Here is a 60,948-nt window from a genome sequence, read left to right on the forward strand (position 1 = left end):
CATATGGCCAAAGGCTTAATTCTACCATCTACTGCGAACAACTGGAGCGCTTGAAGCAGGTGATAGACCAGAAGCGTCCAGAATTGACCAATAGGAAGGGTGTAGTGTCCCACCAGGACAACGCCAGACCGCACACTTCGTTGATGAGTCGTCAGAAGCTACAGAGCTCGGAAGGGAGGTTTTATCGCATCCACCATATAGCCCATACATAGCGCCAAGTGATTACCACCTGTTCCTGTCAATTGCGAACGCCCTTGTTGATGTAAAGTTGAACTCAAAGAGGCTTGTGAAAGTGGCTGTCCGAGTTCTTCTTAAATAAGGAGGAGAGCTTCTACGAGGGGGGAATATAGTTATAGGCGCAATACTTTGTTTATTAGATCCACTAGCCTCACCATCTGAACTTGATATTATTGCCAGAGAATTGTTGTATAGTGTCGAAAAAAAAACAATGAAACTAGAGCATTGTCTTATTCAGTGTATTCTCCAGATTTGTGTAAGTACTTTTTCTTTTTATTTTCACCTGTAAAAAAGTTACTCGGCGGAAAGTTAAACAACTTACAGAACTAGCTAGCTAGCTAGTGTATCAAACAAAAACAAATCGACAAATAAATCACTTTATTTCTTAAATGTTCGTTTATACTTTAAACAAATAACTCTAACCTGCTTTAGCACCACCCTGTATCAGGAATTCCTGTTTTTGCCAGTCGCATTGCGTTTCATAGCATATGCCAAGTTTACACCGTCAGCGAGTCAATATTAATGCGCGCATTTCGATATGTCTACGCACACATGCACATTGCACGAGTATGCGGGTATGCGCGCATGTGTTCGTGTGTTAATTTCAGACGCTAAATGCGTTAAAATTCCATATAATCGATGCGTGTAATTTCCTGTAAGGACTAAACGCATTAAAAAGGTGAAAACTGGCTTTCGATGCAAATTGCCTGCACAAACGCCGTCGCATTTGAGTAGTTGTTGCTTTTGTTGACTGTGGCAATTACCTTGAGCAAAGAAGCATTTGTTTAAGCAAATTTAAACAAGTATTAAATCTTGTAAATTGACTAAGGAAGTGTAATTTAAGGGCTGTAGGCTGTTAAAACTGACACAATGGCTTTTGTTGAATAGTCAAAAAAAATAAACTAGAAATACCAATTAGTTAGCCCAGAAGTATGTAATTGGTCAATTGGAATGGAATTTCTATTTGTCTCTAGCATAATATTTTATTTGTTTTAATTATCATTACACTTTTGTATTATTTTAAAACAATTTTTAAAGTTTAAATCAAATTAAAACAACTCGGAAACATGAAGCTTCTATGAAACCGGATTCCTCTGTAAGCTGCATTCCTGTGACAAAAATAGCAGCAAATAGTTTTTTCCTTAATGAAAATTAGCAAACTTTGTGGCATACAAATAGTTGAATACCCATTCAGAATTGAACTTACTAGGTTTCTCTTGTGCCATTACTTTGAGCATGCATCGCAAGCGCTATTGAAACAGTCACCTATGATTTAGTTTCAGGACCATTGAAATACTTTTGCAAATTTCGTCCGTAGCCTATATGGTGTATCCTCACTAAAAATCTATAAACACGTTGCGTTAAAAGTACACCCTATGAGAATAGTGTCAATTTAATTCTTACAATTTCATATATCATATTTATACCATGAACAGGGTACATTAGCTTTGCCACGAATATCCTTTAATAGTTCGGTAATCCTTTTAAGTACATATCTATATATATAAAAGATCAGCGTGACGACATGAATCGATTATGTCTGTCTGTACGAGTATATCCGCTAAGTAGTCTCTCAGTTTTTGATATATTGACAAGTTCTTTCCTTCTCAAGAAGCTGCTCATTTGTCGGAACCGGCAATATCAAAATTAAGTTCTTGTATGCAAAACCTTATTATTTCACGTTCAAACTGACCAATCAAAAGCAAGATAAGTTTATTTGTTCCTTATTAAGTCACCTTAATTTCACTAGAGGCTGTTTATATGAAGAAACGTAGCTAAAAAGAACTTCTTTAACAGCGCGCCAGTCGTATATTCTTTTCGTTACTTGGCGCCAATTCAAGATACCAAGTGCAGCCAGATCCTTCTCCACCTGATCTCTCCAAGGGAGTACAGGTTTTTCTCTTCCTCTGCTTCCACCGACAGGTACTGAATCGAAAACCTTCAAATCTGGAGAGTTCTCTTTCATCCGCGCAACATTACCTAGCTAGCGCAGCCGCAGTCTCTTGATTCACTGGACAATATCAATGTTCAGCTTATCGCTCCATCGACTGCGGTATTCGCGGATGCCAATGCGCAAAAGACCATAAATTTTCTGCAAAACCTTTCTCTCAAACACTCCTAAAGCGGACTCATCACTACCGGACATTAGCACCACGGGAATGATGATGGATTAGTAGAGTTTGGTCTTTGTTCGTCGAGAGAGGACGTTACTTTTCTATTAACTACTCAGTCCAAAGTAGCACCTTTGGCAAGACTGATTTTAAGTTGGACTTCAAGGCTGACATTGTTATGGGTGTTAATGCAGGTTCCAAGATTGACAAAAATGTCTACGACTTCAAAGTTATGACTATCATCAGCGACGTACGAGCCAAGTCGCGAATGCGATGACTGTTTGTTTGATGACAAGAGATATTTCGTCTTGTCCCCGTTCACAACCAGTCAGTCGCCACCTTATCCAGCCTGAATAAAGTAAAACTAACTATCGGCGTATGCCAACAACTGTACACTCTTTCAGAAGATTGAACCTTCTCTATTTAGCTCTGCAGCTCGTACTATTTTTTCCAGCAGTAGATTGAGAAAGCCACGATAGGAAGTATCCTTGTCTGAAACCTATTTGGATCTCGAACGGCTCGGAGAGGTCCTTCCCGATCCGGACGTAGGTTTTGGTGGTTCTTTAGGTCAGCTTCCACAGCCGCATTAGCTTTGCGGGGATATCAAGTTTAGACATAACAGCATAGGGGTAATTCCTTTTCGTGCTGTCGAAGCGGCTTTAAAATCGGCGTTGAAGTGGTGTGTGCCGATCTTCCTTTCACGGGTCTGTTCCAAAATTTGGCGCATGGTCGATAGTAGATTTTCCAGGTCTAAAGCCATACTGTTAAGGTCCAATCAGAAATTTATATAAAAATCTTCCACATTTTTAAATTCGGCTTTAGAAAGTTTGCAATAATTTTGTTAGAACATATACATACATACTTCCTATCTATTAAGACAATAAATTATTTCCGCCCATCGAAAGGTGTTAGATTGCATACTGAACAAGTAAGGAAGGGCTAAGTTCGGGTGTCACCGAACATTTTATACTCTCGCACGATAAAGTGATAATCGAGATTTCATTATCCGTAATTTACATATTTTTCAAATATCGTATTTGTGTAAAGTTTTATTCCGCTATCATCATTGGTTCCTAATGTATATATTATACAGAGAAGGCATCAGATGGAATTCGAAAGAGCGTTATATTGGAAGAGGCGTGGTTGTGAACCGATTTCACCCATATTTCGTACATGTCATCAGGGTGTTAAGAAAATATTATATACCGAATTTTATTGAAATCGGTCTACTAGTTCCTGAGATATGGTTTTTGGTCCATAAGGGGGTGACGCCACGCCCATTTTCAATTTTTAAAAAAAGCCTGGGTGCAGCTTCCTTCTGCCATTTCTTCCGTAAAATTTAGTGTTTCTGACGTTTTTTGTTAGTCGGTTAACGCACTTTTAGTGATTTTCACCATAACCTTTGTATGGGAGGTGGGCGTGGTTATTATCCGATTTCTTCCATTTTTTATCTGTATACGGAAATGCCTAAAGAAAACCACTCTGTAGACTTTGGTTGACATAGCTATAGTAGTTTCCGAGATATGTACAAAAAACTTAGTAGGGGGCGGGGCCACGCCCACTTTTCCAAAAAATTACGTCCAAATATGCCCCTCCCTAATGCGATCCTTTTTGTGAAATTTCACTTTAATATCTTTATTTATGGCTTAGTTATGACACTTTATAGGTTTTCGGTTTCCGCCATTTTGTGGGCGTGGCAGTGGGCCGATTTTGCCCATCTTCGAACTTGACCTTCTTATGGAGCCAAGGAATACGTGTACCAAGTTTCAACATGATATCTCAATTTTTACTCAAGTTACAGCTTGCACGGACGGACGGACATACGGACGGACAGACACACATCCGGATTTCAACTCTACTCGTCACCCTGATCACTTTGGTATTTATAACCCTATATCTGACTCTTTTCGTTTTAGGACTTACAAACAACCGTTATGTGAACAAAACTATAATACTCTCCTTAGCAACTTTGTTGCGAGAGTATAAAAATAATAAAGGCGGTTTATGCTCTCATTAAAAAAATTCCACCATTAGTGGGATATTTATGCCGAAAAAAAGTAAGAAGTAAATTTTAAAATTGTAGTTCTGATAAGATCTGACTTCCTAGCATTTTTTCCATCACCAAATTTGAAAAAGGGTTAAAATAGCGCAGAGCTTTTAAAATTCTGTTCCTACCTTAAAATAAATAAATATTGCAGTACGCTAAAAGCACCCTTTTGTGCCCAACTGTACATCATTTCATAAATTTTCGGTTTCATTACTTAATTTCAACGAATATTATCTTCGAACCACCTAACCTCACCAAACCCACGAAGCTACTGCAAAATTCTGCTTATACCACTCTTATTAGCCTTTCATTTGAGAGTATAGTACGCGTATGTATAACTACTTGTACCAGCAAATTTCGGTCATCTGTCATTCAAATTTGTTGCACTAATCCCTCAAATATGACCATTATATGTACATATGTATGTGTATAAAATTTTCACATACATACATATGCACTTTGACCAAGTTAATCTCTGATCTTTGGCTTCTGCAGTTATCTTACTTGCATTACTCGCTTAGACTCTCGCATAAAAAGCTTAGGGGTACATAGCAGAATTACAGACTCATATGTACACAAATATATTCACCCATATATGTATGTATGCTTGTTGGTAAGTGAGTATATTATTAGACGCGTCGCAAAAGCATACACTTTGGTTTCAGATGAAAAAATTTTAATTAATTTACTACTCAGCTAAGTTTTAAGACTTTTTTGCAGATTTTTTTTGTGACACCATTGTGACCGTAGAGCCACTCTATTGTGGCTAACGATTTTCCCCAACGGAAAACCGTTTTTTGTGGTTGTAGGTAGTGACAAAATTGAATGTAAAAAACTTTTTAATGAATCAAATTAGTGAACTGTGCGCCAACAAAGCAGCAGCGTCCAGCGTGGCGATGTTGTAGTTGCAAGAAAGGGTCGGTAGAGATTTTGCGAAGGACGTGACGTGGGAAGTGAGGCGTTCAATGCTCGTTTTTTTATTCCTAACAAGTTAATTAAAAACAATTTTCTGTTCTTTCGAACTTGTATACAGCCAGGGGAGAGGCTATTTCAGAGGTGAGATAATAGAAGAGTACGAGTACCTTTACAACTAAGTACAAAAAGAACACGAAAACTCGTTTAAATTTCTTCGGAGTTACCTATTATACATATAAATTTTATAAATTAATACACAAAACTAACTGATAGGTTATTTTTGATTAGTTAAAGCTTAAAGCCTTCCTTTATTTGTTGACTATGCTGGAGTTAATCTATGGCGACAACAAAGTTAGCCCGTGAATGTAGCTTTCTGAATATTCCGTAGTTATTCAATAGAACTCCAAAGGCGATTTCTTTGACTAGTACTTCCTCTTGAAGGATGCTAACTGTGATTGATAGGCAGATAGATTATCTATCTAGTGATGTCAAGACCTTGTGAGTATACCCCTTTTCTTAAACCGGTGTCCATTTGGGACTTGTCGGTAAAAATTGTGATAATATCTCTACTAAACACCTTCTATATTCACGTCTAGAGCGTACTCCCACCTGGAAGTAACTATAGAAATCCAAACTTGGCTGGAAGTAATCTAATTAATTTATACTTGTGCTGAGCTGGTTCAAGTTATCGTTAGTCCATAAATCTTTCAGTTCTAACCAGCTAGCTCCTTGATTTTTATGGCAAAACATGCTGCTACTTTTCAAATGCAAACATCCATGGGCAGTTGATGCAGGAGCATATTAAGCGCATCAATCAGAAATGACTTAATAGTCCTCGTAACATAAGCACAGGCTGTTCTCTGTATTACATTTACATTTCTGGTATTATTTGTTAATGACTATTGCTGTCTACCAGAAAAATGTGTGTGCTCAGAAGTACCTGAAGTGACTCTCCAGCGGAGGAAGTCCAATCACCTACCTCTGTCTTTAAATATGCAATAATGGTGTGTTCTTTGGACAGTATCTTGCGCAAGCCCCCAGACTCTTTGCAACTTTCTATCGATTTGCTTTTTTGTATTGCTTCATGACGTCTTTATAAGATTGCCAAATTTTTTAGATCAGTTTGAGTTGTGGATTGATTAAAAGAGGTGGTTAAAATGTTCTCAATACTATCCACCTTTTCTTCTAACTGTTGAATATTACTAATCTTATTATCATTTCCGGTTAATTTGAATCCTTTTATTGCTATACTAGCAAATTTATCCCATGCTATTCTTCTAGTGCTTGATATTGGAAATGAATATCGGATTTTTCGCGAATGCTGAAATGCTTTCAGGAGTTACATAAGTTAATTTAGACGGCTGATCGATGATCACACGTGGACTGGTACATGTAGTCTTTTCAATTGGAACCAAGGTATAAGTGCAGAATGCGTTCATGCTTTGGAGGGAGCCGGGGTATGGAGAATGCATTCATGCTTTGGCTGTCCAGGGTATGAGTGCTGAATGCATTTATGCTTTGGGGCGCTGATAAGAGCACTTTATTGATCTACGTGTTTCTAGAAGTAGAAAGCACCGTGAGGTTAGGCCTTCGCAGGCAGGTACTCACGTAAATCACAACGGACTCTGTCCAGATACGCGTTCTGTTAAGAACCCAGATTATCTGAGTCTAATGACCACTTTCGTGGCCATACACTTTCCGGCGAGGTCTACGGGCACTATGTTGTAAATGGCATTAAGTGCCATGATTGGAGTGGTTGCCAAAGGATTTTCTCTACAGCAGTATAGGGCAATCGATGCCTTTTTTGTTCTCTCTTCAATATTCAGCTTGATCGGCATGAAAGCTACCTATTCAGGATGAGCCCTAGATATTTCACTGTATCCGCCGGTTTTAGACGCATGTCTCCCTTTTGCGCCAGCGGTGCTACCGGGATCTTTTATCTTCTAGTAAATAAAACCAACTCGGTTTTACTTGGACTGATGGCAAGACCACTTCCAACCGCCCAGTTTGTTACGACGCTGAGATACCTCGGCGTCAACTTGTACACGGTGCTCAGGAACTTTCCTTTGGCCATAAGACCTACATCGTCTGCATAAGCAATCACCCGGCAGTCACGATCATCAAGTTTTTTAAACAGATCTTTAACGACCATGATCTATAGAAAAGGAGAGACAACTGCACCCTGTGGGCTACCTCTACTCACATTTCGCCGCGCGCACGCGTTGCCACATTCCGTTTCAATCACTCTGTCGCACAGAAGACTGAGAATGTGGTGTCTGAGGTTTGATTCAAGAAGTGATATTCTCTACATATTTTATTCCATCAATTTGGTGTATATGTTATAATTTCGTTATAAAATATGAGACGCTGAATAGGTTGTTAAAACCCTAGATTTTCCTTTCACAATCCTGCACAATTGCTCTAAATTCCCCAGAATTACAATTTAGTACCAGTGTCTAAAATATAATTTTATTAATTATGTAGCCATACTTATATTACTTTGGATTTCACAGTCCAGCAGTTCACAAAACTTTCTTTCGCATCAAATTAATGTAATTTACTTTGCCAACTCCATCAATCATGCCAACTGTCAATCATTAAATTGGTAAACTGCTGAGTTTCTACGAGTACCTACGCATACTATCTTCGGAGCATGACGAGAAAATTAAGCTGAGCTGCTGTTAATGAAGATATCAAAAAACTAGCTTTCATAGTTTTAATAAAAAGGCTTTAAAAAGTGTAGCTTGTATAATCTGACTTCTTGAAATGAAGCATGCTGTTACATGCTTTGCTGAATCCACCTCAAGCTTCCACCCCCCTTTTCAGTTTCACTACTCATTTGAAATTTACGGTACTGGCTTGTTGGCCATAGCAGCTAAACGCTGCCATGAAAGTCATGTCGATTGCTTGACATTTACCAACTAATTTCCCAAAAGACATGAAAGATTTATAATTGTTTTAAACGAGTTCCATCAATGCGGAGGCAAAGTGAAATACGAGTAATGTGCAAAGTTTGGCTCCAGTGAGTGCTGTAAAATTGTGTGATAACCAAATTTTGCTGAGATTCACTTCAGAAGCAAAATTATGCGCTTACAAAAAGTGAGGATGAGAATTATGAGTAAAGTGTGTCGCTTGGCTTTAAGGACTGTAAAGGGAAAGATGCAAATATTTTAAGTGCAATTTAATAGTTGTGAAGTTGGCTGACTAGAGCACTACAGCATTATTGTGTAGCTTGAAAAAAGTCCGACTCATTCAGTTTGGACACCTCTTTCCCAAACGTTTGTACTTTGTAATGCAGAACAATCTTAAATTAAGAGACAACTTTATTCTTATTCATACCAAGAGAAACTTCCTAAATTTTTGCAGTATGAAGAGATTTTGAGTTACCGCATAAACAGCATTCCGTCAAAAGGATAGAGAGACTTCAGTTAACGGTTGATGTATTAGGTTTATCACCTAATCTATACAAATCTCAGTCGGTTATTGGCAAGTATTTTATATTAAAAGCTTCTGCAGCGAAATCTTCACTTTTTTCAGACAACCATTAAATAATCTATGACTCTTATACAGACACAATTAGACAAGAATTTATATTATGTAACATCAACATTAAAATTTCCTGAATAACCTGAAGCCTGGTTGCACCGAAGCTAAAAACCCTTCACAGGTGCATTTCTTTAGTAACTATGTGTTCAGTTTGTATGGAAGCTATATGCTATAATCAACCGATCTGAACAATTTCTTCGGAGATTACATTGTTGCTTTAGGAAATAATATATACCAAATTTCGTGAATATATCTTGTCAAATGTGAAAGTTTTCCATACAAGCATTTGATTCCCGTTCAGTTTGTATGGCAGCTATATATATGTGGTCCGATATCGGCCGTTCCGACAAATGAGCAGCTTCTTGAAGAGAAAATGATGTTTGCAAAATTTCAAAACGATATCTTAAAACCTGAGGGACTAGTTCGTATATATACAGACAGACCGACAGACGGACAGACAGACATGGCTAAATCGACTCAGCTCAACATACTGATCATTTATATATATACTTTATAGGATCTCCGACATGGGTGTTACAAACTTCGTGACAAACTTTATATACCCTGTTCAGGGTATAAAAATCAGTCTCCAAATTCTCTGTATCGAACTCTTTATTTCTGCTCTTTTTAGTAACTGCTATTTGGAAACTTTAACTTCTTTTGTCTGAACTCATAAAGCTCATCACTCTATCTTGTGTGATATTCATCTTGCCACCTCATAAATTACCCATAAATCTATCGCAGAATATTTATCTTCAACACTCCAAAAGTCGTCTTAACCAACCAAGGTGACATAGGGATTAAAAAAAATATTATCCATTTCTCAACAGTAAGGACAAATTATTATTTCTGCTAGAACCCAATATATAGTACATTTAAGAGCCTTTGATGATGATTGCAAGTAAAAAGAATTTGGAAATTTGGTTTTTGGTGATGATCAGGAATATATACTCTGCTTTTGCTTGGTGTAATGACCTCTATGTTGCAGCGATTCAAATTAAATGATTGAGCTGTATGGTTTTAAATCTTAACCCTGATATTGTGTAACGCGACCGTGGTATCACCAAAAAAAATGCTGCATCTATGTTTTGGTGCGAATCCATTCCCAAAGAGTTAATTGATGAATTGTTTTAATAGATATTGCCATTAACTTAGATTATGCTGCGTAAATTTATCGTGAGGGCAACTTGCACAGTTAGAGACATTTGGCCGTTGTGATGCCCAGAACTCACAGGTATGGACAAGGCCCAAGAGCATGATTCAAATATTGACGCTGCTAATATCAATTGCAGCCAATATCCCCGATTCGTAGAAAGTATGGCAACCGATATGCTTATAGATGTTTTCACCTTCTGTTCCTGTTGCAGATTTGACAAGTTCCTCTTTGCAGCTTTGACAAGTTGCGTCCTCCAAAACCTTTATATCCACCGCGTGATACCGGCGATGTGAACCTTCGTAAGAGCTAGGAGTTCAATGGACCAACGCAACGCTATCATCAATAAGAACCGTAAAGCCAAAGCACAATTTTTGGTGTGAGACAATACCTTCCTCACCTTCTCCTTAACATTGGCTTTCTATCAAGGATAAGACCCAAGTCCTTCACCTTTTCGACAGAGTAGAGTCAAGAGTCCCCCAATGAGAGAAGTGGTCCGGAATATTATACAGCCTCGTAAATAATAATAGTTCAGTATTACATGGGTTCACAATAAGTCGCTTTTTTCTGCCTATCTAGCTACCATATCGAGATACCCTTTAACCACGAAAGCAGCATTATCTACATAGGCTATCACCCGACAATATCGTCTTCAAAAATAAAAACACGATGCGAGGCTAATGGGCCTGAAATGCTTGACATTAATATAAGAGATCTTGCCGGACTTCGGAATGAATGCCACTCTTATCTTTCTCAAGGACTGGAAAAGTGTGACCATATCTAACACAGTTCGCTGAGTACAGCGCAGATACTGTATGATGGAATCAGATTCTGGGGACTTAAATGGTTTGAACGAATTTAACTCCCATGTGAGGTGTTGTGAGAACATCCAGAAAATCTAAGATGGCTGTACAGCTCTCCTGAAGCCCTCCAATGGGCACTTTCTCTGTGACTTGGTACCTTGAGTATTGAGCGTTTTCTCGCTTTTCGAAGTCTTGTTACCATTCTCATTTCTACGAAAACCCATAGAAGCTTGTGTCTCGCGAGAATGTTCCTAGGGCACTTAGAGCAAAGACAATAAGTTATGATTTATTCATATACTATATTGTAGAAATCAGCTTTACTAATTCTTCTTTGCTCTAACTGACCTACTGCTATTTATATAACTAATAGAATTGCCAACTATACCAAAAACAAAGATATGTCGGTTTTAACTGGTGGAAGAAACTGCTTACATTGCTCTCTAAGTTTTGCTAAAACTATTTCGTACAATTACGCGCCAACGGATTAAGATTTAATTTATACCCTTCCGGAGAAATTTGCTAATTTCCGATCATGTTTCCGTTATACAACTGCAACTTGCAATAAGACTTGAGAACAAGATAAGACGAAAACAAAAAAAGCTATCAAGAAGCACTAAAACTTGGTAGGATATTTGCAATCTTGCATGAACTAATCTGGGGAGCCTTAATGTACATACGTCTTCTTGTGGCAGATAGCATGTTGTAGCCAGCAAGTTGTGGCCACAGACGCAGTGACTTCAACGAACAAGAACGCCAAGCTGTAAGTTCCAGCCAGTTAATTTAATAAATCTTCAACAACTGAATAAGCTTTAAATTAATGATGCTGTAAAGTTCAAATAAATTATTGCCTTATCTAACACATTTTGCTTGGCAGGAAGGCGTGTAAAGTGCTGGTGAGTACACAAATATTTTGCATGTACACACATACGCACTTATTTAAGTATATATAGCGAGTGGCCAATGCTTACAAGGGTGGTTCGATAAGTTTTATGTACTATCGCCCGATGGTGCACTACTGACGTGAAATGTATCAACACGTAGTATATTCTCGTGGACGATTACCGCACAATTTCGAATTCAACTCATGGTCTTGTTTTTACCATATTTTGAAGGGGCGCATCCATAATATCAAAAAAGATCACACTAGAAATCGTGAAACAATTGAAACAGTGGACTTCACTCAGCGAATCTACTTCGAAGAAAACAAAAACTATGGCAGAAAAGGTGACACTCCATGTTTTCCTGGAATCACAAGGTGTTACATTTGTCGACTGTCTGGGGATAGACTAAACGGTTGTCGTTGTTGTAGTGCCGAGTTGAATGTCCTTGGCCGAATAAAAATATGGGTCCGTTCCGATTACGTAGACTCGACTTTTCTGGGAACGGTCGCAAGACTCTACTATTTTATTTACTACTATTACTATTATTTCGAACGCGAATTTCAAAACAACGATACCATTTGGCGAAAATTTTACGACGTGTTTCCCCAAACACTGTACTTTCCAGGTTTTGATTCGTCCGACTTCTTCTTTGTTTTCAACCGTGAAAAAACACTCAGGGGCAACTTTGTAAACCTCCCGAAAACGTATTTATTGAATGAAAGAAGACCATGTCGAGTACCAAACATCCATTGTTCAAATTTCTTTTGTAGGCTAATTACTTAACGGGCCGCCCTTGTAGTATTTGCTGGTGTTGAAATAGTTTCTTTAAGGAACTGAAAGGCAAAACTAGTTTGCGTTTTTCTTCCTGCCATTATTATTCACACATACTCGTATCGTACCTTAAGCACATGCATTTGTATATATACAGTGGCCCACATATTTTTGCATGAACTTTCGCAGCTAATTGTGAGCATCTGTTATCTCCTGAAGTAGTTCCAACTCGGTTTTCTCTTCCCGCCAAGTTACTTAGTAAATCACTTAATTCACGAAGATATGAGAATGTAAACATATCGAATTGATCGATTGAATATCTAGAAATCCCAAACCGTATTAATCGATGCAGACATTTGTCTAACTGTATTCCCGTTATCTAAAAGACCGCAGCTTTGTTATGCCTGCCTTGATCTCAGCTTTCACTTTTTCGGACACATATCAAGTTAGTCTCAATTACCAATTGCTGTTAGACAGCATGAAAAATTAACGAAGTGCGTGTCATTTAGTTTTTTTTTTCTGGGAGTTCGGCAAAAGTTTGCGGTTGTCTGTAGCAATTAGGCCAAATGTGGGTGTAATTAACTTTACTGCTCCCTACGCACTCACTTTGCACACGATTAGACAATGATGTAGGTCGATTTTTTTCTCAAGCAGCTGGGAACTCATGGTAGATTGATTTTGAGCAAAGAATAGCACGAAGTACGCAAAGAATAGATTAAATCACTATAAGTATTGTAATGTACCATTACGAATTAATAGTATATTAAAGCTATACCAATCAGTTTGTATTAATAGACTCAATGTTTTGCTTCTGGGTATTAAGTTACAGCTGAAGGAAAGTAAGCTTTAATATAGCATTTTCTCATTGTGAAGAGAACTGAAGACTAAATACCAACACGAAATACCACCAAATAAATAGTCATCGTCTTAGAGGTATTTACATATGTACTTAAATAGAAATAATACAACTTAGCACTTGATTGTTACATAGAACTAAATAATGCACAATATAATAATGCAATTAAACGCAAAAAATATTCCCTGGGTTTCATTAAGGTACCTTACATACCATCACCAATCATATGGAATCAAGTTAAGTGGATGTTCGAAAATCCTGTTAATAGTTATATGGCACGTAGGTCAAGTTTTCGCCCAATTGTATCTATTTTAAGCACAAAGATATACTGTTATGAGTAAAATATGTTTTGTAATATTCATTGAGATAACTCAAATAATGGATATATCCGGTATAAAGTCACCTAGACTGAGTTTTTGACAAAAACTCCAATTAGAAAACAATCTTTTTTTTATTAGATACATGGGGACTCATTCTCAAGAGCATTCCGAAAAATGACTTTAAACAAGTATTGAACCGATTTAACCCATTTTTGATACAATGAAATACTATTGTCAGGACAGAATTCTGTCTGAATTTCAATTGCATATATCACACATTGAACGATATTTTCGGTCGAAAGTCAACTATAGGTATTGGTGTTCACATATTCGGTATCTAGTTTTGGTTGGATTTGGACAATTTTTAGTCGTAAGTAGTGAATAGGATTTTATTTCGTTCTATTAATCACTTCTAGATTTGTGTGCTACAAATTGAAATAATCAAGTTTAACTTTGTGTTGTATGAAAAGTAGGCGTGGTTGTGGTCCGGTTTCGTTCATTTTCGCACTGTGAATTTAAATGGAATCGGGCAATCTGATCCCGAGATATGTGATTTCACCAAAAAGTGGGCGGTGCCACGCCCAACGTCCAACTTTCACATCGGCTCCCATAAAGCTCTCTCATTTCATATCGTAGGTGAAATTTAGTATCTATGGCATAATTAGTTTTTGATTTATAGCACTTTTAGTAGTTTTGAACAGTACCGTTATATGGGGAGTTAGCGACGTTATCTTACGATTTCATCCACTTTGACGCTACTGCTAAGAGTCCTTATAATATTTGCGTTGAGCGAATTTGGTTATTATATATTTTGCAGATTAGGAGATATATGTATATTAAACTTATTAGTGAGCGGGGCCAAACCCACTTTTTAAACCGTTTTCACCCAGAGGTTCTCCTTGCTACTGCGATCCCTTGTGCCAAATTACAGTTTCATATCTGAGTTATGACACTTTTTAGGATATGGGTTTAAGGTCCGATTACGCCCATCAACGAACTCGAATTTCTTTTTTGTGCTAAGGAACCTACACACCAAGTTTCATCAAGATATCTCAATTTTTAAACTCTCGCAACAATGTTGCTAAGGAGAGTATTATAGTTTTGTTCACATAACGGTTGTTTGTAAGTCCTAAAACTAAAAGAGTCAGATATAGGGTTATATATACCAAAGTGATCAGGGTGACGAGTAGAGTCGAAATCCGGATGTCTGTCTGTCCGTCCGTCCGTGCAAGCTGTAACTTGAGTAAAAATTGAGATATCATGATGAAACTTGGTACACGTATTCCTTGGCTCCATAAGAAGGCTAAGTTCGAAGATGGGCAAAATCGGACCACTGCCACGCCCACAAAATGGCGGAAACCGAAAACCTATAAAGTGTCATAACTAAGCCATAAATAAAGATATTAAAGTAAAATTTGGTACAAAGGATCGCATTAAGGAGGGGCATATTTGGACGTAATTTTTTTGGAAAAGTGGGTGTGGCCCCGCCCCTACTAAGTTTTTTGTACGTATCTCGGAAACTACTATAGCTATGCCAACCAAACTCTAGAGAGTCGTTTTCTTCAGGCATTTCCATATACAGTTCAAAAATGGAAGAAATCGGATATTAGCCACGCCCACCTCCCATACAAAGGTTATGTTGAAAATCACTAAAAGTGCGTTAACGGACTAACAAAAAACGTCAGAAACACTAAATTGTACGGAAGAAATTGCAGAAGGAAGCTGCACCCAGGCTTTTTTTAAAAATTGAAAATGGGCGTGGCCTCGCCTACTTATGGACCAAAAACCATATCTCAGGAACTACTAGACCGATTTCAATGAAATTCGGTTTATAATGTTTTCTTAACACCTTGATGACATGTACGAAATATGGCTGAAATCGGTTCACAACCACGCCTTCTTCCAATATAACGCTATTTTGAATTCCATCTGATGCCTTCTCTGTATAATACGAGTATAAACATTAGGAACCAATGATGATCGCGGAATAAAACTTTACAAAAATACGCTATTTGAAAAATATGTAAATGACGTATAATGAAATCTCGATTATCACTTTATCATGCGAGAGTATAAAATGTTCGGTGACACCCGAACTTAGCCCTTCCTTACTTGTTACTTTACGTACGGACGGACGGACAGACACACAGTCAACCGGATTTCAACTTTTCTCGTCATCCTGATCATTTATATATATATAATACTATATCTATCTCGATTAGTTTTAGGTGATACGTACAACCGTTAGGTGAACAAAACTATAATGCTCTGTAGTAACAGGTTGCAAGAGTATAAAAATTAGCTGGACTCCGATCTGTAATGCTGTGATTCTTGAAAACTTTAGAGTCTGAATTCGACAAATTTTGGGTGTAAGGCGAAATAACTTAAGTACCTCTATTTGCGTAAAGTTTCATCCGGATACATTGAATGGTTCTTGATTTGTTTACTAAAAAGTGAAAGATCGATGGAATTTCCAATTGTTTTATTTGCAAAGTAAGGGCTGTTTTTGTCTGATTTCGCTCGTCTTCACACTGTAGTAAATCGAGGTTATATCATTTCGTGGTTTTAATGGGATTTCACCTATTTCGCACCTATTTTCTTTCTGTCGCAAGAAGTGTCGAAATGAAATTTCCTCTGCAAATTGGAGCAAATATAGCATGAATGGTTTGAGAGGTATATCCAATAAAACTAGTAGGAGGTCGGGACACTACACATTTTTAATTTTCAAAGTACAGGCGGCCCGTGCTTCTGCCATCCCCTGTACTATTTTACAGTTTTATACATATCTTATGTTAGTACTTTGTTAATGCATTTTATAGGTTTTCGAATGATTAGCAGTTTTTTTTTTGCTAATGAACACATGTACCAGTTTTCATAAAGAAATCTCAATTTTTACTCAAGTTATCGCTTGCACGGGTATAGACAGACAGTCATTCGTCAATAATGATCCGGAATATAAATATTAAAACGGAAAACCTAGCATCTAGCTTCATGCTACCGCAACAACGGCGTAATTTCTGAGATTTAAATTATAAAAGTATATATATTCCGATAAAAATAATTTCATGTGAATGAAACAATAAAATGAGCGACTTTCACCGGGCAACAACCATTCCCCGGACTGCCGACTAGACTCGGAATTATAATAATGTATCCATATTTCATTCGTTGAAATTCATTCTAATTGTGCTTGATCACACTTTTCTTTTGTGTAATAGCTCCTGATAATTTTCGTGCGCATATTAATAAGATATGATATCTGATTTGACCCCTTATTGTTTTCATACCACTTTATCAAGGTATTGATGCATTCAACTGCTTCCGAAAAACTAACTTTCTGTTATTGCATATTTTCCTCGATAACGGTTCTTCAACTTCATTTTGAAAAAACTCTTCTTCTTAATTGGCGTAGACACCGCTTACGCGATTATAGCCGAGTTAACAACCGCGCGCCAGTCGTTTCTTCTTTTCGCTACGTGGCGCCAATTGGATATTCCAAGCGAGGCCAGGTCCTTCTCCACTTGGTCCTTCCAACGGAGTGGAGGTCATCTTCTTCCTCTGCTTCCCCCGGCGGGTACTGCGTCGAATACTTTCAGAGCTGGAGTGTTTTCGTCCATTCGAACAACATGACCTAGCCAGCGCAGCCGTTGTCTGTTAATTCGCTGAACTATGTCAATGCCGTCGTATATCTCGTACAGCTCATCGTTCCATCGAATGCGATATTCGCCGTGGCCAATGCGCAAAGGACCATAAATCTTTAGCAGAATTTTTCTCTCGAAAACTCGTAACGCCGACTCATCGGTTGTTGTCATCGCCCAAGCCTCTGCACCATATAGCAGGTTGGGAATTTTGAGCGACTTATAGAGTTTAGCTTTTGTTCGTCGAGAGAGGACTTTACTTTTCAATTGCCTACTCAGTCCGAAGTAGAACCTGTTGGCAAGAGCAATCCTGCGTTGGATTTCCAGGCTGACATTGTTGGTGGTGTTAATGCTTCCTTATTACGTTTGTCATGGTCGTCATCAAAAGGGGGGTCTCTCATCCGAGGCAGTTAGTAATCTTTCATTGGTTGGGCTTTTTACGTGGCGGGTCCCAAACCCAGCGCACAACCCTATGTAGGGGATGTTTCGCCTTCTCACATTAGCTCGCCTTCGAACGGATGTTCTTAGGCTACCCAGACGATACTTGGTCAAAGACCGGAAGTAGTGAGCTGTTGAGCCATGTGTAAAAGAATCGTTTCTGGCCACTTCCAAGTGAATGGCGATCAGAGAACTTTCCTCACTTGCGTGAACTGTTACACATAACTCCATGCTCCTCAGGGTATTTCCCACAAATTTTTAAATGGCGAATACCGTATCGTTTCTTGAAGTTTGCAATTCCGCAAATTCGAACTTGGCTTGACTTAGGAACCATTTATACAACCTTGCCTCAAGAACGGGATATTCCGATTTATATAAAGTTTTCTTGCAACATACATGAATGTTTGCCAATGCCTCCAAAATTTCATAATGTTTTTTCTTTATATTTGAGATGACCGTCTTAGATACATCATAATCCAACGGCAATCGATTTCCATGAATATGTAACTTCATCGATTTTTCTTAAAATCTCAGTTTGTTGATGCAAATTTAATCTCATTTGCAACGTTTTTTTCTGCTTTGTTGATATTTTTTAACACACTGACTACAAGTTGAAACGCTCATGACAAACTACGTACATACGTATGTATGTACATACAAGGCATGTTTCTTGCATTGTGTGCTGGAAACTGAACGAATCAAGTGGAATTTTAAATTCTGCTATATACTATATATATACATATATGCGGAGCCACGCCCATCGTCCAATTTTCACAGCGGCTCTCATAAATATTTCGCATACCATTTCGGTGGTTAAATTGAATGTCTCTATCGTATTTAGTTATTGATTTATTGTGCTTTTAGTAGTTTTTAACAGTACCGTTATATATATATTATATCTTAATTTGGTGCTTAGTTATGGCACTTTATATATTATAACTGTCAATTTATGGGCGAGGCAGTGGTTCGATTACGCCCATCTACGAACTCGAAAATACTCTATAGCAACTGGTTGCAAGAGTATAAAAAACAACATTTTTTTTTCAGAACTACACCATTTGTAGTTTGTCATTGTATAGGAAATACCTTCAACTTTAATAACCTTTTTAAATTTTTTTTGTCATTGTTGGGTAACCTTTTTTTTGACAACTCCGAAGACAGCACATAACTCCGTTATTTTTCTTAAAATATACCTTATTATGTTCAAAGAACTTCGAAACATTCGAACAAGTAGTTTCTTTAAAAAAATCAAGGAAATCGCCTATTTTTTTCATGGGTTAAAGATACTATATAGTTATGTGAAAAATATAAAATAATTACTTTGTGTATAACTATTCTTTATAATTAGAACAAGTGAAGAAAATCTAAGTTCACTAAATGTAAATATACAAGTATATACACGCGAAGTAGCAGTGTTCAGTTCCGTATTTTTTTCCACAAGAAACTGCTCATTTGTCGGAACCGCTAATATCGAACTATAGCATCTAGCTGTCATACCAACTGAATGTCCAAAATCAAGTACTTATATGGATAACTTTTCCATTTGGCGAGATATCTTCACGAAATCTAGCACGTTTTATTGTCTAAGGCAATAATGCAATCTCCGAATCCCAAAGTATGCAATAGTGAACAATTATTATTATTGTTTAATCACAGGGTCTTTTAGCAGTTTTTCTACTTTTGCAACATGTTGCTACAGAATATGATAGTTTAGTGCATCTGGCATCATTTATCTGTATGTGTCACCTAAAACTAAACTATATATATAGGGTTATATATGTGACCTGGTCTACGAAAAGGGAGCTAACGTGCGAAAACTAGTTTTCTGGGAAAAGCTGTTAAAAATAATCGTCAGTTTCTCGTTATCTCATTAATTGTTCTCCTTTTTTTTGACACCTAAGCCCCCTTTCCGTAGACCAGGTCACATATATATAAATGATCAATATAACGAGAAAAGTTGAAATCCGGGTGACAAACTGTCTTGTCCGTGCAAGCTGTAACTTGAGTCAAAGCTAAGATATCTCGACGAAAACCTGTGATACATATATTCTTTTTTGGCTTTCAAGTATGGCGGGTTTGGTAAGTGGGCGTAATCGGAAAACTGTGACTTTATTGAGTTATCTTAACCCTGGACCAATGGTATATGCTTGGCTAGAAATACGTGTTGTATTTACGCTCATATATGTACAATATAGATACATTTTTGAAATTTCTTACCTCTCGATTTGGTTGAAATCAAATTGACAAATTGACACCCTTGTTCACGCTTGCCTTGGCAATAGCGTTCACAAAAAATGTATCATTTTGAGAAAAATTACATTTTTTTCTTAACCATTTGTAGTTTGTCTCTTCAACTTTAAAGTATTTGACCTTTTTTTGGTTGGGTCAAATAAAAGACAGCACATAACTCTGTTATTTTCTTAAAGATATATACTTATTATGTTCAGGAAATGTATAATAGTTTCTTTTAAAAAAATTTATGAAAATCGGCGATTTTTCATGGGTTTTCACTGGTATATCCCCCCTTTGTTAAAGATCACTACATAGTTCTGGGAAAAATATAAGATAATTACTGGATCAAAACCGTTAATTGCGAGTGAAGAAAAATCTAAGTTCACTAAATATAAATATACAAGTATATACGCGAAATAGTCACTCAGTTTTTGAAATATCGATCTCAGAGTTCACTTCCGTATTTTTCTCCACAAGAAACTGCTTATTTGTCGGAACCGCTGATATCGGACTATGGCCTCATACAAACTGAATGACCAGAACATTTTGAGGAAAAACTTTTCACTTTTCTATCCTTCAAAACGCTATTAGCGGCTAAAGTAATTGCACCTCCGCAGATAAACATATAAAGTGCACAATTATGGACATTGTTTAAATTTTAAAAAGTAACTTTTTCTATTGAAAATCATTACTAAAGTATAGAAAATTTATCCTCATGCATTATTTTCCTACAATCTTTTAGCATTTTCTATTTTGCAACATGTTGCTAGCAAGCACCATAATAGTTTTGTGCATCTGGCATCATTTATCTGTATGTATCACCTAAAACTAAACTATATATATACATATAGGGTTATATATATATAAATGATCAAGATAACGAGAAAAGTTGAAATCCGGGTGACAAACTGTCTTGTCCGTGCAAGCTGTAACTTGAGTCAAAGCTAAGATATCTCGACGAAACTTGGTACATATGTTCCTTGGCAAAAAAGTATAGCGGATTTGGTAAATGGGCGTAATCGGAAAACTGTGACTTAATGTGAGTTATCTTAATAAAATTGAGAGAGCGTGTTTTACTCATAACAGTGTATCTTTGTGTCTAAAATAGATCAGATTGAGCGAAAACTTGAACTAGCCCCCTTATAACTAATGTGAGGTTTTCCGAACACTCGGCTCAGTTAAATCCCTATGATTAATGATTGTATGTGAGGAACCTTGATGTAACCTTGGGAGCATTTTATTAGCCTGTGGTTTTTTACTTGAAGTATTGGCAAAAAATAGATGAAATCTAGTCAATACCAGTAATACTATATACCTATGTATGTATGATCTTTCAACTTTCGTCAAAATTAACTGAACGTATAGTATTGGATATACATACATATATAGTTTAATACCAAAAATATGTAAAATTGTCTATCAATTACCCAAATTTCCATATAATTCAACACATTGTACAATTATTTTCTTCGAACTTATCCCTTCCTTACTTGTTTAACTTTGTGTTTGTAAGTTTGCACGTACATACTATATAAGTGTATAGGGAAATTCTTCACCCTTGGGGTAGTAAGTAAATTTGAAAATCGCAATTGAGCCACTTGAGGTTGTTATTGGCTTCATTTCACTCTGCACTATGCAGTAGCCAATCAGTAGAGGCACCTAGTGGCTATCCTTTGAAAGCAAGGCATTCAAAATAAAATTTTATTCAAATTGTAATACAAATATTTCTAAATCGAAAATTGTTCGCATCAAGAATTCACCTAATTAGTAATGTCGCCTTGATAGCGACAGTTGAACCGTACAATGTTACCTAATCGTTACTAATGGTACTAGAGTTAAGTGAAAATATTTCTGTTCATAAGAAAACCAAAGACTTCACTAAGGTTAAATTTTTTCCATCAAATTATTTATTTAGTATTACTTATGTATATAAATTCATAAAAATATGCACATAATTAAAGGAAATAAATATCACTTAAAGAAAAAAAATAGTAATAATTCGGTTTAAAATGTAATGTCAATGATAAACCCATTAGAATTGTCTATCCTATTAAGCATCAATATTTTATTCTAAAATCATTGTGAATTATAATTATTATTAAATGTAAGTAATTACCATAGACTGAAGTCTTTAAAATTCAAATAGATTGAAGACTGATCTTCACAATATTTACAATATTTCGTATTTGGCTGAATTTCAGATACCTATTGGTATAGTCTCCTGATTATGACGAGCCCAAAAAAAAGAGGGCAATCCTCGCGAGCAACCCCCACGGGCAAATACCCCCGTATGATCCAAGCATTAGTCATTCTTCGTGTGCAGAAATCATTATAAATAGAACACCAGAATATAAGTACATATGTATGTAGGCAGCGATAGCCCAGCAGTAAAAAGGCAATATCATTATTCACAATCAAATCGCAGATGGTATGGGAATGTGTCAAGAAACTAAATGCAGTAGATGAAAGACCAGCACACAAACTTCCGAAAAAAGCGGCTTCGGCGCCGCCGACGGGACCAGAACCTTTTCCCCAAAAGACCCTCATAAATAAAAGAAGAATTAAGACAGGAGAAAAAAGAAATAAAAGATAGGTACTAGTATAGTAGCGACGGAATTAGACACTCAACAAGATTTCTTACAAGACACTGCAGATTGCGCAAAACATATTGCTTCTGTGAGCTAAAGCCCGAGACGCCGGCGCATATATTATTGGAATGATATTGCGATGACTAAGAGAATGCTTTCCCATTTAGGACTTTTGATATAAATCATAATCATATATTATAAATCATTTCAAATCATCAACCTTTCGAGCATCCGTGAGTTTATGAGATATTTTGGACCAGATGGAGCAATATGAAAAGAGAGAAGGCACAACAGAAAAATGGTCATTGTGCACATTCTCCCATATTTCTTTTCTATTTATCTATAGTTCCCTGGACTCGTGGTACGAAAACAATTAGGGGTTTCACATAGTCTCATAAAGTTATCAATTATAACGATCCGAAAACATAACGTTCAGAATTGTAGTTGCGTAAACTTATTTTAATATGCAATCCAACAACAAATTTTTTAAACTAGTAAAAAATTTATTATTTTATGATTTTACGACGCTTTATGACACGTTGTGAGTACCCCAAATATTTTCGATATAACTTTGCAATACTTTTTCAACAACAGACTTTATTTATCTCATTTGCAGGCATTTCTTTTGTAGGCTTATACTAAACTACAAAAAAATACTCAAGGAAAATATAGTCAAATCCACCTATCGTTACGAATTTCTCATTAAAATGTGTTCCAATAATGAATTATATAATCGTTCTGCTAGATTCTAACTAACACTAAGAATAGCGAATTATTTTTCTGTAACGCTGTTGTCCAGCTCAGTAACTGTGCTTGGATCCTGGAATTTATTCAGGATTGTTCGCACATAACGGTTACCTGAAACGAATAGAGATAGATATACTACATATATATACAAGGTGCATTCCAAAGTAAACAGGACTTAAAAAAACAGAAGAAATGGTTTTTTCGGCAAAATCAATATACTTTATTCAAAATAGTCTCCTTCTGCTTCAATACAGTTTCTTGCACGGTCCAAAAGCATGTTGAACGAGTGTTTTAGCTCGTTGGCCGGTATGGCCGCCAGTATGCCAGTGCAAGCGAATGCATTTTTCCGAAAAGGAAGAAGTCGCACGGTGCCATATCAGGTGAATACGGGGAGTGGTTAATGGCTAAAATGTGATTTTTGGTCAAATAATCGGTCACAAGCGTCGATCGATGAGACGGCGCATTATCGTGCAACAAACGCCAACTTTCATCTTCGCGATTATCGGGGCGAACAAATCGAATACGGCGCACCAAACGCTTCAAAACTCCAAGGTAGAATACCGAATTAACGTTTTGGCCGGGTGGAACAAATTCTTTGTAAACAATACCCTTGGAATCATAAAAACAAATCATCATTGTCTTCACTTTTGAATTCTCCATGCGCGATTTTTTGGGTTTCGGCTCGTTCGGTGCCTTCCATTCAGCACTCTGGCGTTTCGTTTCGGGATCATAGGGAAAAACCACCTTTCGTCACCAGTCACAATATTGTAAAGGTAGTTTTTGTCCTTTTTGACCTCTTTAATGATGTACTTCGAATGTTGGATTCTGAGCAATTTTTGGTCTCACTGGTTCTCATTGGACAAACGATGAAGATAGCAGATTCTAACGCACCAGTCGACATATAAATGGCGTCACCAGGGGACGATAGATTCAAAAAGTCCTGCTTACTTTGGAATGCACCTTGTATATAAATGACCTGAGTGACGAGAAAAGTTGAAATCCGGTTGACCGTCTGTCTGTCCGTCCGTCTGTGCAAACTGTAACTTGAGTAAAAATTGAGATATCTTGATGAAACTTGGTATGAAGGTTCTTTAGTACAAAACCAAATTTGGGTTGTAGTTAAGACGTCATCAAAGCACTGCAACGCCCACCAACCGCCACTAATCGAAAACACATAAAGTGCTATAAGTAAGCACTAATTTAAAATATAAAAATGTAATTTGGTACAGAGGATTGCAGTAGCAAAGAGTATATGTGGGCAAAATTTTTTGAAAAAGTGGGCATGTCCCCGCCCTCTAACAAGTTTCATGTACATATCTCCTAAGCCTCTTAAGCTATAACAACCTAATTTGCTGAGTACAAATCTTATAAGAATTTCCACCAACATTGTGAAAATGGATGAAATCGGAATATAACCCCGCTCACTCCCCATGTAACGGAATTGTTAAGAATTACTAAAAGTGCGATAACTCAATAACTAAATACGCCAGATACATTAAATTTTACCACCAAGATAGTATGAGAGAGCTTTATAGGAGCCGATGTGAAAATTGACCGATGGGCGTGACACCGCCTACTTTTTGATGAAATCCCATATCTCGGGACCCGACCAACCGATTTCGACAAAATTTAGTACATAGCATTAGTTTGACATTCTTATATCTAATTGAACGAAATCGGACCACAATTACGCCTACTTCCCACATAGCTCAATTTAAAATTCCGCTTGATTCATCCAGTTTCCAGTACACAAATCAAGAAGGAATTAATATAACGAGATAAAACTTTGCACGAATAATGTCTTTAGTGTGTGCCACCTTATGATAAAAAATTGTTGAATTTCCATAAAAACTGTTCAAGACCCTAGGTACCGAATGTTTAGACCCCGGTACCTATAGTTGACTTTTGATCGAAAATGTCGGTCAGTGTGTGATATATATAACTTAAATTAAGGGATAATTCTTCTCTTATAAAGGTATGTTTGTGTATCGAAAATGGGTTGAATCGGACCGGGAAGTATATATACCTAATATAAAAATTTTCGAACTTCGGGGTGACCACATGTCGGCCAATACGATTATGTGAGTTATCCCAATAAAAATACGAAAGCGTGTTTTGCTCATAAGAGTGTATCTTTGTGCCCAAAATAGATAAATTTGAGCGAAAACTTGGCGTAGCCCCCATATAACTATTTTCAAACATCAAGCTGACTTTACTTTATATTATTTGTTTTACATCATAAAGTATTTCCCTGGCTTTGATTCTTGCAAGTTGCAAGAGTATAAAATGTTCGGTTGCACCCGAACCTAACCCTTTCGTACTTGTTCATGATTACAAATGACACATTGAGCAACCTTCGCCAACAATAAAACCAATTAATAGGTAAATGGTTTAATTGTTATTAGCACACAAATGCTACAGAAGTAGGAACTTACAATTGGCTGTTAAGTAATTATGAATTAATTAGTTATCGATAGCTGGTTTGTGTTAATTTCGGAGAAATTTGTATGTTTAACTCTTCAAAGAAGTTTAAAATGTTATCAAACAAGTGAGAAAGAGCTAAATTCGGGTGTATCCGAACACTTCCGACTCTTGCAACTTACAAGGTTCAATGCGGGATTGCTTGAATAACGAAATTATTACATGTAGAAAAATATAATAATTTCAGTTATTTTAAACATTAAACTAAAGTCACCGGTTTTTCAATAGGGACGCTACAAAAGGAAACCGATAGGGACAGCAAACGACGCCATATTTTTACCGCTCTTTTGACATTTCTCTTCAGATAGGTTTGCCTTTTCATCATAGAAAGATAAGTAACGTTCCAGCAACGAGTCAAAATTATTAAAATTTACTACCGAAATTCGAGATAGTGATCTTCAACTTGTGACGAATTTTGCGAAAGGATCTTGGCCTACATCCTTACAAGATCGGATTGGCGTAAGAACTGAAGCCGCTTGAGCACCAGAACCGTCGTAAGTTCGTGAATTTGGCTGAGCAACAACTACAAATTGATCCGGATTTTTATCGAAAAATCATCTTCAGCGATGAGGCTCATTTATGGATGAGTTATAAATAAGCAAAATGTGCGCTATTGGTCAGGCAGTACTCCATGAGTCACCATTGCATGCCGAAATTACGATTTGGTGCGGTTTATGGGCCGGCAGCGTCATTGGGCCGCACTTCTTCCGTGATGATCAAGACCGGCACGTTACTATGAATGGGAATCGCTATCGTTAAATGATAACCGAATATTTTTTATTTACATATTGACCGATTTGGAAGGTGTAAAGCCAATAGGAAGTTTGAAAATCTTATATTAGGTATATGGGAGATTGGGACAGTATCTTCCCGATTTTATTTATTTTTAGCATTACTACATATCATAATCAGAAAAACATACTTTCTGATTTTTATATTAAAGACAAACGAATATATAAAAGTTTTGATATTAGTGATGTGATATGTACGGAGATTAAAGTATTATCTTGGACAATAATCCGTTAAAAATTTCGTGAATGGCTTGATTTTGATTTGGAATACAACCACGCATATTTCCCATATGACACAATATTAAATTTAATTATATTATTTCTCTTTATAATATATAATTCAAGCACAAATAGAGACATTGGAGGTTCTATACGCAGATATATACATATGTACAAACTTGATACCAAAACTTTAATGAAACCGGTCAATAAATTATTCCAACCCTCATATGATACATATGCTAGCTTTTGTGATTCCAATATGTGTGATATTTTAATGAAATTAAGTAGTTTTCTTTTTTACATTGCAGTACAAACCTTGTTCCAACTTCATATATTATGTAATGACATCCGCTTCCACGTTTAACTTTTTCCTGATATTCCCAATATGTTTTATTAAATTTCACTTCCTAATGATATCTCGAACATTTCATTACTACTTTGGCTTATTCATGAGACTCAGTGAGTATAAGTACATTAACCATAGTATAAGTCAATATGATACCAAACATGATTTTATAAAATTTTCGGTTACACCCAAATCCTTGGCTAATTATTTGTTTCACATGCTGTGAAACGTTCATAAAAATTTTTCAACACCAAAATACTTATGTATACTATGCACACCATTTTGTTAACTGTTAATTTCAAATAGTACTGTTATAAATGCGCATGGAAGCTCGAAAGCTTTTTGAAAAATTTTAACAACCATTAGATATATTTAAAAGTTTAAAAACTTTATGAAGCTATGTATAACAGAGAATGTTAATGTATACAAGTGCAAGGCGACAGACTGAACTTTGCAAACTGTTGTTCAGAGCTTTTGGATAAAGCTTTTGTGTATAGACTTGTCACGAACCATAGCATCAATTGCCTTTTCATAAATTGAAAGCAAAATGTTGCACCCTAAACGAATCCAACGGAAAAGCTAAAGGATAGCAATATGGAAGCTTTTTAAGCTAAGCGAATAAATTATGTGCTCAAAGTAACCGAATGTAAGAAAATGATGTAGACCTGAGATGAATTCAGATAAATCAAAAATGAGAGATTTTCTTTCCTTTTGAAATTAAAACAATGAATACAGTAGACGTACACAACTTTAAAAAATTTCTTAAATGCCGAGACGAAATATTTACCCTGCTAAAGGTTAGAGCAGGAATTTTTGTTTCGAATTTCAATTAACAAAGTCTTACATTCGTTTTGCGCAAGTTTTATACACCAACGCAACGCTAAAAACAAAATGTCACAGGCGCATAATAGAAGTAAAATGTAGGTTTTGTGGTCTTTGAAACAATTTCATCAGAAAACATGTAAGAAAGGACTAAGTTCGGGTGCAACAGAAAATTGTATTATGTTACAACTTGCACGAATTGAAGCCAGGGACCATACTTTAAGATGTGAAACGTCAACTAGAGGATCGAAAGCTAAGTATTATACTCTCGCAACAATGTTGCTAAGGAAGTATTATAGTTTTGTTCACATAACGGTTGTTTGTAAGTCCTAAAACTAAAAGAGTCAGATATAGGGTTATATATACCAAAGTGATCAGGGTGACGAGTAGAGTCGAAATCCGGATGTCTGTCTGTCCGTCCGTCCGTCTGTCCGTCCGTCCGTCCGTCCGCAAGCTGTAACTTGAGTAAAAATTGAGATATCATGATGAAACTTGGTACACGTATTTCTTGGCTCCATAAGAAGGTTAAGTTCGAAGATGGACAAAATCGGCCTACTGCCACGCCCACAAAATGGCGGAAACCGAAAACCTATAAAGTGTCATAACTAAGCCATAAATAAAGATATTAAAGTGAAATTTGGCACAAGGGATCGCATTAGGAAGGGGCATATTTGGACGTAATTTTTTTGGAAAAGTGGGCGTGGCCCCGCCCCCTACTAAGTTTTTTGTACGTATCTCGGAAACTACTATAGCTATGCCAACCAAACTCTACAGAGTCGTTTTCTTCAGGCATTTCCATATACAGTTCAAAAATGGAAGAAATCGGATAATAACCACGCCCACCTCCCATACAAAGGTTATGTTGAAAATCACTAAAAGTGCGTTAACGGACTAACAAAAAACGTCAGAAACACTAAATTTTACGGAAGAAATTGCAGAAGGAAGCTGCACCCAGGCTTTTTTGAAAAATTGAAAGTGGGCGTGGCCTCGCCCACTTATGGACCAAAAACCATATCTCAGGAGCTACTAGACCGATTTCAATGAAATTCGGTATATAATATTTTCTTAACACCCTGATGACATGTACGAAATATGGGTGAAATCGGTTCACAACCACGCCTTCTTCCAATATAACGCTATTTTGAATTCCATCTGATGCCTTCTCTGTATAATATATAGTACATTAGGAACCAATGATGATAGCGGAATAAAACTTTACAAAAATACGGTATTTGAAAAATATGTAAATGACGTATAATGAAATCTCGATTATCACTTTATCATGCGAGAGTATAAAATGTTCGGTGACACCCGAACTTAGCCCTTCCTTACTTGTTTTCTATATATGTACATACATACATACATATACATACTCTATATAACTCATACACTGACCGAAAAATTCGGAATAAGATTTGTAGTATATGGGAGTTGGGGAACACATGCTAAAAGAATGTTCACTCTCGTACCATCTCGGATATAAAATTTAATGTCTCTGGCGTATTTAAGTATTGAGTTATCGCGCTTTTAGTAGAATTTAACAGTACCGTTATATGGAGAGTGTGCGGGGTTATCTTCCGAATTCATCCATTTTCGCACTGTCGGTAGGGATTCTTATAATATTTGGGGTGAGTTTGGTTGTTGTAGTGGTTTAGAGGATATCTAAATTAAACTTATTACAGGGCGGGACTTTTTTCCCACAAATGCACCTTGCTATAACGATCCACGGTGGCAAATTACAGTTTTATGTCTTAATTTAGCGCTTAGTTATGGCCCTTAATAGGTTTTCGGTTAAAGGCGCCCACAAATTGTCAGCTAGCTTGACAAGGTAGCCAACAGGGATAATTCAACAAAATTCTACGAAAAAATGCGGCGATTAACAGAAGGTTTCAAGACTCTTGTAGAACCCCCAGAGGTGATTTAGTAACCAATGCTGCTGAATGGCAGCGAAAGCATAACGCCAGGAGAAGGCAAACCCATGACCATGAAGAAGTTCGAATAGCAATTACCCGTCTGAAGAACAACAGAGCGGCGGGGGCCGATGGATTGGCGGCCGAGCTATTCAAACGCGGTAGCGAAGAACTGATAAGGAGCATGCACTAGCTTCTTTGTAAAATATGGTCGGACGAAAGCATGCCCAACGATTGGAATTTAAGTGTGCTTTGCCCTATCCGAAAAAAGGGAGACCCTCAATTTGCGCCAACTACCGTGGAATAAGTCTCCTCAACATCCCGTATAAGGTTCTAACGAGCGTATTGTGTGAAAGATTAAAACCCAGCGTCAACAAACTGATTGGACCTTATCAGTGTGGCTTTAGCCTGGCAAATCAACAACCGACCAGATATTCACCATGCGTCACACACACCAACTCTTCGTCGATTTCAAAGCTGCTTTCGACAGCACGAAAAGGAGCTGCCTTTATGCCGCGATGTCTGGATTTGGTATCCCCCCAAAACTAATACGGCTGTATAAACTGACGTTGAGCAACACCAAAACCTCCGTCAGGATCGGGAAGGACCTCTCCGAGCCGTTCGATACCAAACGAGGTTTCAGACAAGGCGACTCCCTTTCATACGATTTCTTCAATCTGCTGCTGGAGAAAATAATTCGAGCCGCAGAACTTAATTGAGCAGGTGCAATCTTCTATAAGAGTGTACAGCTGCTGGCGTATGTCGATGATATTGATATCATTGGCCTCAACAACTGCGCCGCTAGTTCTGCTTTCTCCAGACTGGATAGAAAGAAAAGATTTATGGTCTTTTGCGCGTTGGCCACTGCGAATATCGCATTCGGTGGAACGATAAGCTGTATGAGATATACGCCGACATTGACATAGTTCAGCGAATTAAAGGACAGCGGCTACGCTGGCTGGGTCATGTCGTCTGAATGGACGAAAACACTTCAGCTCTGAAAGTATTCGACGCAGTACTCACCGGGGGAAGCAGAGGAAGAGAGAGACCAACACTCCGTTGGAAGAACCAAGTGGAGAAGGACCTGGCTTCGCTCGGAATATGCAATTGGTGCCTCGTAACGAAAAGAAGAAACGACTGGCGCGCGGTTGTTAACTTGGCTATAATCGCGTAAGCGGTGTCTACGCCAGTAAAAAAGAAGAATAAGAAGTTCACTCCGAATTCCTTCCGACCGGCTAAGCTGTTAACAAGAAAAACTATTTGAGTGTTATGCGTCATTTGCACGAAGCTACTCGTAAAAAGAAAACGGAATTTTGAACCGACACTCTTTTAATTTTTGCACCACGATAATGCACAATAGGGTGACTTGAAATTTTGAAAATTTATGCCAAATACTCATAAATTCGCAAACATTTTACAAACGTTATTGGATGTTCTAAGCGATGCTATGTTAGAGTAAGATAGAAATTAATGCTCTTAAAACATAGATATCACTATCTAACCATATTATAATAGCATAGCTACGCACTTTAATTTCACATTCCTAATTTCACAAAACTTCCCCCATTCTATGTGTTATGCTAATTTTCCCAGGCACTCACTTTGCACAATACCAGGCCGACAATATCCAAATAACGGTAGATTTAAGTAAGACTGACTGCGATCTGTCAATTCTGTAGTCTTAAGTTTGAAGTCGAATAAAGTGGTTTGATTTAAAAAAAAGTAAAAAAACCTAAGTTGATACCTATACTTTTTAGTCGCGCGCTTACAGCAGTTCACTAGTTCGCCTTTCATTTATTTGTTACATCAAATTTTACAGCTGGAATTGGAATATTTACTGTAAATCGTATTTTTCATGTATATTTGATGCTTGTAGCTTAGCTTATAACTGTAATTAGTACTTATTACTTGTCTTGATTGTAGAAATATGCCTCAAGTTAAAGCACGACAAACGACAAGGTGTCCTGTCTCTGGTTTGCCGGAGAAGTTTCCTGTTTCTCACTTTCCTACGTATAATGATCTGATGAAATGTTATCTGTTCATAAAACATGAATTGAAGCCCGATAAAACAACAATGGAGCCAACAATTCTTGAAATATCTGAAAGATTAGCGGGTGAAGTTCTAAAAATATGGCGAAAATCTTCACTGTAAAAAGAATTTTACCTATCACAACATATACAGGAGCTTAATGAAACCATATCAAGGCCGTCAAACCAACATTAAATACCAAGAAAAAGTTAGAACATTTATGGCAGAGTCCCATACATTATTTAATATCTGCAGCTGCAAGTGCAAAGATATCAGGAAATATTGCTGTTTAAAAGGATGTCGCGTTGCCAAGGAGGAAGTAAGTTTCAACCAGAAAAATTATGATAGGCGGTGTCGATATAGTTTCAACTATGAAAAATAAGAAAAAACATCGGATCCAGGAAACAACTATTTTGGTCATGTCACCTATGAGTCGGGGACTGCTAAAAATATAAAAGAAACTATATTATTATATTTGAAATCTAAGTCGGTAAATGTGAGTGAATTAGCTTTGTTGGGTGCGTTGGAACTGTAGTGGATACAGGTTTCAAAGATGATGTTATTCGTCTGATGGAGGATGAATTCAACAGGTCATTAACAGTGGTTTATCTGTCAATTGCATTCAAATGCTTACAATACCATTTTTTGGTTTCATTTAAATGTTTGACTGTATTGGGGCACCTCAAAACATTAAGCCAGCTGTTTGATATTTTATATGTTTATTTTATATATTAAAAGGCAACTTTTCATAGCTATGCCGTTAAAAAACAGAAAAAAATGTTTCTCCATAGATTATCGCTCCACCTTAATGCACAGTCATTGCATTGATTCTTTGAGAATTTTTCCCCAAATTTTATATGGACTTTATAAATAAAACGAACATTTTTCATTCATTATCCTAATTTATTTTATCGCCTTTGAAGCCAGCCAACGCTTCTTCCAATCGTCAATACATTTTTATAGGCATTTTCCGGGATGGCCTTCAGCTCTCGCATTGAATGTGTTTTTGGAATAAGAAAAAGTCACAGGGGGCTCAATGATATTTGTTGAGTGTTTGGCCAAAAATTCATTCACAATGATGGCTTTGTGCGATGGTGCGTTAACATGATGAAGAATCCACGAATTGTTGGCCCATAAACTCGGACGTTTACGACGGATAGCGTCTCGGAAGCGCCTTATAACACCAAGATAATACTCTTTGTTGACGCTTTGAGCTGACATGGCTATTTTCGGCAACAATTTCCTTCACTTTTTCAACGTTATCATCGGTGTCACTCATTGAAGGCCGTCCAGAACGAGGCATGCTCTCGACGGTCTCCCGACCCTCCTTGAATGCTCTGTAGCATTCGTAAGTGCGCGTTTTGGATTTGGCAGATTCATCAAAAGCCTTCTGCAACATTTTCAATGTATCGGCACACGAAAATTCGTTCGTAACACAAAATTTAACACAAATACGTGGATCAATATTTTCGGTCATTTTAAAATTCAACAAACACTACTCAGGTCGACTGACATAAACAGCTGCTGTAAGCACACTGAGTGACAGATCGCGCTAATTTTTGGCATCATAATTAAGGACGGTTGTACCAACGTAGAAAAAAACATTTATCTGTCTTTCATATAAGCGGGAGGTTTAAATGAAGAATTTCCTATACTTTCCAGGGTGCATAGCATGCCACAACCATCGTTTTACCTCCGTGTAACTTCTGACTACTCAAGAAACTCAAACGACCGCTACGGAGCAACCATTTTGGGTCAATTGAATACATACAACTTGAATTGCGATACCCATAGAAAGCTATTCGACTTTAAAAAGTGTTTCGGGGATTGCAAAAAACGTATAAGAAGTGTATTGGGGACTTACTTTGAGGGGGACGACATAGATATTGAAGAGCAAATACAGAATTTTATAATTATTAACAAAGTTTTACTATTTTTTGTTAATAGTAGTAGAATGTATGATGTTTACGAATAATGATTCTTCGTGGCTTTACAATTGTTTTTATTGTATTTCAAGCGGATCCGAAAATACCTACAGACGCCGTAACTTTGTCAGTTAACTGTCGTCCCTTTATACTCTTGAATTTGGCACATTGGGCTGAAAGTATTAAAGATTTATCTAAGGCTGTCATATGATAAATGTAGCCTTTTGCGGTGGAGTTCATAAAAGGACCAAGTAGAATACACATCCATAGCTACACATACAGGCATATTTATATACTTACCATATATTCATTGTGAATATAAATTCCCCATTCAGCAACCAATTAATTTCTTGCGAATGCAGCAGAATAAGTTCATACGAACAAATACGATTTTTGGAACAATTAGACAATTATATGCCAAACTTCGCGAAGACTTTTGCATATGTGTACACTTTATGTCGTAAGCCTCAAGTAGCTGATTCAGCTCATTTACTAGCTCTCAGCATTCATATTTGCTGGCAGGTGAAAAGCATTTAATAAAAGATTTGTGTATACATTTATGTATACATATAAATATGTGCTTATAAATAACTGGTTAATTATGCTCAGTTATTTATAGAGACGATTCAGTAAATGGGAATTTTTTTTATTAAGGAAACGCTTGTTGACCATGGTTGATAATTGAAAAAAAATAAAAACAAGAAACCCATTGGAGGAAAAAGATGAAATAACAAAAACCAAATTTTATAGAAAAGAAATAAATAAACAAGAAATTATTTTGTTAATGAAAACTTTTTTCTGATGGTAAAAATGCTTCTGATACACAAAATGGCTTGATATATGTACATACATACATCTTGTATGTTATTCGCACTCCGTGCCAGGCAAGCAACATCTCGTAAGTGGTACCTAAGACGACGAACACAGTTAACATCGAAAATATGTATGTTATTACAGCTGAAAATATCAATGCACAAAATAATTTGATATAGCCGAAAATGAGATTGATCGATATTGTTTTAAATTATATAGATATTAAGGGGCACCCCTAAAGTGAAAGTAAATTTTTTGATATTTCGGTTTATACATACGTATATATGAATCGGTTTTTTGACTGGATCGATTCCGGCGGGCCAAAAACGATCAAAATTTGTAGTAAAATTAAACCCTTGCTTTTAATCTTGTAATTGTTTTATTTCTTTTATTTTAAAGTAAGACGTTGTACGGAAATAATCTTCTAATTTCACATTTTTTTATCTATTTTAAAACAGCAACAATGCAGGATCTTTTTTAACGTCGTCGTAGGTCTCTTATAACCCATACAATATTTAATTTCGCTCTGTATTTTTGAATTTTACAAAAGTACCCGAACATTGTACAGGGTTTGTCCAGAAAGTAATAAGACTGAATAGATTTAAAAAAAAATTTAACCAATCGTTACAATTCTTTAAAAACTTTCATAAAAGTATTCTTCTGCGTAGATGCAACGCTGCCAGCGCGATTTCCAGGCATTGAAGGCGTCACGGAAGCCATTCTGGTAGCTGTTCACAAGAAAGGCTCACACCGTGCGTTCTCTTGGTGCAACTTCCAATTGGCTGCGATATCTGCTCTAACGAAGGCTGCATTTTCGGTTTGCATCAATCACAGAAACACGTCGCGCGAAAATATTCGTCCTGACTCTCCAGGTGCTCGGAGACAACTGACCAGCCGTTCGTTAGCTAGGAACGCCCTCTGCCGAATCCAGTCGATGCGCGCGAGTTACATCCCATGCTAAACCAAGAACAACAGCAAACACAGATGGTGTGAAGATAGACTGGTAGATAAGAAGATACATTTATTTAAGAAAACCAGAAGATATGTAAAATAGGATATGAGAAGAAACACTGATGGATACGTGAGAAGAAACAGTCGGTAAATAAATATTAAATGCGCGATAGTAATAAAGTATAAGCAGCACTGTGGAATTTTCCCACAGATAAGATTTTTTGTAAATTAGTAGATAAGCGGAAAGAAAATCTTTGGAAGAAATTTATCAGACACTCTAAAGAGCTATTACTTTCGTAATTGGCGCGCTTCGAGAAACCCTATAAGCCAATCCAAAATTGTTATTTATAATTCAGTTTTTATTTTGTCACCTTTAAAGTAATTCCCACAAGATATAATACACGTATGCCAACGATTTTTCCGGTTCTCGAAATACTTTTCATGGCCTTCAGCTCCTTCAGCGAATTTTGTTTTATCTCTTCGGTCGAATGAAAACGAGGTCCACGGAGTGGCAATTTTAGTTCGGGGAACAAAAAAAATTACACTGAGCCAAATCTGGTGAGCACAGTGGTTTGTATTCATTGCGTTTTTGACTTTAAATTGGGTCACAAACGTGGCTCGATGACATGATGCATATTCACCGTTTAAAAACCATGAATTGTTATTCCACGATTCCGGCCATTTTCGACAGATATTCTCACGCAATACGACCAAATAGAATTCCTTATTGGCCGAATATCGAAAAAAACTAGCATCACCTTGTAGGTTCGAAAATCACATCATCAAGCGTGTCCAAAGTTACATATTTACGGTACTCTTTTTGAAAAAGTCCAACTTTATCGGGACGACTCGAGCAAGAATGTGTTTCATGCCTAAAATATCCACAGAAATTATTCGAACGAACTCGCGAGAGATGTCGAGCCCTCTTTTTTAGTGTTTTCATCAGTTGTAGACGTCGAAGGTTGTCCAGAACGAGGCATGTCTTCAACGATCTCTCGAACGTCTTTGAAGACGTTGTACCTCTCGTAGGCTTGTGTTTTTGATAAAACTGAATCGCCGTAAACCTTTTCCAACATTCGCAACGAGTCCGCACACGAAATTTTGTTAGAAAAAGATAATTGAGACAATTTTTTTCGTTATTCTTATCTATTGTAAAAATCGCAACGAACTACAACCTACAAAATTATTTAAATACACTTTTTTTTTATTTATTTTACCTGTGGAATTTAAATTGCAATTTCCCGGTTACATTTTTGTCACAATGTATATAAATATACCCAGTGGCGTAGCTACAACTTCGGGCACCCGGGGCCAAGAATGTTCTGCCGCCCCCCTTTATCTACCTACCTACAAGTTTCATGAGGTGGTTCGAACAAAAGTGAATTTTTACAAAATATCTTCGATATTAAGTATATAAAACGTCGCTAGACAAAGCTAGAAAAGTGCACCTTTAAGTTCTATCACTATTTTTAAGAAATATATAAACCAAAAGATATAAGAAAAATGCAAAGACTGAAGAGTATTCGAGTAAAAATTAATATTTTTCATTGTTATTCAGATTATTACATTGTGAGTGTACAACTCTTTATCTTTTATAATAAATTTTGTAAAAAAAATTTGATGAATTTTTCTGAATATTAAAAAACAGCGAAGATCGTTTTGCCGCCCCCAAGACGTTGCAAAGCCCCCCCCCCCCACCTACGCCACTGAATATACCCTGAAAATTTCAAAACAATCGATACAGTAGTATTTTTTTCTCTCAAAAATTAAGTTAAGTCTCTTTAAGTTAAACCTTTACCCACATTGTTCTTAAATATTTGGATATGTATAAGAAATATACATAAATATAAATAAACTGGATTAATTCTGAACAGTTTTTGTAATTATTCAGTCATAATAAACCCAAACTCTTTGATCGCTATTTGCCAACGAATGAAATATTGCTTCATCATTTTACTCTGAAGTCCAATCGGTAATTTAGTGATAATCGACCGACTGGACTAAATGCGTCAACTCGAATCGCATGGGTGCTCAAAAAGATCTGAAGATGAGAAACAAGAAGCATTACTCGATAGAAATGATTAATAAACACAAGAAGATCTCTCAGAAACTTTGGGAGGCGGCCATTTCAAAATGGTTAATAGCTGCCGGACACATTAAAAGGGAGATCGGGGGTCTTGTGAATTGAGGTCAAGAGACGTTGAAAGATACTGCTTGAACGCTATCTTTATACCCTGAACAGGGTATATTAAGTTTGACCCTATAAAGTATATATATAAATGATCAGTATGTTGAGCTGAGTCGATTTAGCCATGTCCGTCTGTCTGTATATATTCGAACTAGTCCCTCAGTTTTTATACTCTCGCAACAATGTTGCTAACGAGAGTATTATAGTTTTGTTCACATAACGGTTGTTTGTAAGTCCTAAAACTAAAAGAGTCAGATATAGGGTTATATATACCAAAGTGATCAGGGCGACGAGTAGAGTCGAAATCCGGATGTCTGTCTGTCCGTCCGTCTGTCCGTCCGTCTGTCCGTCCGTCCGTCCGTCTGTCCGTCCGTCCGTGCAAGCTGTAACTTGAGTAAAAATTGAGATATCATGATGAAACTTGATACACGTATTCCTTGGCTCCATAAGAAGGTTAAGTTCGAAGATGGGCAAAATCCGCCCACTGCCACGCCCACAAAATGGCGGAAACCGAAAACCTATAAAGTGTCATAACTAAGCCATAAATAAAGATATTAAAGTGAAATTTGGCACAAAGGATCGCATTAGGGAGGGGCATATTTGGACGCAATTGTTTTGGAAAAGTGGGCGTGGCCCCGCCCCCTACTAAGTTTTTTGTACATATCTCGAAAACTACTATAGCTATGTCAACCAAAGTCTACAGAGTCGTTTCCTTCAGGCATTTCCATGTACAGTTCAAAAATGGAAGAAATCGGATAATAACCACGCCCACCTCCCATACAAAGGTTATGTTCAAAATCACTAAAAGTGCGATAACCGCATGGCAGAAGGAAGCTGCACCCAGGCTTTTTTTAAAAATTGAAAATGGGCGTGGCGCCGCCCACTTATGGACCAAGAACCATATCTCAGGAGCTACTAGACCGCTTTCAATGAAATTCGGTATATAATATTTTCTTAACACCCTGATGACATGTACGAAATATGGGTGAAATCGGTTCGCAACCACGCCTTCTTCCAATATAAAGCTATTTTGAATTCCATCTGATGCCTTCTCTGTATAATAAGAGTATAAACATTAGGAACCAATGATGATAGCGGAATAAAACTTTACATAAATACGGTATTTGAAAAATATGTAAATGACGTATTATGAAATCTCGATTATCACTTTACCATGCGAGAGTATAAAATGTTCGGTGACACCCGAACTTAGCCCTTCCTTACTTGTTAAGATATCCTTTTGAAATTTTGCAAACGTCATTTTCTCTTCAAGAAGCTGCTCATTTGTTGGAACGGCCGATAACATATAGCTGCCATATAAACTGAACGATCGGAATCAAGTTTTTGTATGGAAAACTTTCACATTTGATAATGTATCTTCACCAAATTTGGTATAGATTATTATCTAAGGAAACAATGTAACCTCCGAAGAAATTGGTCAGATCGGTTAACTATAGCATATAGCTACCATACAAACTGAACGATCGACATCAAGTTCTTGTATGGAAAACTTTGCATTTGACAAGATATATTTACGAAATTTGGTATAAATTATTTTCTAAGGCACCAATGTAATCTGTGAAGGGTATATTAGCTTCGGTGCAGCCGAAGTTAACGTTTTTTCTTGTTTTATTATCGTTCTCCGACTGGGGATGAAACATGAATCCATTACGGTCACAAAATGCAAGAAATCACCTGGACAACCAGCAGAATCAAAGCAAACTCGAATATCCACGAAGCCAAGCTAATAGTCTGTATTTGATGAGATCAGAAGGGAACTATATTATTTCTCACTTAGAAAACTAGGTGAAATTCTTAATGGCAAACGCTACTGACAACAATTCATCAAATTGAAGGGAGCGATTGCCGCAAAACGCTCGGATTTTATGACTAGACACGTGACACTAATTTTCCAGTTAAAAACTATTTGGAAAACAGGGTCTGGGATGTTTTGCTTCACATTTTAACACGCCTTATAGACCGAAACTAGCCTCTTCTGACCATCATAGGTTCATTTGTTTTGGTCAGCAAAACGGTTCCCATCAGTACAGGGATCGATAACTGGCTTGATTCATTATTGGCCGCCAAGCCAGCGCAGTTTTGTTGAGATGAAAACTATAAGTGGCCAGAAAGATGGGAAAATTGTATAGCAGATTGTACGAAATTGTTTTAAATAAATGTTAAAATTTTTAAAAAATAAACCTCGCGGATAAAGTTATAAGATAGACCCTTCAGTAAGTCTGTTATGTAATATGGGTACTACTCAACTATTAACATTCATATTTGTCGCTAGAAGCATATATATGATATTTATTTACCATATTAATATACTCTTTTTATACTCTCGCAACAAAGTTGCTAAGGAGAGTATTATAGTTTTTTCACATAACGGTTGTTTGTAAGTCCTAAAACTAAAAGAGTCAAATATAGGGTTATATATACCAAAGTGATCAGGGTAACGAGTAGAGTTGAAATTTGGATGTCTGTCTGTTGAGATATCATGATGAAATCTTGGTACACATATTTCCTGGCTCCTTAAGAAGGTTAAGTTCGAAGATGGGCAAAATCGGCCCACTGCCACGCCCACAAAATGGCGAAAACCGAAAAGGATCGCATTAGGGAGGGGCATATTTGGAAGTAATTTTTTTGGAAAAATGCCGCCCCCTACTAAGTTTTTTGTACATATCTCGGAAACTACTATAGCTATGTCAACCAAACTCTATAGAATCGTTTCCTTCAGGCATTTCCATATACAGTTCAAAAATGGAAGAATCGGATAATAACCACGCTCACCTCCCATACAAAGGTTATGTTGAAAATCAGTAAAAGTGCGTTAACCGACTAACAAAAAACGTCAGAAACACTAAATTTTGCGGAAGAAATGGCAGAAGGAAGCTGCACCCAGGCTTTTTTCAAAAAGTGAAAATGGGCGTGGCGTCGCCCACTTATGGACCAAAAACCATATCTCAGGAACTACTAATCTAATTAATTTTACAGCAAAATAAAAAAATATGTAAATGACGGATAATGAAATCTCGATTATCACTTTATCAGGCGAGAGTATAAAATGTTCGGTGACACCCGAACTTAGCCCTTCCTTACTTGTTATATATACATATGTGTGTACATATGTCATATGTATACGACGATATATGACGCCGATAATTAAAAATAATTCTTACAACTTCATTTAATATTGCTGAAATATAAAATTCGTAAAACTTCTTAACCCAATGCGTGTGTTGCTTAATTAACAACACTTCATTGCACTCAAATATTTCAAAATACTATTATTTGCCTTTTTACAACCACTATAGTAACAATTCAACAGTTAGAGGGCACGTGTCTCAGAATTATGAATGAAATTCCTTGCACACGACGTCCAAAAGACCGGCAAACTCTTTTTCAAATTGCTGCAATGTTTTCACACAATCCATTCAATTGTGCCGATATGCAGCACATGTGTTTTTATATATATTTGTACAAATGTATGCGTCCTGGTGTATTCTGTCCAAGGGGCATGCGCGTTTTATTCACTCATTTACCACAAACAACGTGTTGGTGCCCAATTTAGCGTCCTTGCCAATGAACGCACACACACGCATATAAACTCACAATGTAGTTGTTGTTGGTACGTAATTGTGGCGTTTCATTTGAATTTTGATTTCTAACACTTTGTGGCAGCAGCAATCATAAAAAAATAAGTCAAGATGGGAGTCGCAGAGCACTTGATGTCCGCTGAAAACCGCAGTCTTCAGAGGACTTCTTACATTAGCGGTCACACTTTTTAAGCGCGCGCGAGAAATTTTTATTTTCAATAGAGCAGAGTTTCTAGAGACTTGTTTAGCACTTTCGGTGAAGTAAATAGCTTTGTTGATATTTCGTAAAAATAATGAAATTGTGGCTTTGGTTGCTTTCAATAAATCAATTCGTCTATTTGTCGCTCTCAACGATATCGGAATTAAATAACTGTAAGTGTTTATTGGCACAACTGAAAATGATAAAAAGTTAAATATTTAATCTTATTAACATTTCTGTCGATTATTTTTCTACCCGACGGCTTAGTAAAATCTTAAAATAGAAAACTCACTAGTTAAATTTGTGTACTTTTGGTGAAAAAATTTAGATTTCCAATATAAACATTTAGAATTCAAGAAAAAAATGCTAGATAACGATTTTGATTAAAGTTTTTAATATATTTCTTTATTACTACAATATATATTTTTTTTCAGTAAAACTTACTCTTTTCTGGTATTTATAGAAATTTTTTCAGTGTCGGCACAGCGAGAAATTTTTGAAGACAATTCAACACCAATATATAAAAAAAAATATTGATTTTGGAACCAATCGTGTTTTCACATTTTTTAGGTCCAAATAATCTTTCAAAATGGTTTTCACTGATCCTTCCGATATCCTAACGATGCCAGTAAGATTTTTTATTGTTAGTCGTCGATTCTCAAGGACCAATTCCTTTATTTTATTGACGTGTTCATCAATTGATGTTGTTAGCCGTCTTGGATGTGTTTTTGTTTTAATTTTTACCAATCAAATACAAACAGTTACCATAGACAGCCTTATACGAAATTCCGCACGTTTCGGTACCAGAAATTTGATTCCACACACAAAATTTAAGGGATCAGTAGGGTAATCTGGCCGGTTTTTCAGAGAAATTTTTATTTTAAAAGTGTATTTGGAGTGTATAAACACAGTTTTTCGGAATTTTTTGATGACATCTGTCGGAGAAATGGCTGGGTGAATGAGATGGGTTTTTTCACTGGCGGACACTAAATATTTCTCATGTTTGGATCATCTGAAACACAAAAACCCTATTTATTCTTAAAAAGTACGTGAATGGTTATCGTCCCTACTAGAATCATGAAAAAATGTTGATAAATAAAAAAGTAATTAACTTTTTTTTTTTTAATTTTTCCCCATGTTTTTTTACATAAATTTTGTCATAACATTGTCAATAAAAAAAAAAAATTATGAATCTAGTAGGGACGATAGTCAGGCGTTTTGTGAACATTTAAAAAAAATTAAGCAAATCGGTTGAGTAGTTCGACCGGAATCATGTCCGCCAATTGAAAGAAGTGTGTTTTGAAAAAAAAAACGCGTTTAAAGTTTGAGGTATGCCAGGTGTGCACTCCGAGCGCTCCGAACGTCGAGCGGTATTATTATTTTTGGGCTTTTTTCGAAACCTTCCAATGGTAAAGTGGGTTTCTACATTACTTCTAAGGGTATAAGGGAACACAAAATGCAAAACAAAAAAAAAATTTGAGAAAATATTACCCTGCTGGCCCCTTAATGGAACTTCTTTGTTGAACAGTCTCATTCATCGTAAAAATCGTCTTCTTAGTCTACCTAATCATGTCTATTTTTGCCCCAAAGTATTTCAGCCGAATTCGATTAGCCCTTTTTATAGCATTTTGTTATCATTTTAACGGCGTTCAAATCCATGAACAAAGAAGCTTCCATAAACACTCATTTGAATGAATGTTTATTTTTTTCTTAGGCGAAAAACAGAAAGTTGATACCATATATGTTTTATCATAATGTTGCATAAAATGGTTTCAAGTCATCCATTATTATAATAAAATACTAAATATTTGACAAAAGTTACACTTGATTTTAAACTAATATGTAACAAGTATGGAAGGGCTAAGTTCGGGTGTCACCGAACATTTTATACTCTCGCATGATAAAGTGATAATCGAGATTTCATTATCGGTCATTTACATATTTTTCAAATACCGTGTTTGTGTAAAGTTTTATTCCGTTATTATCATTGGTTCCTTATATGTATATATTATACAGAGAAGGCATCAGATGGAATTCAAAATCGCGTTATATTGGAAGAAGGCGTGGTTATGAACCGATTTCACCCATATTTCGTACATGTCATCAGGGTGTTAAGAAAATATTATGTACCGAATTTCATTGAAATCGGTATAGTAGTTCCTGAGATATGGTTTTTGGTCCATAAGTGGGCGAGGCCACGCCCATTTTAAATGTTTAAAAAAAGCCTGGGTGTAGCTTCCTTCTGCCATTTCTTCCGTAAAATTTAGTGTTTCTGACGTTTTTTGTTAGTCGGTTAACGCACTTTTAGTGATTTTCAACATAACCTTTGTATGGGAGGTTGGCGTGGTTATTATCCGATTTCTTCCATTTTTGAACTGTATATGGAAATGCCTGAAGGAAACGACTCTGTAGAGTTTGGTTGACATAGCTATAGTAAATTCCGAGATATGTATAAAAAACTTAGTAGGGGGCGGGGCCACGCCCACTTTTCCAAAAAAATTACGTCCAAATATGCCCCTCTCTAATGCGATCCTTTGTGCCAAATTTCACTTTAATATCATTATTTATGGCTTAGTTATGACACTTTATAGGTTTTCGGTTTTCGCCATTTTGTAGGCGTGGCAGTGGGCCGATTTTGCCCATCTTCGAACTTAACCTTCTTATGGAGCCAAGAAATACGTGTACCAAGTTTCATCATGATATCTCAATTTTTACTCAAGTTACAGCTTGCACGGACGGACAAAGACGGACGGACGGACAGACAGACGTCCGAATTTCAACTCTACTCGTCACCCTGATCACTTTGGTATATATAACCCTATATCTGACTCTTTTAGTTTTAGGATTTTCAAACAACCGTTATGTGAACAAAACTATAATACTCTCTTTGGCAACTTTGTTGCGAGAGTATAAAAATATTTAGAAATTTTGTTCCTTAACCAGGACCTAAATATATCGTAGCTATAGAAAGGCTTCTCAAGCACAACACAACAGAGCCAAAGGTCAGACAAGCATCAAATAAAGGCGCCTATACAATTATTGTTATTTTTAATTGTTCAAATATTTATATAAAAGAAACGATAAGTAAATCTATATTAAGAAGCGTAAATGAAAATAATAGTTTTATTGAACTCAGCTCAATTTATATGGTCATGCCATATTTAGCTACACATTTTAAAAATCAGTAAAAATGTTAAGAGAACATTTATTTTTCTTTACCGACTAACCAGTTATTTAAAAAGGTTCTCCTATTGACACTCCCAACCTTCATTTCTCAAATGCCAATTCTAAATTCCAGAAAACGATTTTTGCTAGGTTTATTTAAATATATTAGTTTGAATATTTTCCTTAATTAAAAAGGCAACCAAACATTGTACATGTTTTGTCTTATTAGGTATGCTTTAAGGTAATGTTATCTAAACCTTTTTACGAAGTTTTTGTGTCTAAACCAGTGCAAAGTTCACTTTATAGTACTCTCTATTTACGGACTTACACCTCTTATAAATATTATAACTACATCACTATGGTATTATAGGAAAATATTGTCATTTATTTAAAAGAAAACTCTACTTCATACACGTAAAATTAATATACCCGAAATTTGCTATAAAGTGCCGTTACAGTAAACCACAAATTAATAAAAAGATATATCGCCGACAAGCGGAAGTGTTGCCGCAGTGTTTGAAGCAGCAAATGGAAAATCATTTTATTTTTTTTTTTGGAATGCTTCTTTCCAATTTTTTTACATTCAGTAAATTTACTTTTTTGCATCTTCACAAACAAGCCGAAAATGCAATTACCCACCTTCGCACGATAATTTTCAGACAACGCTACATGCATTTACTACATGCAAGCCACATTGCTGCGTGGTTGAGAGGTGTAAAATAGTTACTTCACATGGCAATCAGGGTGATCCAATTTTTATGTGGCTAAAAATTAAGAAAATATTTCAGAATGTTTCCATTATGCATTGCAAATTATAATAATAGATGGAATGGAATGGCCACGCTATCAGCTTAAGGATTTCTATTACTATTACCTTTTTTCTGCCCTAAAGTCTTAATTGGCGTAGACACCGCTTACGCGATTATAGCCGAGTTAACAACAGCCTAAAGTATCGATGAATATTTGAATAAATTATATTTGATTAGGTTGGTAGATTCTAGTTTATAAACTGTAGGAAACTATATTGTTAGGATATGGAGTTTTCTACAAGTAGAAACAGAGCTTTGACAGCTGTCGAATCGAATGTATGTGTTTGACATTTATGTTCAGTAATCAAGTAAATTTATTTCCAAAACCGACATAGTCTACGTCGAATTTATGTACATTTATATTTCTATTGTCTAATCCACTTCAGCGAAGTGCTTATCGATATATGTGACCTGGTCTACGAAAAGGGAGCTAACGAGCGAAAAGTTTTCTGAAAAATTTTTCTGGGAAACAGCTGTTAAAAATAAACAACTCGTTTCGTCAGTTAAAAAAGTGAAAATTGATTTTTTGACACCTAAGCCCCCTTTTCGTAGACCAGCTAGTATATTAGAGTCTGAAAAATCTAAATAAACTCTACCGTCTTCTTTGCATCCAAAAAGAATAATTGTGAGGTGTGATTTTATATATATGGAAGTAATTTTAGTTCCTTACTATTTTCAAATTCATGATGAAACAAACGAGCTTTTGTATACCGAATCATATCAGGGACTGACTGGTGTCAAAGGGCCATTTAAAAGATTTGATTTGACTCCCTTCGACTATTTCGAGAACGTATGTCAGATCGATTGGATATGCTGACACACTCATCACATTATTGACGAGATATAGAGAGAATTTTGGAAATGTTCTACATGAGACGTAATCACGTAAATCTTTTCGTTGAGTTGATTTGAAATAAAGGTTCGCCAGTTCTAAAATATTTTTCATATTATCGAGTATCACTCATTCATTCATTTTTCAGATTATCGAGTATCATTTACTATATGAGATATTCAGAACTAATACTGATTAATTAAAAACAAAACGAAATCATATTTCTGTTAAAAGCTGGATCACCTTAATGTACCTACACATACTATATGTATGTGGGACCACTTAGCGGCATAAAAATGGCAATTTTCGTCACTGCAACGTAAATCAATGCGTTATTAAGGGGCAAAGTAGCGTAAATATTCATACTAGCCTCATGCGATTGACGAACTGAATAGCTGAAGACCGATTGGCCAGTTAAGTGGCTGACTAAGCTAGCGCGGTGTTTAGATGGGCTTGTCGGCTCAGACATGTAACTATCGTCGCGCTAGTCGGCTGCAGCTATCAAATGGGCCTTACCACTGAGGCCGCAGACTTTGCGGCCAGACAGCAACAGCCTTGCAACAGGGTGAAATTTTCTTCCTTGCTTACACTATTTTCTTTATTTTTTCAAATGTTCATACGGGAAGCAGACAATTGAGACTTCCTCTTTTCGCACCACAAAGAATGAAGCAAAATGAATATGTATCAATGATGCGGTGAAGCAACAACCGCGATGGTAGTAAGTGTTTAAATTTTTAGTGAAACTGAAAATGGAATAAAATGCAACGTGTACGCCGAAATCAGAATGTGTTAAATGGCGATTTACTTAAATATTCTCTGTTAATTGACATTTTTATTAATTTATATTTATAATTGACATATTTGATACAGAATTTTTTTATCATACAGTTTGATAATAAAATGAAAGTCTGTCACTCTTGACATTTGTTTAAACAAGTGTTAAACTATTACTGGTTCCCTCCAAAATAAGTAAATCAAAATTCTGATATGCAAACTCCAATGAAATCGCCTTATACCACCCTGTCACCGCTTCTACTCTTCCTTAGTGCCGCCAAAATTACTATGCGGTTAAACTGGTAGTTCGTAGCGTCCCGCTGCTTTTACTGCATAACCCCTTCTTAAAACCATTATCTTCCGCAGTTCCTTCCAAATGTACAAATTACATTCTCCGAAATGCTGCTGGTTAGAGCATATGCAAGAATGTGAAATTCACAACCATTGCAGGAAATCTACAAAATATGCTAAAAAATCTACTAAAATCATATTTGTACATATGTATGTTTTGTATATATGTATATATATGTATGTACATAAGTGTAAAAGCTATGCTTGCTTATGTAAGTAACTCGCAGTTTCATTATGCTAGGTCAAAGGCGTGAATGCAATGAAAAGGCGCGCACCATGACGTATGAGTAACCTATGATTTGCAATCATGTTCTAAACCTGCTCACTTGCAATATAATTTGATTATTGCATGGCAGACCATTACGGTGCTAACTATACTATGCATGCTTATGTATTTTTGTATTAGTATCCTACGTTTTAAGTTTTTGAACAACTCAAATTTATTTGTAAAAATCGTCTAGAAGTTTTACATACCCATCAGCGGGCACTACATTTTAGTTTATAGTTGTACCTTTGCATAATTATTATTTAGAATCGTGTTGAAAGCTTTATGAACAAAACGAAATCTTTGAAGCTTGGAATTCGTGACAGCGTTTGCGCCTTTACTCGTCATTACTCGACATATTTTGAGAGAGAAAATGCGGTGTTGGTGCTTTTCATAAATATCGCGACATTTCGTTATTTTTCGTTCATAATATTAAGGCTGTTAGCAAACAGTAATAGTTGTGTCACTCGCAATTAGCTGATGGCCGACTAAAAAGTCTTTTGAAGAGCAAAGAACTGAAGATAAATTTCGCAAACTATTGACCAAAGGTACCAATGTATGGTACAGGAAGGACTCAATTCTTAGCTAGTGCACAAGAAAAAATAATCTTAACACTTCCAAACAAACTTTGTTAAAAATTAAATTGAGTTAAATTACATGTTTTTTTGTTCAGAATTGAGAAGTCACAAACAAAGTTTCCGACAAAGTTTTCGATAAATCTGGTGGTAATCGAAAAAACTACAAAATATTTTCTTTTCCCACATTAGTGTAGACACTCAATAATAATAAATTAAAATTTGTAGATACGTTCTTATGTAGGAACCGTCATTACAGCTTCAATAAATAATATAAACTCAATTTTATTCTAATTAAATCCACTTTAATGCCGAGTCTGCCTTAGGAGTTCAAACGAATAGTCATTTACAGGTATTGTTTCCCAATTATTGAACATTATCGATATTTATACATGCCAGTGCGCTTACTTCCTTATAACACATATTTAAATTCTATCTCACTCATTAGAAGAGATCCTTTCCTGATAATAGTATGTCTGTATATCAAATATAAATTGAATCTGGCTAATATTTTCCTTAGCCCAACCTTACCTAATAGAAAAATTAGTTTATCCCATATACCTATTGAAAGATTTTCAACTACCGGTTGACCTTATGCCGTGTATATAGTCAATATCGCCAATTCCAATTTTCTGGTCGACGGTTTGCACATAAACTCAATATATTAAATTTAGCCTCACCGGTCAAGTTTATGTCAGATATATCTCATTTGAGGATGATTTTAATATAATGTTGATGATGAAGACGACGATGACGGGAAGTAAAATATAGTTTTTAAACTAAATGATCTATAATATAACTTAGTAAAATATCAAATTTGATTGTAATTCATTCATGATTTCCTCGAATAATGAATGTTGAACTCTTCCGCAACATTGAGGGCGTTACCCCAGTTTTGATCCTTGCAAGTTGCAACAGTATTTTTTTGAGAAAAATTGGTGTTCTCACCTGGGAACTACGGGCAGTTAAGTTTTGAAATTGAACAAAGCACTTACGTTCAACACAAATTGCTTTTGTGCATAATTCACATCATCAGTGGCATTATGAGTCACAAACTTTGCAAAATATTGGCTAGAATTTTTCGGAATGAGATTATATTATATTAACACTTAAAGCCTTAAACATTTTGTCAGTTGAACACATGGCTAGACTGTTATCAACAAAATGCACGTTTCTTTTGATTTCTAAGGAAGAAGATCGTCACCCACACTTCAATAAGTCAGCTCTGTATGAAGTTGGTGATAACCACTAAAAAGCAAAATTCTAAAAAATCAGTTCACTTCTTCGCCGCTTAGGAAAAAACTATGTCTGGTCTTTTGTTCGACGTGCATACTTGTAACGCTATTTTTAGCAATAATTGTCATTGATATCAATAATTTTCTCAAACAACTCCGAGGAGGTCCGATCGCTTAACAAACCTTTCTACTCACACTACTTCCATACTATAATTAACAGGTCAATTGAAAACTCCACGTTCTGACACATAGATGGCGCCCAAAAGAGGTTGTTACCGACGAAAACATCAAAAAAGTCCACAAAATAATTTTGGATGGCCGTAAAGTGAAGTTGTTCGAGATAGAAGGCACTCTGAAGATATCAACTGAATGTGTATGAGAAAGCTCTGTGCAAAATGGGTGCCGCGCCAATGCAATTCAATCAATTAGTAGATGATCTGGTGTTTTCACCGCAAGATCGACAAACTGACAGTATTCTATCGACCGTATTCACATCTTGTGCATATCATATCTTAACCTGCTGTGACCAGTATACAACTCTGCAACTACCTTAGTTAGACGCGAAGGAAGGTCATTTTATGTTGATTTTTTCAGATTGTATCTTCCGAGAAATAGTTTCGCTTTGAGAAGTCCAGAACTTTGCTCCGAAGCTCTTGTTCGATGGTACGTGGACTCACTGTAAAGGTGGGCTCCGGTTCTCTCAACTTGGTTGTCAGCCAAGTATGCTAGCAGTAAATGATTATTCATAGCTAACATGTTAGGTCCTTCTACCAACTCCTATATTATTGCCAATTTTATTTCATAGAATGAAATTTTCTGAAATACTACATTAATGTGACAACCCGTTTTCCTTTTCAACATTCACACCCCTGTTAATGCCATATATCTTTCGAAAACAGCCGATGGGTACTAAAAGCTTAGCTTATGTTCTCACTATCTTCTGCACAAATTTCTTCCGCTTTTTTCGAAGCCCGGTATTCCATTTCAAGGTGCTGCCTCTTTTATTTCCCAAAGAAATTCTGATGGTAAAGTTCATCCTCTAATGACCTACAGTTGAATAGTGGTTATTAACCTGTCCTTCCAATGTCCTGATGATGTCCTAACTAAACTAGAGCGATTTGCCGTACTTTTTACAATTACGGTATATGGAATGAAGTGAGCAACAGAATAACTTCGAGTGCACGTTCACGGTTCCAGTCGCACATACTCAAGCATTCGTAGTTGCTGTGTTTAAGACTCGATGCAGGGCGGAGATCCTATCTTTGGTATACGGGGGCTACAAAACGTAAAGACGGCTTCGACGCTTTTTAGATAATTATTTCGAAAAACTATTAATCATTGTCAAAGAAAAACGAGGCTTGTCTTTGACAATGCTTTCTTTTTCAAGTCCTTCGAATTTGAAATCTCAAATTCTTTTGTAGAAAACTTTCGGAATTTTAAAAAGTATCAGATTCATAATTCAACGCGAATTCTTCGTTTGTTGTAAACTTACTATTTGGTATAGAAATGTCAAAAAACGATATACAAGTAATGCCTTATCCTTAATATTCCATTTTTAACTCCATGCTAAAAACGCGCCACAGTCTGTAAACCTCAAAACAGATTTTGGATGTCCGCAGCCGTATCTAAATATTTATTTTAGCATATTTTTACTCAGCATAAGTACAAGTATAAGATAAACAAGAAAAATGTGTCTCCTTCCACTCCCAGACTTTGCATGGTTGCTGCTACATTTGAAATTTACCACTGCCTTAGCCTGGCTTGTTGAGCGGCTAAGCTGTTAATTTATATAATTGCTTCCTCTACTTTCGTCACGACCTTTGCATGTTGGTATTTCAAAACTGTTAAATATCAAAAAATAATTGTCACTTGTAGGCTTTAATAACGACTTAATAATCATTAAAAATGCCTCAAATTTATAGCGGATGCTCATTTCGAGGTCAGTTAATTTTTGTTGTGGCCATCTGGATAGCCTTACATTCCAACCAAATTTATTTGTGCGACAGCTTATTTTTACTTCTTTAAACTGAGTAAGATTTAATTATGCATCTGTTGCAAAGTAAGCAGAAATTTTCAATTTATTAAAGATTATTTGTGGAAGATATTAGTAAGCAACAAAAAATACTAAATCTTAAGAGCACATTTCAGTATGGAAGTACAAAGTTATTTACATACATATATATCGATTTTCGTTTGGACTGAATTTAAATTTATTTTTATATGTAGCTGAAATTAAAACAAGAAAAAATTGTACACCGTCACAAATACAAAACCTTCCTTACAAGAACTTGATTTGGATTGGTCAGCTTATATGGCAGCTATACTGTATACCATAAAAATTCGATCTAAACAATTTCATCGGAGAATCGTTTCCTTGGCCATTAACCCATGTCAAATTTCGTGATACTATCTTGTCAAATGAAAAAGTTTTCCACACAAGCACTTACTTCCAATCGTTAAATTTGTATGGCAGCTGTGTACTATAGTGATCCGCTCTGAACAATTTTTTCCGAGATTGCAGCGTTGCCTTGAAGAATATCCCTTTCCAGATTTGATATCTTGTCAAATAAAAAAGCTTTCCATATAAAGACTTGATTTTGATCGATCTATTACAATAATCTTTTTATCACCCCTTCTCAAAATTAGTGACGACTTTGCTCCAAAACCATCTTTTCAGGTGAAGAGTTCACAGTTACGATTACACGATTAAACATCTTAAAGCTTGAACCTCGGGACACTAAAACTTTCAACAAGATCGTGGAAGATAGAAGTAATCTAAATGTTAACTATGGTCAAGCTTCAAGTTCCATTAAAAATGTAATTTCAGAGTCGTATTTAGCAAGAAAAAGCTTTAAGCGGCTTACTTAACTTCTACAACTTATTTCGTGGACTTCTAAATCTGAAGAATGTCATGCAGCTCTAATCTATTTTGCAAAGGGGACAGAAAATGTCAGCCATATGATGGAACAAAGTTATTGAGTTTCTTTCACACACATTCGGACTCAAGATCTTATAAAGCAAGAAATGGAGTTGTAAGATTTAGTTGGAAATTCTTTAAGATTTGAAATCAAGGACTGATTGAATTGACCAATATTTTGTAAGTAAGCCTTATATCGCCAGTAACGCATAAAATTTGGTTTTTAACTGGTTGGTTGTAGCTAGAATACATATATAGCCTATAGTATTGCCACGCAAAAAGTAGTCTAACGATAGCTAATTTTCTGATATATTTTTGGATATACTATGCTTGTGGCACAAAATCGTCGTAGAATGTTGGTGCCTCACTGTGTGGCCTGTTGGAATGTACTGCTGGAATCATTACGCTTTTAAATGAATATAAATGACGCAAGGAACCAAACACTAAAGAATAATCAACCTGCACTGATCATTGACAGTAAATGACCCCGGTATACCAATCAGACAGTACCTTTTTTTGGATGTAAGAGCAATACTTTTCGTACTTCAAATAAATGAAGTGCAGTTGGTATGTTCAGCACATGCATTTACTTTAATAGCTAGTTTATCAGATATGTGTTTATACCTCTGAAAACATATTAAAAAATTTAAGATTTTTTTTTTTTTAATTTTTAAAAAATAATAAGTTTTTTCAAGCAAGTGTCTCTCCATCGGGTTTATTACTCAAAATCTTAAGAATTTATTCCCTCAGTAACATCTAGTCGGTCTTTAAAGCGAAACTATTACTGGAAAAAAGTATAGCGGGAAAGTAAATGTTTCCTTATCTACTTCTAACCTTGATTAAAATCAATAAAATGCTTTAAAAGTCCCATTGAAGTGACAAAAGTACACAAAATAGAAATCAATAAATTTTTCCAGAAAATCCCGACTATTGCTAGGAAATAAATATTCAATTTGGGCACCCGCCTCAAAGTTATACCAAATAAGAAACAATTTAGATATTTGCTTTAATTTAGGAACGCTTTATACTTCGCTAAACTTTGAGGCAAAACTTAATTGCTTAAAAATAAGCAAGTATATTGCTTTGCTAAACCGGTAAACCCGACATATGTTTCTATAAACTACCTAACAACCCCCAACTTCTTAATAAATGCTGCTTTTTCAGTGTTAATGACGCGTCTAGCTGTAAACTTCCAGTTACCTTTGCATGTATGCAAAATTTTGTCTAGACACGTGTGTGTTAAAATGTGTTGGCAACGAACTCCCTAAGGTATATCCTAAATTGCGCTTAACCTCTTAGGGCATATCTTTGCATATGCTTATAGCAATCTTATTGGCAAATGGGCGAAAAAAAATCTGGTAGTTTCAACATTTGTTAAGTGTTTACGCTTATTATCACGGCATTTTTCGCTTATATAACATAATAAAATTTTGCGGTTTGTTATGCTTTGTTGTATCGCAAATATGCACATGACTTTCTTTGTTCCCAGTAGAGAATACAGTTTGGTTGGATGAAGAATCTACTAATATTTTACTATTATTACTACTATTCTACTATTCTTATGAAATAATCCAAAGGAAATCATCAATGACTTATAACATACGGTAACATAATACATCAATTCATCTGGTTCAAACAAAACCAACGGACCTTATATACTGATTATATAAAATTTCCTCCCGAACGTTGCTCTTTCTTACAGATTTTATATAAAATTTTGACATCAGCTAAAAGCATTTTCCCGGCTTTGATCTTTGCAAATTATAAAAATATTATTTTACTCCAAAATTAGCCTTAAGTTCGAAGTCATAGTTGCCATATTACTTGCCAGCGAGCGAGAGCTGGACGAAGTTACTGAGGGCCAAATCTAAAAAATACGGTGAATGTGAAAGTAATTTGATGCATGATTCATGCAGTTTCCTTTAATAACTTCAGTATGGTAGCCATATCGATATACTTCATTTAAATCTTCTAAGTTGGTGAGCCTAACCCAAATCGTGTTCCCTATCCTGATATCGTTTGAATTATCTATGGTATCAAAGCATTGTAAAATATGTCAAATTTTAAAAATAGCAGATATTTTTATAATACACTTAACATACAAATTTTACAATCACAAGTATTTTCGCAATACACTCACTACTTATTTATATTCCCTACATCTAACTCTAATTTGTATCTCTTAGCCTCTTTTACAAAATTAATTATATTATTACTATTTTTTGCAGCCGATCCCAAATTTAGTGGACCTATAAATAATGTAACGACGCCGGTTGGACGTGATGCGACTCTCACTTGCATCGTTCACGACTTGATGTCTTTCAAGGTTGGTAAATTCAATTTTCATTTATTTTTTTTTAATTTCACTGACCGAAATCATTTAGGTTATGTACCGGATATATTCAGTTATAGTGTTAATGATCTAACGTTCACACAGCAAATGAGAGAACAAATCATTTTTCTAAATATTGAGTCATAAGTAAAACATCAATTTCATCGAAGTTAGTATTCAAAATCGAAATATTTACATTCGATCTGAAAAATTAGCCAGGTATCGGTTTATATCGGACGGAGGTCCGATGTCTTTGATATAAACAACGTTCTAGTCGAATTAAGATAAGGTTTGGTTAGGTTGTGGGGTTGATTCGAAGTCGATGGATCTCACTTGGACAGAAAATTGTTTTTGTGTTGCCTAAAAACTCCTAATAGATAGACCATCAGATGCTCATCGATTGACGAATTTTATGCTTACAACAAATCAGTGAACCGACTCGACACCTGTCGGATGAAATCGAGGAAGCATTTCCTTCCTAGCCAGCTTATCAGCTTTGTGGTTTCCAATGATTCTTCTGTAGCCCATTCTAGTCTTCTAGGAAGAAGCTTGAAGTTATTGCTAATGAGGTCATGCACTCCTTGACTAGTTTTGAACACACAGTTAGCGAGACTGATGTTGAGTTGATGGAGAGCCCCCGACAAAAGACTGCACCACCTACTCTCCCCCTAACTTCGATCCGTGCGTGAAGAAGCTCACTGCATACCTCCTCCAACGGCTATAACCAATCTCTCGCAGATGTGAGCCAAGAAGGAACCGTCATGATAAGATTCTGCGGTGTAGTGATCGAAGCAGTGGAGTATTTCAGTGCGTCCCGGCCTGGGGCCGCTCATATAACCAGCTTCCCTAAGTCTTATAACAGCCCTCGCCGTCAACCATCTACTAGATGCAACGTGTAGAATTACATTGTGTTCCATTGTTGGAGTAGTCCTTAGTGCAACATAGATGCCCATTAGTGCGGCTCTTTGAACACTCTACAGCCGTTTAGCTAGAACATTGGCTTAACTACGGTTTCTCTTAGGAAGCAATAACCTTAAGGCTGCGCTGCATTCCTCGTCTATCAATCTACAAACTAGGCTTTCATAGAACCAGAACACCTCTTTTGGTGCGAGGCTCCACCTCATCTCATTTGCTTCTTTATAGTATAAGGCGACAGATTCTATGAGAGCTTCCTTTCAATGAAAGCCCCAAGTACATTACCCGGTCAACCAGTTGGAGAATAGAGCTTCTCAACGAGGGAAGAGTGACGTCAGGTTTTTATACCTCCTAATAAATGAAACTAGCTCAGTTTTTTTTGGATTTATGGCTAATCTATTTTAAGTTCTTTCAAAAGGTCGTTCACTTTTCGGTGAGCCCATGCACTTCCTAACTCCGCTCAAACCGTTCCGTTGCAAAAGAGACTATAGATGATATGTTTGAGGTTAGCTTAGATACCAAACTAATCACGAGCTCGAATAATCGCCTCACGCTGTCCTTTCGTTTTCACAGTCCCAATATATATAGGTACACTCGCGCTATAGCTCTACCGAGAGCGAGGTATTGTCGACCGATCTTCCTTTGCTGTAGACATGCTGAGCACTTATAGCCCGTTCCTTGGCATTTGACTCCTTATATGTAGGTCCATGAATCTTTCTAGAGTTTTCATTAGAAACCAGGATATCCTTGGCAGTGACATGACAGCTTTACCTTCTAGACGAACCCCACTCTAACTTGGCGTAGTTCACATAGATGGGGTCAACCAATTACATGATACCTTTCTTTCACGCTGAAGCTGTGCGGGTATAATGATGCCGAGTCCAGAGACTTAAACGGTTTAAAAGAGTAAATAGCCCACGGGAGAGGAGAAGATCTGATCTCTGCTTGAAGATCTGTTTTCCCATATTACTGGTGTCCACCAAGAAGATTTCCTCTTTCCATTCTGAGTCAAAGGATAAGAGCTTTCAAAGACAGATCTACATATCACTCATCGATCGAGCTGCCAGAACAGAAAGAGCCGTCCGTGTTTCTAAAGTTTCCATAATCCGACCTGCTCTGTCCAGGTTGATACTAATATACCTATGATCAGAGAAGGAATGGTCATTAAGAACCCTTCGTTCAGAGATTACGAAAGCTATTTCTCTAGATGTCAAAGTGAAGTCAAGGATTGAAGGCAGAGTCCAACGCTCGTTGCGTCCGAAGGGGACGACTCCACATCCATCCCCGTTTAGGTCTTCGTCTAGTTTTCTCCTGTCGCTCTCCGGGCGATTGGATCTTGATTTTGATTGGTCAGTTTGAGTTTCAGCTATATGCTATAGTAGTCCGATCTGAATAATTTTGCAGAGATTATTGCGTGGCCTTGACCTACATCGCGACAAAAAAGAAGAAAATGAAAAATATTTAATTCAATTCAATATTTATTTTGTCGCCTTAAAAGCTATCCCCACCAGATGTAGAACAGTTATGCCATCGATTTTTTCAGTCCTCGAAACACTTTTCGTAAGCACTTTTTGGGATGGCCTTCAGCATACGGAATACGGTGGTTGATCGATGGTATTCATTGTGTTTTTGACTTTAAATTCGGTCACAATCACTCTTTTTGAGAACAAATTCAACTTTATGGGGACGAGTTGAACAAGAACGCGTTTTATACTCAAAATATCTACCAAAATACTCGCGAAAGATGTCGAGCTCTCTTGCCATCTCTCTAATACTTGCCGGGGAATTTAATTACAATTTCCGGGTGCTTTTTTGCCTTAATTTATAATCAGTACCAAATTTCGTGATGATAATCTGTCAAAATGAGCGACTGGCGTGCTGTTGTAAGCTGAAACTAAAAAAGTTTTCCATATAAGGACTTGATTTCGATCGAACAGTTTAAGCAAAATTTCAGGTTGATATCTCAATACTGAGATCCTACCGCGTGTATATACAGACAGACGGACAGACAAAGGGACATGGCTAAATCGACCAATCGATTTCTGAAAATTTGGTATTGTTGCGAATGTGATCAAGCGTCCTTTCATCAAATCAACAAGCGATAACTCTTTTGCACCATTAAAAGAACTGGAAAACGGGGGTTACCCTTATAACTTTACTTCTTTATCTACTGACATTCCGTAATCAATAATGATCTTTTCAATAAGCTCAATTTGAAAATTTGATCGCAAATATATGGCTTTTGAAGGCTAACTTCGAAAAGAATTGGTTCGGTCCAATAACCCGCCGAGTGTTATACAATGCCTTTGATGAAATGAACTCCCATACAACCTTTAACATGTTAATTTACGACATTAATATCGACTTCATTAGGCAAAACCACTCCGCAATACTTTCGATCCGACAAAAAATTGCGACGAATAATACTTATGGAATATGCCACAAAAGAACAATGATATCATACAATAGCTTTACGATGTCACCGTTTGAACCCAGAGCATTCACTGCTTAGCACAAGTTCTGTATAATTAGAAATTTGAAAGAGAAAGTATGACACCCCAAACGTCAAGAGTTTCTTTTGTCGACAAATCTGCAGTTACAATAGTATCACTTAACAATTAAACACAAGATAAACTTAGAGTCTTACTAACACTATATCATTTACAGCTAGCTTGGTTAAGAGTCGACACACAAACCATTCTCAGCATACAAAACCATGTCATCACGAAGAACCATCGCATAGGCATTAGTCACACAGAGCATCGTATCTGGCAGCTGCGTATAAGGGATGTACGCGAATCAGATCGAGGCTGGTATATGTGTCAGATAAATACCGATCCAATGAAAAGCCAAGTCGGCTATCTGGATGTGGTCGTGCCACCCGACATAATTGACTACCAAACCAGCCACGACATGATTGTGCAGGAGGGGCAAAACGTGACTCTAATATGCACTGCAACAGGCTTGCCAACACCCACGGTCACTTGGCGTCGTGAACGCGATGTTCCATTATTACAGACTGCCGATGGAACTGACATTTACAGCATTGACGGTATGAATTTGACGCTGTGGCAAGTGACAAGAGAAAGCATGGGCGCATATTTGTGTATAGCTTCGAATGGTATACCGCCGACTGTGAGCAAACGGGTACTAATTGCTGTTAATTGTAAGTCTCACATATGTAAGTTTGTAGATATTAATAGAATTTATAAAATGGTTTCACTTTTCAGTTGCACCTACCGTTTGGACGCGCTACGACACCATATATGCTGGTTTCGGTCAAAAAGTTACGCTAGAGTGCATTTCCGAAGCTCACCCTACGACCGTTAATTTATGGTTGAAAGGCAAGGAATTTGTTCAGAGCGGCACCTATGAGTCCGTTACTTTGGATAATGTTTTCAGGATTGTTATGCGTTTGACTATACGTCCTGTAGTTTCAAAAGATTTTGGGGATTATCACTGTGTGGCGAAAAATGCGATGGGTGAATCGGAACGCATCATATCTGTTAGACGTAAGTAGTCGACAAATAATTAAAATTAATAAAGTGTTATATTTGTACAAAGTTATTATCTTACAGACAAATCCAAGAAAAGCGTTCATCATACACACGAACTGGACGGAAAAGACAATCACTTGATTTTAATTGAAGGTGGATGAAATATAAACGGATTTTTCTAAAAATAATTAACTGTAATTACTTTCAGAATACACCTCTCTTGCAACATCAGCATCCTTACATGTCAGCAAAATTTTAATATTTTTAACAATTACCTTTTGGAAACTGTAATGGATTTATATACAATAAAGTTAAGGACATTATAAAAAGGGGTGATCCATTGGAGGTTCCCTACTTTTTTAATGAAACACAGAAACTTCAAACTTAATGGGGCATGTTTATTTTCATTCGAAAAAAAATTCCTTGGCATTTATTTTTTGAAGATTATCTCTTTCAAATATTTGGTCACAGCTCCGTCTCAGATGGTTCATCCGTTGAGTCCAATTTTCAATGACTCGTTCGAGCATTTCCAAGGCCAAGACCAAGGCCTGTATTGAAGCAGTATTGTCCGCATAGACTATAGACTTTACATATCCCCACAGGAAAAAATCTAACGGTGTGATATCACTCTCCAAGCGACCGGCCCAAAACATGAAATTCTCATTGTTATAATTTTGTACGCTCTCAATTTAAGATCTCGACGAAAAATGTGCCAAGTCGTTCCATACGTCAGTCGGAGTTGGCTGCCATATTTTCCTTACTGCGTGCTGGACATGGTCGGTTGAATATTATCCAATAATGAATGCTGGATCTCAAGATAGGTGATGGTGTTGCGAATAGTACGATCAGTAAGCCAATTATGTTGAGCGAAGCGCGCGAAACGTATTCTTTACAGGACTTAAATATTCGTAATAAAGTTGAACGATTTGTAAACGTTGTTCAGGCGTAAGTCTATCCACGATGAAATGCCAAACAATACTGAGCAAAAATAACATGACAGCTTGACATGACTGATCCGTGATCTGTCAAAAAAAAGGTGTTGCAAAAAGTTTCTCTACTTAGATCACCTGTTAAAAGTCGTCTTCTGTTCACTGATCTCCCATTTAACGGAGACAACAGAATACAATATGTGAGGACCTTTTTAAACTAGTATAACTGATTGTTATTCCTCATTTCCATTTGGTTTTACCATTTGCATGTTCGGAGACCCCGTCGCCGAGTACTATCATTCTCTCCGGTGAATGAACGTCTAGCCACAATCCGCATCAAAGCGAGGTTCTTCAACATATCGCTGATTTGCGCCCACGCCCCGACGGAAGAGATGGACGATGTGACCAAAGATGCCTTCTATGAGCGCTTGGAGCGCGCTTATGGGAGCTGCCCCCGCCACGATGTCAAAATCGTGCTTGGCGACTTTAACGCCAGGGTGGGCAAAGAAGGTATCTTTGGCACTACGGTCGGTAAATTCAGCCTCCACGACGAAACATCCCCAAATGGGTTGAGACTGATTGACTTCGCCGGGGCCCGAAATATGGTTATCTGTAGTACTAGATTCCAGCATAAGAAAATTCATCAAGCTACCTGGATGTCTCCGGATCGAAAAACTACCAACCAGATCGATCATGTTGTGATAGACGCAAGACACGTCTCCAGTGTTTTAGATGTGCGTGCGCTCCGAGGTCCTAACATCGACTCGGACCACTATCTTGTTGCAGCTAAGAT

General features: G+C 36.6%; 1 protein-coding gene across 1 annotated transcript; it reads left to right on the forward strand.

The window, feature by feature from the left end:
- Window positions 1-41,653: 41,653 nt before the first annotated feature.
- On the forward strand, window positions 41,654-59,566 carry LOC126752637 (opioid-binding protein/cell adhesion molecule homolog). The gene is made up of 6 exons (XM_050463578.1): window positions 41,654-41,732; window positions 54,711-54,808; window positions 58,397-58,895; window positions 58,960-59,241; window positions 59,308-59,379; window positions 59,435-59,566. The coding sequence occupies exons 1-6, from the start codon at window positions 41,654-41,656 to the stop codon at window positions 59,515-59,517; spliced, it is 1,113 nt and encodes a 370-aa protein (XP_050319535.1). The 3' UTR covers window positions 59,518-59,566.
- Window positions 59,567-60,948: the final 1,382 nt, after the last annotated feature.

This window comes from Bactrocera neohumeralis, chromosome 3 (genome assembly GCF_024586455.1).
Source record: "Bactrocera neohumeralis isolate Rockhampton chromosome 3, APGP_CSIRO_Bneo_wtdbg2-racon-allhic-juicebox.fasta_v2, whole genome shotgun sequence".
In the NCBI taxonomy this organism is placed as follows: Eukaryota; Metazoa; Arthropoda; class Insecta; order Diptera; family Tephritidae; genus Bactrocera; species Bactrocera neohumeralis.

Coding starts and splice junctions, on each gene's coding strand:
- LOC126752637 (XM_050463578.1), top strand. CDS start 41,654: ATGAAATTGTGGCTTTGGTTGCTTTCAATAAATCAATTCGTCTATTTG. Junction 41,733..54,710: donor GATATCGGAATTAAATAACT/GTAAGTGTTTAT, acceptor TATTTTTTGCAG/CCGATCCCAAATTTAGTGGA. Junction 59,242..59,307: donor ACGCATCATATCTGTTAGAC/GTAAGTAGTCGA, acceptor ATTATCTTACAG/ACAAATCCAAGAAAAGCGTT.